The following is a 72089-nucleotide window of genomic DNA, read 5'->3' as shown; positions in this document are numbered from 1 at the left end:
TGTTTTGGGTTGGCCAAGATTCAGCAGATGGTTCATCCGAGGCAAAACTGTTTGGCTCATGACTGTGATCATGCCCAAGCTTTATAGTTACTTGCAAGAAGAGAAAGATAAACTTAGCTGAGATGGAACTCAGCTACTGCTGTCTAATGACCAGTAAGAGGTCTTTCTTTCTCCAGCCCTCTTGCCAGCATACTGCTAGGAACATTGCTTAGATCTTTTGATAGATATTAGTCCTAATCCAAATGTACTTGTGTGAATTTTCATTCGATTTTGGTTTGTATGGTCATATAATTCACGAGTTAAGAGCTTGGGGCTCTTCTGTTCCAAGGATGACTTTAAACAAATGGAAGGAGTCACATCAAATCTCAAGATTTCCCAGTTCTCCTTACCATGTGAGAGTCCTACTGATTTCTTAAGACTTTTCTTGCTCCATGGGCCCTACAACTCAAGGATTGCACTGCAGCAAAAGTGCCGTAAGAACATAAGAAGTAGCTTGCTGGATCAGACCAGAGTCCATCTAGTCTAGCACTCTGCTACTCGCAGTGGCCCTGCAGGTGCCTTTGGGAGCTCACATGCAGGATGTAGAAAGCTTCAATGGCGCTTCTGCTGCTGCTGCTCCTGAGCACCTGGTCTGCTAAGGCATTTGCAATCTGAGATCAAGGAGGATCAAGATTGGTAGCCATAGATGCGACTTCTCCTCCATAAATCTGTCCCAAGCCCCTTTTAAAAGCTATCCAGGTTAGGTGGCCATCACCACCACCTCCTGTGGCAGCATATTCCAAACACCAATCACTGCGTTAGCATTGAAGAAGTGTTTCCTTTTATTAGTCCTAATTCTTCCCCAGCATTTTTCAATGAATGCCCCCTGGATCTATAGTATTGTGAGAAAGAGAGAAAAATTTCTCTCTGTCAACATTTTCTACCCCATGCATAATTTTATAGACTTCAATCATATCCCCCCTCAGACATCTCCTCTCCAAACTAAAGAGTCCCAAACGCTGCAGCCTCTCCTCATAAGGAAGGTGCTCCAAATATTGATTCCTGAGCAGGTAATTGTTCAAATAGCCCTGGACCTATTATATTAGTAATTTGAAGCTGCTAATTTTGCCCTCTTCTTTCCTGCATTGTGTGCGTTCATCTAGAGGAAGGCAGAGTAAACTTACCACATCCATATGCCATTCCAGTTGTTAAGGGGTCCTGCCACTTAGCCGTTCAAGCATCATAAATCTCTCCTTCCAGCTCCATAAAAGAAAAAGCAGAGATCCTGAGCCCAGGGTGAAGAATTAGAACTTACAGGAATAGAAATGCTTAGCCAGTGCCGCTTCCCTGACCCATATCTACTATAAACTGTTAGTTATTCGATCAGGTAAATTCTCTTTGTCCTCCAATCTTCCTTTCATTCTTTTTTTCCCCTTTTCAACTTTCCCCACTTACCATGAACATTCTAGGAGCATTCTCAGACCTCATTAGGACTCCCTCCTTTAAATATGGAATAACCCCTACTTTGCCTGTGTGTGTCCCTGTATCACTGCCTTCCTGAGAGATGTGGAACAATTAAGCTCACTGTAAGGAAGGATGATGCTAGGGAAATTGCCTGGGCTATGTTAAATGAATTCTGGCTTCAAGAAGTACCAAAGGTGCAACACGTGTGCATGTTGAATTTGCTTTGAGTGGATTGGTGTTATTTTGCTTTGCCAGGTTGTTAAAGTCTGTACATCACAATCCTTCCAAATTTGGTGTCCAGGAGGATAAACTGAAGCCATTTGAGAAACTGCTATTAAAACTGGAAAGCCAGTTATTGGATGGGATGATATTCCAGGTAATATAGTGAATACTGAGCAACATGTTTTTAATGCAGTTAAAATATGTGTTAAACCCCTAAAGAGGTTGCTTTTTCTGACATCACGGTGGTTAAATGGGTAATAATTGAATTTTAAATGTTATATCTTTCCTTAGTCGTGCTTTTAATGTATTCTGGCTTGTGGCCTAACAGCTGCTATAGGTTTATCTTCTGGCTTAGATATTTCAAGTGCTATTAAGAGCAGCTACTTGCCTCTCCTCAAGGGCATGCATGACTGGTTCTTTAGATTGTGCCCTCTGTGTTCTTTTCAGACTTCTTATCTATTTTAAGAATATTGCATGTAGTTGGCTTCTGAATATTTCAGGTTTTGGGAGTGTGTTCCTTACATTTGGGAATGTGACTCAGGAAACATGTGGTGATTTTCAGTAGAATAGGGAGTGTCCCTCCAAGCAATCTATATTGAAATCAATGGCTTCTACTGATAAAATGTAATACTTTTCAGAGGCCTGATTTTTTTTTAATTTGCAGTGGTAACTCCCATGGTTTTGATGAACTTTTGCTACAAGTGACCAACAGGATTTGAGCTAGAAATATTACCTGCCACCTATGACTGACCTCAATTTGTGCCAAATATGCTGGACTGACTGTTAACAACCACTAAACTCAATATTAGTTCCCTTTGAATCACATGTTCAAAATGAATTCAATTAACTAGGATCCCCAAAACAAGGGAGAGCTTCTAAATTCTAAGGTGTTCTTGTGATTGGTTTGCAGTAATGTTTCCAGGAAATTACACTTGATTCTGACAGTGTCAATTACTCTTCTCTTGTCCTCTTCCAGGCTTGTATAGAGCAGCAGTTTGATTGCCTCAATGGCGGCGTCTCAGTGTCAAAGAACAGCTCTTTTGCAGAGGAGTTTGCACATAGTATTCGCACAATTTTTGCCAATGTTGAAGCTAAGCTTGGTAATGCAAGATGGACTGTTTATACATTCACAGTATTGTTTGTAAAAGTTGTTATATGGTTTGTCTAGTATCAAACTTCAAAACTATTCTTTTCTGTGTGTATTTGTACAAGGTGAACCCTCCGAAATTGACCAGAGAGATAAGAGTCACATTGAAGATTTGTGGGCTGTTTGTACACTACATTTCCAAGGGTTTCAGAATTTTGAGATGGTAGACAAGAGAAATTTACACAAATGCGTTCACTGGACATTTGCAAAAAGGTGATGTTTTTGCTGTTTGTAACTTTTCAGTAAAAGTTAAAATTTTCACAAACAGTGTGAACATAACATTAAAATGTGGCTGAGTTTAGGGCCTCTAGCATAATAGAAATATTTAAATTCACTTTCTATTATTCAGTAATCTCTAACTAATGACTTTTTAAATATTTATAGCTAATCGTTTATTGTCTGTGTTATTTCAACTTGTTTCAATTCTCCCTAAACAACAAAAGTGAATATCTTGGACATAAGCAAGAAATCTTGCAACTATCAGCTTGTTGGGGAATAGCCTGCTACTTCCAGGTTACTTCAAAGCGTGTAATTAGTTACTGTCTTTGATTCAGCCTGCTATCATATGAACAACCATATCATTACCATGTTTTCTCAAAAGTAAGTCTTATTTATTATGTGAGAATTAATTCCACATAAGCATGCTGAGGATAGCGTCCTAAATGTAATATAGGGAAGCATTTCTTTTCTATGTGTGTTCAATAGAATATGTTCTCATGATAACATCAATAAAGTAAGTGTTTAGTAATGTGCAGATTATGGCCTGCCTAGTCCAGAGGTTTAGCAGTGGTAGTGTAGGCCTCTTGCCAAACTGAAGTGTCATCCTGTATTTTTTTTAAAAAAAGACTGGCATAGAATACTCATCCCTGTTCTCAGATCCTTTCACCCCTTCTCATTACAGCTCTTTGTTTAAATAGACTGGCACTATACTGATGGATCCTGTTACACAGCTGTAGCTGTGGCTAGTTTAGCTAATACTTTCACGCCACGCCTCCCATCTTCCTATTCTACATTGAGGCAGCAGAGCATAGACTCAGAAGCAGAGCCGGAAATCTAATGTGGAAAAGAAGGGAGGCTTTACCGTACTTCTAGGAGAAGTGTTCAGAGTGGTTTATGAATGTATTTGTTCTATGAGGTACTTAATGTAGTAACTTAATATATCAAGGTATAGGACAGTTCTATTTAGAAGTAAAAAAGTCAGTGTGCTTTTTTCCTGTCTGTTTGAATAATGTTTTTCTGATAAAATCAATAACTTTAAGGTGAACTTATTCGTCTGTTTTTATCATTGATGTGACAGGTGCCAGCTATCACACTTACGGCTAATATAATTTGGTTTGCTGATAACTTTCTGATCCAGAAAATGCCAGCTGCCGCCAAGCTTCTAGATAGGAAAAGCCTTCATGCCATTAAAGCACACAGGGAAAGTTTTCTACAACACAAGGCTCAGTCGCTTACCAAGTAGGTTTTAAAAACAGAACTTTTTACCCTGCAGGGTTCTTAATCTGTGCATTTGAAAAATAATTGTAAAATTCAAAATATGTAGGTACCCAATCCTACACACAGTTTGTGAAAGAGAATTAGTTTGAGGTAAGCCTATTTATGATTGGATGGCTGTCTCAGAGGGAAATGATTCCTTTTATGCTCTCACTGCTCTTTTAGTAATGCAATTATCACTAATGTACTAGCTATAAATGCAATTACAGCTTGTTTACATTGTGTCCCCAAACCACTTAGGTGATTTTGCAGTTGAAGCAAATTGTCTGCTAGCCTGGAACCCATGAAAGCACTGTCATACATTTTCAAATACTTAATGGCAGCTGTCTTTTTACAACATGTGCTTTTTGCCATGTGAATCTGAGGCTTTTCTGGTATATTTGTATTGCCTTGTGAAGGCATTTCCCCTTTTATAAGTGCATAAGCAGCCTTGTTATAAGATTATGCAGTAGTCTTTCTTGCAAAGGAAAGTGTTTAGGACTGGGTTAGCGTTAATTGTCTTTGGGGCTTCAGTCTGACTGCAATTATCGCATGCACTCGTAACTTTGTTTTTATTGAAGAATATTCTGTTGTGGTTACTGAGCTATTAACCACCACTGTTACTGTTACATTTCAGACAAGAACTTCTTGGAGTGATGTCTGACAGAGCCATTGAGTAACCTTATTATTTTCTCTCCAGAGAAATGCAGTCATACTATGTGTTTGTGAGCTCATGGATGATGAAAATGGAATCTATTTTGTCAAAGGAACAACGAATGGATAAGTTTGCTGAAGATCTCACCAACAGGTGCAACATTTTTATACAGGTGTGTGCTAGTGTAAAATCACATGGTTAGAAAATGCTGCTTACTATGTAGCTGGTTTAAGCTCCTGAGACTCCTCTTTACAAGGAAACTGGTAAATTATTCTAAACTATATACCCTATATACTCATGTATAAGTCGAATTTTTCAGCACATTTTTAATGCTGGAAAGAAACACTCGACTTATATGCGGATCATTAAAAATTTTTATTGATAATATTTCTTTTGCCAGCAAGGCCAGCGAGCAGTTTTTTATGCTAGTGGCACCACAATTTCAGGGTACCTTCAGAAGACACTCATGATGATACCAGCCAGGTTTGGTGAAGTTTGGTTCAGGGGGTCCAAAGTTATGGACCCCCAAATGAGGTGCCCCCATCCCCCATTGTTTTCAATGGGAGCTATTAGTAGATGGAGCTACCCTTTTGAGGGTCCATAACTTTGGACCCTCTGAACCAAACTTCACCAAACCTGGCTGGCCTCATCAGGAGAGTCTCTTTATGATACCAACCAGGTTTGGTGAAGTTTGGGTCAGGGGATTCAAAGTTATTGTCCCCCAAAGGGGATGCCCCATCCCCATTGTTTACAATGGGAAGCTAGTAGTAGATTTTCCATTTCTGATAATATCCCTCTCTTAAAATCTAAGTTGGGTTACATTTGAATACGTACAGATGATGATAGGGAATCAGTTTTGGAAGTTTTAACTCTTGTGTTTTAGCTTGGTTGCTGGTTGAGCTAAGGTTTTGTACTTTAAAGTTATTGTTGATACCATATTGTTCTTGTTGACCCTCTTTTCCACTTACAGAGCCAGTTTACTGTTTTTCTTTGAAATAAATATTCAAAAACATTTAACCTACTGATGCCTCAATTGATGTAATTTTATTTTTGAAATTTACCAGCAGCTGCATTTCCCCACCTAGACTTATCTGTGAGTCAATAAGTTTTCCCAGTTTTTTGTGGTAAAATTAGGTGCCTCGAGCTTATATATGAATTAGGCTTATCTGTAATATATGCTCTGGTACATTGCCTTGTACAGTAAAAAACCATACAGATTATGTAGTTTCAGAGAGTAGCCATGTTGGTCTGCAGTAGAACATCTAGATCAGGGGTAGGGAACCTGCGGCTCTCCAGATGTTCAGGAACTACAATTCCCATCAGCCCCTACCAGCATGGCCAATTGGCCATGCTGACAGAGGCTGATGGGATGTAGTTCCTAATTTATCTGGAGAGCTCCCTACCCCTGATCTAGATTCAAGTCCCGTAGGACCTTAAAGACCAACAAGGATGTCAATCAATCAATCAAGCCTTTATTGGCATAATAAACAATAAAATAAATACAGCAAGAGAAAAACTGGTAAAAACCATGGATACACAGAGCAAAGAATAAAATGTTAAGTAAAAAATTGCTGCTGGCTTTTGATAATTTTCCAGAAGAAGTCTGCCACTATCACACAGAAGGAAGGATCTGGATTTTCCCACAAGTAATGTAATCTAAATAAATCAGGGAGATCAGTTGAAAATAAGGGAGTAAGATTCACATACTTGGATCTGATTTCCTTGAATCTGGGGCAGTATAATCATTGGTGGGCCAAAGATTCGACTAAGCCAGCATTACATGGGCACAATCTATTAAACTTTTCCTGATTGTTAAATCTACTGTGTAACAAGGTGGAGGGCATAACATTAAACCTGGTGAGCATTATAGCTATCCTTTGAGCGGGGTTTATTAAACAATGCAGGTAGTGAGCCAAGTGGCCCTGTTCAAATGGAATTGAAAAATAGAGGGGGGAGCAAGTTTTCTTGGCTGCAGTGACTAAAGTGGAAAACTCTCTATCCAGTAATTGGACTTTTCATTTTTTAAAAGCTTCTAAGTAGTACAAGGAACTGAGTGAATCCACTGGCAGTCCTATAGAAATCATCCTCTTTTCGATTATAGAAAACCAGGGGTTGGCATGAGAGTCGAAGAGCAAGCGATGGACCAGGGAATTGCAAACTGAGAGGAAGTGAATCTGCAGCCAGAATCTAAAAGCCCTCCTCCAAACGTCTGATCCCACAGAGCTTTGACCTAGCTCTGGGCAAAGGGCTGTAAAAGGCACTCAGTTTGAGAGTCCAGTTATCTTATGGAAAAATTTGGATTGAAGAGAGTTCAAGAAGTAATTAACAGCTTGGATCCAAATTGGGACTCCATAAAGCAGTTTCGAGGCGACTTGGCCACAGCTGTAGAAGAAGCGTTTTAGCGGAGAAATACTATTAGATGTAGCTAGGAGTGCTGCCTTCCTGTGGACTGTCCATGGGCTGTCCATGAGAGGTTATAATAAGAGGCCAAGATACTTACAGCACTTAACCTGTTCAATTTGGGTGCTGTTCATTGCCCCAAATTTTTTGCGTATAAACTTTTGACAGTCAATGCTCCCTTTGCCAGTTACTTTGTCAGATACCGCTTTTGTAATTGTAAATGTTCTTGTGTCCTGGACTGTTCCGTTTGTGTTGTGAACACTCAGCTTTTCGTCAATAATTTGTTCACACTTTTTGTGTAACAGAGATGTAGTTTGTGGTGATTCATCTTTCCTTCCAATCTATTTCTAGGGTTTTCTGTATGCTTACAGCCTTAGTAACATCATTAAAACTACAATGAATCTACACATGTCAATGCAGAAGCCAATGACTAAAACTTCAGTTAAAGCGTTGTGCAGGCTTGTGGAACTTCTTAAAGTAAGTTGCAAAGCTGTGGGGCCCCTCATTGCCCCTAAAATGAGCCACAGTTGTTTTGCAGCACAATTTGTGCGTTAGGAGATTCACCTGTCCTTAAATTACAAAGCGGAAAGAGGCAGAATAGAGCAGAAGCAAAGAAAACATTCAGATAAAACTTGTGCGTCTAAATAGATCACCACAACTGTGTCTGCTGTGAATGTAGTGTTTTTTTAACTGCATCCTATTTTCTGGACAAAGGATACATGCTGTGTAATTGCGAACCAACTTTTGGTCAGGCGTTTGAAATATGACACCTGAGTTGGAGTCTGACAGTAGCATTTAGGTTTGAGTCATCTTAATGTACTGAGGCCAGCATAGCGTATTGGCATTGATTGGCCCTGTTTGTGAAATGTGTCTAGGCCTGCAGTCTTGGAGCTTAGTTCTAAACCAGGGGTAGGGAACCTGCGGCTCTCCAGATGTTCAGGAACTACAGTTCCCATCAGCCTCTGTCAGCATGGCCAATTGGCCATGCTGGTAGGGGCTGATGGGAATTGTAGTTCCTGAACATCTGGAGAGCCGCAGGTTCCCTACCCCTGTTCTAAACCTTCAGCATGGCTAACTAGCACAGCAGTACATCTCGTACGCTTTCTCTGAAGTGTGCACATTCATATAGTTGTACATTGACAGCCAATCAATTTAACAACCAAATACACATGGGTCAACTGGTTGTGGTGGTATTGTCGAAGGCTTTCACGGCCGGATTCAACTGGTTCTGGTGGGTTTTCCGGGCCACGGCCACACAGTCCGGAAAACACACCAGAACCAACTGGTTGTGGTGGGTTTTCCGGGCTGTGTGACCACGGCCTCACAGCCCGGAAAACCCACCACAACCAGTTGAATCTGGCCATGAATGCCTTCGACAATACACATGGGTCAGTTTTGTAGTGGAAGAGATCAGAATTTCAAGGTCTTGCATGTCGACTGGAGGAGTTAAAGTTTTTGGGGAAAATGGTTTTCCATATGGAGAAGGCAATTGGTATAGGAAAAAAATTGATTCTGACCACAGGTGCAGATTTGTGATGCTAACTCTTTCCAAACTGTGGCTAACTGCAGGCAATAGAGCATATGTTTTACAGAAGAAGTATGATCGTTGCTGATTCAGTCACCCACATAGTTCAGCATCTTCAGCATCAGGCTCTGAATGCTATTTCTGTAGCCAAGGTATGTAACCAGATGTTTTAGTAAGTATTTGTATATGTTGTATCCAAATTCACTGTTAATAGATTGCAAAACACAGATACTACTAATCGGTAAACTCTTTTGAAATGGGACTTGACCAGAATATGCATTGTCATTCATTTCAATTCTATGAGGTTTACGCTAGAGAAGTCCCCATTGTGTTAACTTAAGAAGAGTCCTGCCAGATTTGACAGTGGTCCATCTGGTCCAGCATTCTGTTTCACACAAGAATCAGTCAGTCCCCCTGGAGAGCCAACAAACAGGGCACTGGCCCTGTCTTTCCACCTGTGTGTGCGTTCTTTATCCTTTGCAACCTTTTGCCGCATCTTCAAAACATGACTCTTTACAACTGCAGTGATCTGTTTGGTTTGCCTGCCTTTGTGTTTTTATTCTAGGTAAGAAATCTACATATGCATGTTCAGTTTGAAGTTTCTCATCTTCTCAAATTTCAGTGATTTTTGTTTCATGGAATCTGCTCCAGTTCATGATTGTTTTGTCTTACTACATAACTTTAACCTTGACCTGGGTGTTCCAGGCTAGCCTGATCTTCTCAGATCTCAGAAGCTAAGTAGGGTCAGTTCCAAGGAACCTCCAAGGAACACCAGAGTCGTGACTCAGAGGCAGGCAATGACAAACCACCTCTAAATGTCTCTTGACTTGAAAACCCAGCAGAGTCACCATAAATCATCTGTGATTTGATGGCACAAAAAACACAACTTTAATTCTTAATAGCATTGTGCTGAACCTAAGCCTAAACTGAACATGCGTATGGGGGAGTTGTTAGCGGATTCCTTTTGTGGTGCTTGTAAATTTCATTCTGAATTTTAAAGTGTTACATGCGAGAAGGGAAAAAATATCTGAATTTTAAAATCTCTTTTTCCCAGGTCTTTTAGCACAGTTGCATATGGTGAATATATGGAAAGCCAAACTTTATTTAGAAGCGTATGGATTCCTTTTAAAGAGTTAGATCATTGTGGAGGGGGGGTATTTATTTTGATAGACATATATAGTTTTTAATCACTAATAATGGGTTTGAGGTATTAAATGTCTTCTAGACAGAGTCTTTAGGGTGAAAATCCAGATTAAATGTGGCAGGCTTATACGTACAATTTATTTGCTGCTGAGTCCTCAGTACAAAATCCAAAATGCTCTTTCTGTGCTTGCTTTTTAAAAAAAAATAAAGAAAAGAGTAATTTCTGACAAAAAATACAGTGAGCAACGCCTTGATGTACTCTCTGCTCTTGTATTGGCTGAAAACACCCTCAATGGTCCTAGCACAAAACAGAGACGGCTGATCATTTCCCTTGCTCTCAGTGTTGGCACTCAAATGGTAAGTGTGACAGTTTTTTGGCCTTTATTTGCATTGATTATACATTTCTGTTAGTGGTGATAAACATAAGAAGTTACGTGGTCCATGACTGTCATGTGATTCGTATAGAAGCACTGGGTTCACACAACTGTGAGTCTTTCTGTGTTGTTTACTTTTCAGAGAACTTTTAAAGATGAAGAACTCCTGCCTCTTCAAGTAGTTATGAAAAAGCTGGCCTTAATCAGTGAACTTCAAGAAAGGTAAAGTGAAAACATTACAGTCCAGTGAAAATAGTATAGTAAAAATGTTATAACCTGGAGGAGAAGTAAATGTTGTAGGCCATATCTGGGAGAAAAGTGGGGTATAAATTAGTGAAAAATAGATATGAAATGTCTTGGAGGAGACCACATTGACCCTTGTAGAGTGTGACCTCATACAGTATCATAGCCAACATTTGGTACAAAATTTTGGACACAAAAAGTCAGAATCCTGGGAATCTCAAATTCTGGTTGTCTAAAAATTGTTTCTTGCTGTTCTTGCAGTGAATAGAGATTTGAAAAGATACATGCGTGTGCTGAAATTTCAGAAGCCAGAGGTAGGGGGGACAGAGTAGGGAAGAACGCAACTGTATCTTGTTTAAATTAGAAATATTAGAAAGTGGAAAGGTTAATGAATGAACCATTGCAATCAGTGCTACAAGTTTGCTTTCAATTAGCTCAATTTCTTTTTTTATCAATTCCATTTTTCCCTAGAGTTCGAACACAATGTGACTGCTGCTTCTTGTACTGGCATAGAACTGTGTTTCCAATTTATCTGGATGATGTCTATGAAAATGCAGTAGATGCTGCCAGGTTACATGTAAGTAAAAAAAAAACCCTGAAGAAAACATATTTTCTGTGGCCAAATTTTTTTATGGCGAGATGCCCATTTGCTGTGATTTTTAGGGAAAACTGGAAAACTTACTTTTATTTGGTAGAAGCAAAAACTGTTGTAAAAGTTTGTTTTCGGCAGATCATTGAGATTTGTTTTGCACTTAGCCTTCCATTGATCACTTGAACTGTGGCCTGCACTGACCTGGGGGTCATTTGATCCCCCCCCCATCCCTGTGGTATGTGGCGCCCGTCTGAGCAGCCTCCTTCCCTCCCCAGGCCCTCGAAGGCAGGGCTCTAGAGGTGAGGGTGCAGCTTGTTGCAGCAGGTTAGCCCAGGGACTGACCTGCCGCTGTGGTGCCCATCTGAGCCACCCTCAAGCCCCACCCCTGAGCACGGGATGGGGGGACATGGGGGCTGGGGGGTGCCCAGAGCAGGTGTTGTCCCCGGGTACCATTTCCCCCGATATATCTCTTCTGTTTCCTCATGTAGCGTGTTCCAGGAGAACCATTGCCCTGAAGGGTTTGTGATTAGCAGTTGGTTCTCACTTTGAATTTAGGATGGGTAAAGCTACAAGCTGCAGGTTTCATATCAGACTTGGAGGTAAAGAAAACCCTCCAGAAATCCTCCACCTTTTCCCTCAACTTCTGGGATCCCATCCCAGTATCCAGCTAGCCATGGAGAAAAGGGAAAACCACCACCATGGTAGCCACCTAAGAAAACAGCAAGGTGACCAGAGTAGGGTGGTGGGGGTTTTACTTCTCTTTCTTTGTAACCAGCTTACTTTCCTCCCCAAGTTTTGACAGTCTCATTCTCTCAACCTGCACAATCAAAATATGAGCATGATTTGTAATTATGTCTGAATTGAGTCACAATGTTGCACAGAACAGAACAATTGATTTTGATTACTCATCTCTCTTCTACTGATGTAGCTGTTCGTAGCTTCTTGCATTTCAGTCAACCGTGTTTGTTCAAGAAATCTGTTTTTAGATCATACTATTCTTGGCTACTGTATTAATGTGGAACTTTTTCTACAGTACATGTTCAGTGCATTGCGGGATTGTGTACCAGCTATGATGCACTCAAGGCACTTGGAATCCTATGAGATGCTTCTGGAGAGCTATGACAAAGAAATCATGGATGTTTTAAATAAGGTGGTAATGCAATTATTGTGTTTACTTTGCATGAAAGGTGAAAGCAACAATTTGAAAATGTCTAATCAAATTTACTGCTGGGACTTTTATAAACATGTATAATAGATACCTAACTATGGAGCCTATTGCTGTGTGTAAGAAACTGCTCCTGCACAATGTGCTCTGTTCTGGATTTGTAGGGGAAAGTTTAAAAAAACAATACACTAAACATTTAGGAAGGTAATCTGTATGAATCCTCAGCACAGAGACACATTTTTCCCTTTGTACAAATGTGACAGGTCTCTTCTAATAACAGGTATCTTCTAATATTTTATGTTAAATGTGCACAGTGCAGGAAAAATATATTTTGAGGAGATGTAGTGACGGGGGTTAATGCAATTTTAATCAGTTACATTTGCTAAAATCTTATTTTATGTACATTCATAAACAGTGTCATTCCTGGCAATTGCACTAAGATTTGGCCTTACAAGTTTTCAAACTCCCAGAATCCCTGAACTATGAGCTGTAGAATATAGATATGCTTGGTCATGCATTTCTTTTCTAGATTAAATTTTCAGCATTTCCCTTGTAGGAGTTAGTTTTTAACTTGAATTTTAATGTCTATTTTAATGGCAAGTTGTGAACAACATAGCAGTAATGCACTGATAATTTATGAAAGTTAGTTAAAATAACTATTCTTTTTATTGCTTCAAAAGTTGTTTGAAATTTTTTGGGTAGTTTTTTTGCTCTTATTCTTTTTCTGTTCATTTCATTTCATTGAATTATGACTTTATACTTTTATGAAGGCTATATGATACTTATAACTAAATTTAAAAAATAAATAAATACAGCTGGTACGTTGTAGAGAAGTAAGTTTGGATTTGTCTTTTTTTACTCTTTTATTGACATTTGGCTGTAGGGTTTTATGTGTTATATGTTGGCTTTGTTAACTACTTCATCTACAAGGAGGGATATAAATATTTTAAAATGACAATGAAACAAAGTGCATATTCTAATATCTCTTGGTTTCCTCTTTTCTTTTCTTTCATGAAAAATTACTGTAAAAGTGCAGTTTACATTTTACACAAGTAGTTGTATGGAGAATGGCAAAAAACAAAACTACTGAAGTTATTAAATATATTGCATGAGGGAGCTCACCTGTTTTTGAACAAAAATTACATATTGCAGCAGATCTGCATCAAAGATTGCAAACTGCACTTTAGGATTTCCTGTGTCCTTATAGATCTGTTTCATTAGTAACTAACTTTTATAGTACAATTAAGAGTTCCGTCCCATAAATAGGCTTCTCATGACTTTTTCTTCCTGCAGCACCTTCTGGACAAGTTATGTAAGGAAATAGAAAAGGACCTTCGTCTCTCTGTGCATACCCACTTAAAGCTGGATGACAGAAATCCATTCAAAGTTGGAATGAAGGATCTTGCCCATTTTTTCTCTTTGAACCCAATCCGCTTTTTCAATCGGTTTATAGATATCAAGGGTACGCCTCGTATCTTTAAATACTTTTCTAGACTGTAAAATCTATTCCTCATCCTGTTCCTTTCTGCTTCCTCTCCCTGCATCTCTTATTTAATAGCTATTTCTCAAATTACTGAAGTCTAAATGATACTCTGTGGAGCTGCAGAGATTTTTCCTCTTGCTTTGTGCCAGACTCTTGGTTGCTACCCATAATGTTTCTGCTGACTTGTACTGTATCTTTTCTTTTTTACAGCCCATGTGACGCACTACTTAGACAAGACTTTCTACAATCTAACTACAGTGGCTCTGCATGACTGGGCTACATATAGCGAAATGAGAAATTTAGCAACTCAACGCTACGGCTTAATAATGACCGAAGCACATCTACCTAGTCAGACTCTAGAACAGGTATACAATTTCTGTGCTGATTTGTGACTTCAGTCTCTCCGCACTTCAAAAAAAAAATCTTCAGGGTCTTATTTTCACTGGCCTGGAGTTCAGTGCTTAAGAACTCTTCAGATATTTTTGTTGTACCACAGCCTATTACCTCTGCTATACAAGCGGGACCATTTATGTATTGGTTGCCGCATTCTCTTTTAAGAACTAGGGAATGATTCATGCAGGCAATATGAATTCCTTCTTAGACAGAGCAATCCCCAGTATGAAAGGAAATGAACCCACACTGATGGTCCTGATCTTCAGCAGAGCCCTGTGGCACTTTGGCATTTGCCTGTTCTTGTATTCATCAAGAGTTGGTCACTGTATGAAAAGGCAAATCTATACCATGGGGCAACCCACAGTTATGATATGTCATTGGGGAAAATCTGTAAGCATGCTGAAAAAATTAAGTTAAAATAATCCCTGTGTGATAGAAAAGTTAATAATGAGATCTGCAGGCTTCACCAATAAACAAACACACACACACACATTCATATTTTGGAAAGCATTTTGGGTTGGCACAGCAGTTACAGTGGTGTGTGAGAATACAGCTGTGGCCATTAGGAGCAGTTGAAAGGGGAAGCTGGCGTTAGTGCCTTTTCCTTCCCTCTATTATGGTCAGTGAGCAAGTGGGGGATGAGCTGGAGCCGTTAATGAAGGGAAGGGGAGCTGCTGATGGGGAAAAAGACAGATAGCAATGAAAATGGAGTTTGCCCTCCTCCAGGTATCCTTGAGGATCCTTTCTTGTGTTTCTGCTAATTGATTAGTTTAATTGTTCTGATATATTATTTTAAAGCTTTTATTTTGAATTGTAAGTGGCAGAATATAGAACTAGCATCACTCCCAAAACATCTTATAGAAGCCAGAGCTAAAACTATTGCACTGAAGGCAATAGGAAGTCTTGGAGCGAGACTTTAGAGCAAGACTTTGGAGCAAGAAAGTCTTTAGATGGAACTGGAAGACCTATTTTGAAGGGGCTAAACGGTATCCCTCGGCACAGTTGTTTCACAGCATAGGAGCGGCTGCTGAGAAAGTCTTCCCACCACACCTCCACTAGGCACATGCTGTGAAGCAGATTCGACAACATGGCCCCTCCACTGATGTCAGAGTAAGGGACGAGTATGTGGGTTGAGGCGGTCCTTCACATACTTTACTTCCAAGCCATTAAGAGCTCAAAAAGAGATCAACCTCCTGTTCCAAAACTCATACATGTTTTGTAAGAAAACAGATCTAGATTTTAAAGTGAGGATAACAAACTTATGATATTGAAAGCTGAACTACACTTTGTCCCTTCCAACTCCTGAACTTGCTCCTTTTCGACAGCTGTATTGTGTTAATTACCAAATCTTTATGGGGTTATTTCCAAGAGGTGCTTGTAAAATTGCCTAAAAATGGCTGTTTTTCAGGGTCTTGATGTTCTGGAAATCATGAGGAACATTCATGTATTTGTATCTCGTTACCTCTACAATCTGAATAACCAGGTAAGCATGGGAGTTGGCACTTGTGATTTCTAGCTGGTGGCTGATTTTCAGTCTAGGGCTACAATAATTGTACAAATAAGTCACTGTTTACTTGCAGATCTTCGTTGAGAGAATCAGCAATAACAAGCATTTGAATACTATAAATATAAGGCACATTGCTAACTCAATTCGAACACATGGCACAGGGATCATGAACACAACAGTAAGTATTACCAGAGCTTGGAAACTTCAAATATTTAAAACTGCATTGTAAAACTGTGCAGATCAAGTGATGCAAGGAAACTATCTGAATATATATATGGGAAGTGATTGAAATGCCCTGGTGGAAACTGAGTTCTTGTGCACTTGAGAAAAATAGTGAAAGGACAAATGTTATTTTGACCTCCTTTGCCATGCATTTTCTTGTACTGAATTTCTTACACTTTTCTTCAGGTAAATTTCACATACCAGTTCCTGAGAAAGAAATTTTATATATTTAGCCAGTTCATGTATGATGAGCACATCAAATCCCGGCTGATCAAAGATATCAGATTCTTCAGAGAGGTTAAGGATCAAAATGATCACAAGGTATGATCAGCATTCATTCTGATGGGGAAAGTCTAGATCTATTATATATATTAACCAGAACAGCTAAACAGAATCTGTATGTACAGAAACTGCATGTTATTGGTACTGACATGGGGGAGGCACAGATGTATCTCCTGGTGTGCAGTAGCAAAAACCTGAATGGTAGGGGAAAAAAGGTAGGACAATGGAAGAATGAAGTGAATGCTGCCTATGCCTATGAGAGATGATACCTGAAGCACACATCATCTAGAATTAGTTGGTTCTAATATGTCTTTGTGAATTAGTATCTCATTCTCGATCAGGGTAGAAAAGTTTAATGGCAAAAACTTGGTCAAGGATAGAGTTTCTGGTTCCCTCTTACAGACATACCAGAACTGTTAGCTTATGCAGTTTCTCTTAAAGGCAGTAGGTTTTCCAAAGTTCAATCCTGGAAGCATTTTCCTCAGTGTAAACTCTGTTGCATAGATCAGAATAGCATTTTGAACAGACCTGAGCAGGATTGCTCTCTAAGCTACTTTGGGGATGGGCCATGGCTCTGAGGTAGGTAGAGCACCTGCTTTTTATGCAAAGGACCCCATGTTCAATCCCTGGTATCTGCAGTCAAGGGAATCTTGGGTGGCAAAAGTTGGAAAATACCTTTTTCTGCTCGAGTTGCCAGTGAGAGTAGTTAATGCTAAGATATTTAATTAATTAACATTTATGCTAGTGCCAGTGAGAGTAGTTAATGCTAAGATAGTTAATTAATTAACATTTATGCTAAGATAATTAATTAATTAAGATTTATAAAACCTTCTCCCCCCCTCCCCCGCCAGTTCCCAACCGGTCGGGCTCAGGGTGGCTTACAAGTAAAAGTTAAAATCCTATACTACATCAAATAGAACCACAATTAAAACACAACAATATAAATATAGTTCTAAATTACATCTTGGTCAGGCTGATGATCTGATTTGCTTTGTTAGGTTTGTTCATTTGAGGATTTCTACCATGTACCTAATATTACTTTGACAATTACCCATACATTTCCAATTGATGTTTTGTCCTTTGGTCTAACCATTTCATGAAGCTGAGTAGAGTTAAAAGCTAGTCCAACTGTAGTCTGTAGAGTTAATATACAACAATGTATTCAGAACCAGTGTCTACCACAGGGTACTTTCATCATAGATTCAGAAAAACAACTTTTAAAAAGATGGCATTTCAAATTTAAAAATTCATAATTAATATGTGACTTCCTATGTAAGACAGCATTGGGCTGTGTTTGCCCTTAAATGCCTTCTGAAAGAGTAAACCAGGAACATTATCAGAAGAGACCTATAGCTGTTGATCTAATTGTCTAATTTGAAAGACCGTGAGATATGCAGTTTGTTTTTTTGGAAGTCTTTGTATGATAAGGGCTGTTACAAGAATATGGTCATCACCGACTGATATATTGTTTTTCCAGAGAAGATGCATCTTTCAGTTTGTATGGCGCAGTTATTAATTTAGAAGGATAATAATGTGGGCAAGCAAAAATGGGACTGATCTGAAGTACATGAAGGCCAGTGTTCATTATTTATTTATATCAAAATAATTTCTCTAGTACCCTTTTGAGAGAGCAGAAAAGTTCAACCGGGGGATCAGAAAGCTTGGAATTACACCTGATGGACAAAGTTACCTTGACCAGTTCAGACAGTTAATAAGCCAAATAGGTATGAAAGTATATTGAAAAACATCAACTTCATATTCTTGTTTTTTTTTCTTTTTAAACTTCAAAATTTAATTTCTTATATTGTTGTGTTAAAGTTTTTTTTTTCTAATTTCATTTGGGAGAGTTAAGAAGCTCAGTCGGGAATTTCAGAATGCTTGATATCAGCAGTTTAAAATATTGTACTTGAATGATCAAGCATCAAGCATATGACCTGGATTATGCTTGGGCCTGTGATGGCGTAGGCATGTTAATCTTTATATTCTCAGACCTCCTGCAAAACAGACTTGCCCTTTCCTGCGTATCTTTTACTAAGTGTGATTTTTTATTTTATTTATTTTTCTTTTATTGATCAGAAAAGCACAGCTTTATTAGAGACTCCCAGCATCTACAGGCAACTTGTCATTTCAGTTCTGCTTGGCTGCTTCTTTCTTTCTCTCTCTACATTCGCTTGCCCAGCTTTCTTGTTTCTTCTTCTGTTTTTAAAGGGAATGCCATGGGCTATGTACGAATGATAAGATCGGGTGGGCTTCACTGCTGTAGCAGTGCTATCAGGTATGTATCAGATGCATTTCTACTTCTTACATTGCACTGTTCATACTTTAGATAAATGTTCCTTTCAACATTATATTTGACCTTCTGTAAAATGTACAAGACACTTGTAAGGAGAGGATCAATCAAAGGTCAGTACTGGAAAATGCGGGAATGTTTTTTGATAGAAAGCACAGGAGCTTTGATCCCCCAGTACTACAGGATTCTTATAGCTGACATGTGCAAATGTGATATGTAATAACATGCTTTTATTGGTTTTTAATAAATCCAGAATGCTCAGGAATCTTCAGCAGGGCACAATTCCTACTTTAAATCTCAAGTCAACAGTGTAGGCATAATCTCTCTTCATGGAATAACTGTACTGCCATTTTAGCACTGTATGAAGCTGTTCACTGCAATCTTGCTGTCTTGAAGGGATTTCACCTTCTGCGAGTGGAAGGATTTTTGCCCAGGGAGCGTGACTTTCCTTCCTTCCCCTTTTGCTTCCCCATCAAAATGCTGCTCCTGGGATTCTCTTGTCCCAGAAGCTACTAGCCAGTATCCCACCACTGTATCCTCAATATTGGAAACTTTTCTCCAGCTGGAGATGTGTTTAAGTTGGAGGAAGGTACCTTATGTTGGAGGGAGGCTTCATCAAAACTCAGAGAAGTAAGGTGCAGGCCAGTGTTAAAGAACTGGTGGTTTTGGTTCATTCAGCTCAGGTTAGAAGGATAATTTGAGGAAATCATGTGCCAGAATCAAGAAAAGCAATGCTAGCCCAGTGGAGGAACATTACAGAAAGCTGAAAGAAAAATGTTGCAGGCAGTTTCATAGCAGACTATGAGCAAAAGGCATAAACCGAAACAAAGCGATGTAAGAAGACTGTATTGGCATTATAAGAGTGTTATGATGCATAATGAACCTGATGTGAAATTTTTAGGTTTGTTCCTGATCTCGAAGATATAGTTAACTTCGAAGAACTTGTGAAAGAAGAAGCCCTCTCAGAAGAAACACAAAAAGCAGCCAGGTAGCCCAACTTGATACAACTGCAGAAAACCTCTCAAACGTTTATTTGTGTCTGCCTCATTCTTTTCTTTTTTAAAAGCCTTAAAATGTGATACTGAATATAGCACCGTGTTTCCCCAAAAATAAGACAAGATCTTATATTAATTTTTGCTTCAAAAGATGTGTTAGGGCTTATTTTCAGGGGATGTCTTATTTTTCCCCATGATTTTACACCCCCCCCCATGTGACCAGATCAGCTGCGCCAGGGAATCTGCAACTAGGGCTTATTTTTGGAGTAGGGCTTATATTTCAAGCATCCTCCAAAAATCCCAAAAAATCATGCTAGGGCTTATTTTTGGGGTAGGTCTTATTTTCGGGGAAATGGGATAGAATATAAAGAACTTCAGGGTGGGGAGTTCTACAATATATTGTTTATGGCAATGCAAGTATATTTGTAGTCCATTCATTTTTAAATTGATAAATCTGTTATTTTACTGTTGCCCTATGGTAATAAAAAGTGTGGTCAGTCACTTTTGTGAATTATACTGGGTTTGTGGGATGACAGACTGCATGGTATAGTCCAGTCTCATTTGAGCTCAGAAGATAAGCATGGTCAGTACTTGAGTGGGGGACTACAAGGTTGACTGCAGAGAATGACACTGGTAAACCACCTTTCCTTCTCACTTGCCTTGAACATCTGGGTTTGCCATAAATTGATTGTGACTTGATGGCAATTTTACGCATGCACGCACGCGCGCACACACACAGACAGAGTTTGTGCTAAAACTGTAGCTGTATGTAAGCTTAAAAGTGAAGTTCTGGTATGAAGCTTGGAGGGGAGGTTGTTAAGTGATTTTATAAAGTGCAGCATAAATATATCTTGGAATAACTGTTTGGATTTTACTGGTTGTTTTGAGTTTTCCAGGCTGTGGCCGTGGTCTGGTAGATCTTGTTCCTAACGTTTTGCCTGCATCTGTGGCTGTCATCTTCAGAGGTGTATCACAGAGAGAAGTCTGTAGGAGATGGAGAGAAGTTTCAGTGAAACACCTCTGAAGATGCCAGCCAAAGATGCAGGCGAAACGTTAGGAACAAGATCTACCAGACCATGGCCACACAGCCCGGAAAACTCACAACAACCAGTTGAATCCGGCTGTGAAATCTTTTGACAATAGATTGTTTGGATTTTACTTGCTGGCAATTTTTTGTTGTCTACGGCACTGATAACTTCAACATGAAGTGCTGATTACAAAAATTTCACCTTGAACTTCATGTACGCCTTTGCTTCACAGGCAACTGGATTTTGTTCTTAGCGATCTTACACGAAACTCTGCTGAAGGCACAGAGTACTTCAAAATGCTTGTAGACGTTTTTGCTCCTGAATTTCGCAGTCCAAAGAACATGCACCTGCGTAATTTTTATATAATTGTTCCTCCACTGGTTAGTTATTTTCTTATTAAATTTATTACATCATAAGGGTGGTTTATGTACACCTTCAAAGTGTGATTTCTGAAACAACTAGATTGTTAAAGGATTACTTTTATTTTATGAAGCGAATGTTCAGTCCTGTGCATGCTTATTTAGAAATACTCCCATTGACTTAAACAGAGCTTTTCTTTGATGTACACATGCTGTGTAAGCACATTAGATCTTCCTTTGATATGTGATTTCAGCTATGGGCATCTATCTCTATGAATGCTGTATTTGCAGTGCTAATGTGGCATTGCTCAGTCTGATGGCTTATTCATTACATCTACAGGCCCTAGTCTCAGCCATTAGACTGAGTCAACTAGCAGGGCTGACTGAAAACTTAGAGACTGCTGTCATGCTGGATGAAATGCTGGTATGACTGATATTTCTTGTTTAAGAAATATATTTTAAATCTCAGCCAAGACTCACGAGAAGAAAAGAAATTTAGAAGGGCTGTTAACATCACCATTTACAACTAGAACTTGTCTGTTGCATGAATCCTTACTGTCTTCTGTCACATAGAAGAAGAGTTGACTTTTATACCCCGCTTTACTCAACCATTAAGGAGTCTCAGAATGGCTTATAATTGCCTCTCCTTCCTCTTCCCACAACAGACACCTTGTGAGGCAGGTGGGGCTGAGAGAGTTCTGAGAGAACTGTGACTAGCCCAAGTTCACCCATCAGGCTGCATGTGGAGGAGTGGGGAATCGAACTAGGTTCTCCAGATTAAAGTTCACCACTCTTAACCATGACACCACACTGCCTCCTGCTCCCTGAATGGCATCAACTGCATGTCTCTTTGTTTTAGGCTCTCAACTTCATAGAACATTCGATCAGCTGCAAGGAAAAACTGAACAAAAAGAACAAAGCTGGTGCAGCCTTCACTGATGATGGTTTTGCCATGGGTGAGTTTAGGAACATGGGGCAGCCTTCCTGCTCACTTGCTCTTTTTTAAAAAGTCACAGATGTTGTCTAGTGTTATATTCTTTAAAAGAAAAGAAAATATGAGGTTTTAAGAGGGGAGGTACTCAGTCATAGAGTGCTTGGTTGCATATTCACAAGGTCCATAACTAGCTTCTTTAGCAAAAGGATCTTTTGTTCTCAGAATTGGGAAAACATCTGCCTCAAACCCAGAGGCATAGCAAGGGGGGAAAGCGTCCGGTGCACCGGTGCATCCTCTGCCCCCATCCCACCCTGGAATGTCCCCGTCCGCCCCACCATGCCTCTGGAACACCCTCGCCACATCCCCACAGGGGCATGTACTTGGTGCATTGCTCCCACCCGTCCCCTTGGAGCTACGCCTTTGTTCAGACCACATAGATCCCCCACATAGATCCCCCACATAGAGCCAGCAGTACTGGTGTGAGGCATCTTATGTAGTCGTGTATCTAGTTTGGTACTTTCTGAGCATCTAATATGCATTTGGCACTCTGGGTGCTTCTCTCCTGACTTTCTCAGTCCAAACACCCCACATATACCCACAAGATGGAAGATGAAAGAATGCTAACATTCCAAATTTTTTTAGCCTTGATCAAGGGGATTTTTAATTCCTGTAGGTGTAGCTTACATTCTGAAGCTTTTGGATCAGTACCAAGAATTCGACTCCCTCCACTGGTTCCAGTCTGTCCGAGAGAAGTATGTGAAAGAGATCAGAGCAATAGCAAAACAGCAGAATGTTCAGTCAAGCAGTCAAGATGAAAAACTGCTACAGACGATGAATCTTACTCACAAGCGACTGGATGTTTGTTTGCAGGTACTATTTACTGTCATTTGCATGATTAAAAAAATACTATTGCCAGCCTGTAGCCATCTAAAGCATTTGGTAGACTTCTGAGGTGCATTGGAAGACAGCTACCTTGAAAAGCTTAAACATTAAGTTTGTCATTAATTATGACAGCAAGGGTTCATAGTTGTAAACTCACACATACACACGGTCCAAAAATTCCTGCTAAAGTGCTTTTCCTGCCTCCCACATAGGCATTATTTCTGCAACTGGTCTGTAATCATCAATCTGAAAATAGACCTAGTTACATAGACTTAATTTCATCTTTTGCCACTTAGGCTAATATATTCTGTGTAAAGAACACAGACTTCCCTAAATGCACTGCCCCTCACTCAGTCTTCAGCCATGGTGAGCCAAATGACAAATAAAAGATGTTATAAACATGTCTGAAATACTGGTGGTTGTGGGTTTTCCAGGCTGCGTGGCCATGGTCTTGTTCCTAACATTTCGCCTGCATCTGTGGCTGGCGTCTTCAGAGGTGTGTCACAGAGGGAAGTCTGTTACATGCTGATTGCCTGAAATAGTTTCCCTGTGTAAAAACTAACATTCCTCAACTCCTGTTTTGCTGTTACTATTTACTCTAGTTGCTTGTTTCTACTTTATTCCTATTCACTTTGGTAAAAGAACCTTGTGCCTGTGAGTTTCATCTTGGTTATCAATCCAGGTTTGGGTGGGTTTATACTCAGAGCCAGATCTTGTCTCCTTGAGCTATTTTCTTTTTTAAATCCCTGCTGGGAGCCCTAGTGCAATGGTGGAGGCAGGAAAATAGCATCTTTGGGGGGGCTGTCAAGTCCCCAGGAAATTGCATCACCCCTCCTTTTCACCCAGGCTTTTAAGTTAGCAGTTCCATTTTATTAAGCTGTTTTTAAGGTTTGCTTCTAACTTGAAAATCATTTTAGGCTGTTTTTGTGCTGTTTTATATCCTGGCTTGTTTTTAATCAACAGTTTTATTACTGTCCGTGGCAGATAAATTATATAGTATATATAATTATATAGTATACAATAAGATATATTGTATTTTTATTTTATTGTATTTTGTGAGTGGCCTCCACCAGGTCTCCAGAGAACTTGCATGTGTATTTTCTAAAGAAATAGTAATTAGAAGAAGTAATGATTAATAGCTGTGCCAACTGTGCAATGAAGAAATATACCACTCAGTAGATCTCATTTCTGAAATGTGTTTTTCTTCTGTATAAACCTCCTTTGTAGGTTATAGCAAGTGCATTTGACCACTTTGCTATCAATTATTCAGCAGTAGTATAAATAATTGGGGAGTTTCCGGTGTTCGCGTACTTCAAGCAGATACTGTAAACATTCTCGCTCTTTGACACATTCACGCTTGCTGAGGATATCTTGTCTGATTTTTTTCTCCCATAGGAATTTGAATTGCTCTATTTCTCACTAAGCAGTGCAAGAATCTTTTTTAGAGCAGATAAAACTGCAGCAGAAGAGAGTCAAGAGAAAAAAGAGAGAGAAGGTTAGTGAAAAGTGTTGCAGGACTTAAAAATAGGCAGTTAATTGACTAACAGCCCAATACAAATAACCCCGGTGGGTGGGGACAGCACCACTGCTGTGCCACCCTGCTGCCTCCAGGGGGCTTTCAGATGGCACAGGGAGGCTGCTAAAACAAAAAATCCCCTACCCTGCCATTTGAAAGCCTCCCATAGGACTAAATGGAGTATTGGAAGCTAAGCAGGATCTGCTGTGGTTTGTGCTTGACTGGGAGACAACATAGGCCCAAATGTTTTGTGTTACTCTTGCTTCTCTGCATCTCTGAACACCAGTACATTTCAGCACACCTTCACAGTTCTGAATGCCTTATTTTCTTCCTTCTCACAGTAACCCTGCAAGGTGGATTACACTTGGTTTCCTATTTGATAGACTGGGGAAACTGAGGCTACAACTCTAACTACACTTCCCGGGAAGTCAGGACCATCGACCAGAATGGGCTTTTTTTCCAAGTCCACACTATTGTAATTACACTGCATGTCTCTAGGCTAGCCATTACCACTGTCACTTCCCCATAACATTTATATCGTACCTGTTTTGTAACATCGTATATCAGACTATGCTGAAAGGGTAGATTTATTTATTTATATTTCGAACTTGTAGGCCGCCTCTTCCCCAAGGGGCTCGAGGCGGCTTCCAACATGGCTGTTCTCCGACAGCAAACTCAACAACACAATTTAACACTCTTAAAACCAGCAGCAGTCACATAATTTAAAACAACTTAACAATATAGCTGTTCAAACAGTTCAATCAGCTCGAACAATTCAACGGTCTGAACAGTTTAAAACAGCTTAAAACAGTTTAAACAGTTTAAGGCAGGCGCCCATTCCCAAGGCTAAAAGGGAGGAAAATACATAGTAGAGGAAAGAAGGGAGGGAGGAAAACGGCGGGCCCAGATGGAATCAACAGTGGCCCGACCGAGGTGACAAAGGATGGAAAAATGGCAACCTCGGTTTTAGTTCTAATATTTCAGTGGGGGGCAGTAAAACCGCGGCCAGCCTCCCCGAAGGCCCGGTGGAATAGCTCTGTTTTGCAGGCCCTGCGGAACTCGCCAAGGTCCCGCAGGGCCCGAACTGATGGAGGTAGGGCATTCCACCAGGCAGGGGCCAGAGCCGTAAAGGCCCTGGCCCGGGTCGAGGCCAGCCGCATCGTCGCGGGGCTAGGGGTCACCAGCAGTTCCGCCACCGCTGAGCGTAGTGGCCTATGTGGGACATAAGGGGTGATGCGGTCCCGTAGATATGAGGGCCCCATGCCGCATAAGGCCTTAAAGGTTGTTACCAGCACCTTGAAGACGATCCGGAACTCCACTGGGAGCCAGTGCAGACGGCATAGCACAGGGGTGATGTGGTCTGAATAATCACCACCTGTCAAAAGCCGTGCCGCTGCATTCTGGACCAGCTTCAACTTCCGGATCAATCGCAAGGGAAGGCCCGCGTAGAGCGAGTTACAGTAATCCAACCTCGAGGTGACCGTCGCATGGATCACAGTGGCCAGATACTCATGCACAGTGGCCAGATACTCATGCACAGAGCAGCCACAATACATAGAGACATATTTTTTAAAGGATATGATCCCAGGCACATTTGTCTGGAGTAAGCACCACAGTATACTGTGTGGCTTCCTTCTAAGTAAATACGTACATGATTGCACTGCCATTGGAGGGGCGGGAGGGGGTATCCAAGGTCTTGGGTGCCAGACCAATCCTTCGGCATGTCCTGTTCGCAGAGTGTTCACTGGAAGGTTGACATGAGGAAAACTTTGTTGGGACCAGAACGGCAGGGCATGGCACACTCAGCGTCCGAGTGGGCAGCCTCTGGCCTGGTTGCTGCAGCCGCCCCCTCTCTGCTTGCTGCCTGATCAGCTGCTTTCCTCACTCCTCTGGATCTGGTTATTATGGTGTTTGTGTAAGAATTAAAAAGGTAAACATAGTCCAACGTGTCCCAGTCATCTACACTTTACCTCCAGCAAGCTGAGTATTCATTTCACTGACCTTGGATGCCTGAGTCAACCTTGAACCAACTACCTGTAAGCGACTTCCCTCAAGAACGAACTCAGGTTGTGTCAGAGCTTTGACTGTAGTACTGCAACTGGCCACTCTGTGCCATGGAACTCCTTCTATAAGTTTTAGGACTCTTGTAAACATAGCAGTACAGAATACTTTTGTGAGGCTTTATCCCCTTTTGTTTTGTAGAAGAATCGGCAAAAACAAGCAATGGAGACCTGTCTAACTCTTCTTCTGCAGATCCTGTTGTGAAATGAGAGCTCTGGTGTGCATTCATTTACATGGTATGATATATGGCATAGGGCTTTCCCCCTAAACAGTAACTGCATTTCAGGTTCAGCAACTATAAGTGGGGACCCATGAAGGTTCACAGGGGAGAACACAAGGCCCCTTACTGTGTCTGTTGTTTTCCCTCCTTTGGCCAGCTGTTGCTGTTCTCACATTTGCTGACTGGCCCTTCTAGGTTGTTCCTCTGTCTCACTCTGCTGGGTTCTACTCTGCTCCCCCCCCCCCCCGATGGTTTTTCTGTCAGACTGTTTCCCACTCTGCAGGATCCTACTGCTCTCTTTCCCCCAAATTCTGTCTCCTTTCCTTCCCTTTGGTTAGATCCTCTCCCCATCATCTTTTGAGTGTTTCTCAACACCCCCGCCCCCTACAGTGACGGCCAAGCCACATCCAGACTGTTCTTTTTTCCCCCATGTCAGTATATGTGCAGACATCTCTTTTAACTTGGGGGTGGGGGCAGAGGTGGGATCCAACCAGTTCTCACCACTTCTCTATAAGTGGTTACTAATTTTTTCTGAGTGCCGAGAAGGGGTTACTAAAGCAACCTCCCTGCCCAATAGGGACTGGAGGTGCATGTGTGCGGCGCCGCCACTGTTTGAATCCCACCACCATTGGAACCTGTTATTAAAATTTTTGGATCCCACCACTGGGTGGGGTTGGGGGAGTGAGCAGGGTTACACCCATTTTCCTTTCTGTAAAACCATTTATGATTTCTGCTTATTGGTTTTAATTGTCTTCCCTTTCCCTAATTGTCTTCCCATCATGTTTGCAAATTTGATTGCAGTGCAGTATTGCAACATTTCATTCAATGTGTGATCACTGATTGGCTGGGATGACCGAATCTAGAAAGAATCAGCAGCTGCTGCCGGGGGGAGGGGGGGGAGGGTAGGGTAGAGAATTAGCAGTCCAAAGTAGACGATAGGAAGAAGCAGTCCAACCTTCTAGGATTGTCAGTTTTAACTGACACTCTAAGCTGGCAGATATTTGGCACAGCCATACAAAAGTATGGCCAACCATTATGGGAACTATTTTGCTTCCCAATTTGTCAAGATTATCTTTGTGTTTACCATCTTTTATATCAGAGGAAGTTGACGTGAACAATAAGAACCACTATTTTATATGAATTTGATTACTATGTTTAGATTTAAATATATGCAGAACAGTCACTGTGGTGTGGTGGTTGGAGTAGGAGGCCCAGATGTAGGTCTTCCCATCTGCCATGAAACTTCTGGTTGACCTTAAGCAGGTCACATACATTCTGCATAACCTTCCTCTCAAATGTGAGGATGCAGTGGAAGAATGGAGAACCATGTACACCACCCCAAAATGTATATGTAGGAAAGTATAAAATACATCTTTGACTTGTATCCCTTGCTCTGTTGCATAGAAATCTGAAGCAGTGATGCTTTTTTGAAATTGATGGGACCAAAGTGGCATAGAATTTTTCACCATCTGAATCCATCTGAATCCGGAAGTGACCCAGCAGCGCCTTCCAAGTGTACAATAATCCTTAATTGTTCAATTTAGGTTTGCGTTTCGTCATCCTTTCTGTTCAAGTGTGCCATGAGCCTGCTGTGTAGCCTAATTTATGGTTTTTTTAATGTGCTTGTTTTGATAGTTTCATGACTTTGTTTTTTAAAATTCTGTTGAGTTGTGAGAGATATGAAATTACCATCTTCAGCACTGCTGTTTGCTCATTTCTTTCTGTCTTTACTTGCGTCCTTGCCTGAAAGTCTTCTGTCATAGACCTTAGGTCAGCCTCAGCCCTTCAGACATTGATGCTATGTTCCCATTTCACTCTGTAGCTTCTAAATGGAGAGAAATCTTAGTTTTAAGAGTATCATATGGCCTGCGATGCAGTTCTAACCGAACTAACATGGTCTTGATTATACATTCTTGAAAAAGAATGGCTTTAGTCTTCAGCTAGGCTTAAAATCATGCATATGCACTGTTTCTGTGAATATATACATATGTACATTCTATTCTCTCTGTGAATACAGGTTGGTAATTATCGCGCTCTGAACTTCTCTAAATGCAGTATAAGCTATGAGCAAAGCTGCTTCCAATATAACCAGTTCATAGGGGAGCTGTTTCTAGTTTGCATTCCTGCAGCTGCTAGCGATAACATTCCTACTAGTGCCATGCTGCGGGAACTACAGAAGAAAGCTTTTTATTTCTTGGGGCTTCAAGCAGACAATTGTTCTTGCACCTGGGATGTGTAGGTGTGTGATTGATCTGGGGGAAAACATCTGCAGTCATTTAACGTCAACGATAAAAGCCAGCATATTAAGATGATGTGGCAGTACTGTTCTCCCTTCTCCCCTCTCCTGTCTGTTCTCAGGCATGAAAGCACCAACTACAGACATTTTCCATGGGGCTTTATAAAGACAGACACCAAGGGAAACTTCCCCCCTACATCTGGACTTCATGCACTCTTGACTTCTTGCCAGGGGTTTTTTTTTTGGTGTGTGTGTGGCATATGTAACAGAACATGAATCGACAAGCTCAGTCCTCATAACAAAAGTCCCAAGTGGAAGAGGATTAAACCGAGAAGGGTGCCCTCAGCTGCTAAATGGTCTCAAAGAGCTTTTCTAGCCTGGCAGCGTTGGGGACGATGGTCAAGACAGCAAAGCCACCAAAGCACTTTGACGGTACACTTGTACGTGTGAGCTTCTGACCAAAATGCAGCTTTTGAGGCCATGCTGCATGTTGTCATGGAGGTAAAATTGACCAGTTCACCTGATCAGTAGTTTATGTTCAAATTCTCAGGAATGAAGGGGACCAAATATAACACCTTAGTCTAACTCATTTCATTAAAAGGTATTTTGTTACCTTACTTTTTTTTTGTTCTGTAAAATAGTCTGTACGTAATGTTAATAAATGTCATGTTAGAAACTGGATTGACTTTGCGGTTTTTTGTGGTCATGGCCTGAAGTTTCTAGAATGTTAATCCATAGACCGGAGTCTCATACACCATAGAGCAGTGGATCCAGTGGTAGAGATCACAGAAGCAGCTGGCAGAGGTAGATTGTCTGCTGCTGCTTGTCCTGAAATTCCTCTGGGGAATAGGAAAGCCTTGCCAACAAAATACAATGAGGAGAATAAGGTAAAACAGCTTTTCCGCCTCTCTGCTGCTGTAGTCCTCAAAAGAAAGCAGTTTTACCCAATTGCTTTGTATTGCTGCAGTATTTGCCTCCCAATCCTCAGGGAGAAGTTCTTGACTGGTTAGGGAAAGAACTGCTCCACTGGATTCAACCCAGGTTGCTTATATGTATGCAAAGGTACCCAAAACAGAGCACTGGGATCAGTGTATTCCGGAGGCTTACCTCAAAATCATTATTTCTGATGTGCTGTTTCCTATGGTGCTCTTGTTTCAGAAATGGAGCTGTAAGCTTGCATTTGAAAGGGCAAACACCTCTAAATTGTGCGATCCAGTTTGCTTATATTGTAGAAAGACAGCTGAAATTTCTGTACTTTCTTAAATTGACAATAATGCAGATAAGAGACAAGAACGGACTCTGTGTTAAAGCATTTTGCACTTCATACAGACCTGATAATATTTCATTATGGTATCAGTTCCATCACGCCAAGAGCCTGGGGGTGACTCTGGATCCATCTTTATCATTGGTGGTCCAGGTCACCCAGACAGCCCAGGCAGCTTTTTACCATCTGCGGCAGGCACGGCAACTGGCCCCGTATCTCTCCCGTTCTGATCTGGCCACTGTGATCCATGCCACGGTCACCTCTAGATTAGACTACTGTAACTCGCTCTACGCGGGCTTACTTTTGGCCATGATCCGGAAACTGAAACTCGTACAGAATGCGGCAGCCAGACTCCTTTCTGGAGCAACAGCAAGGGACCGGATTACTCCGGTCCTATACCAACTGCACTGGCTGCCGATCGAGTACCGGGTCATGTTTAAAGTTTTGGTTTTGACCTTTAAAGCCATTCGCGGCCTTGGCCCTGCATATCTAAGAGACCGTCTCTCCCTATATCGCCCTTCTAGGCCCCTCCGTTCATCGGAGGCGGACCTACTGGTGATCCCTGGCCCCAAGGCGATCCGGCTGGCCTCTACAAGGGCCAGGGCTTTTACGGCTCTGGCCCCTACCTGGTGGAAAAGGCTTCCAGGTGAGATCAGGGCCCTGCGGGATTTACAAAGTTTCCGCAGGGCCTGTAAAACGGACCTGTTCCGCCAGGCGTTTGGCCAGCCGGGATAATATCAACTGCAACAAAAAGCAAACATCTGGCCTCCCGTGGGTTCATAAAAGGGGGAATAGAATAGCTGAAGCCATCTCTAGTCTAATATTTTATGTATTTTAATTAATTTATATATATGATGTTTTAACTTTTTATTTTGTTGGAAACCGCCCTGAGCCTTCGGGGAGGGCGGTATACAAATACAATAAATAAATAAATAAAATAAATAAATTTAGCTTTAAGTAAATTATATGAGTTTAAATACAGTGGAACCTCGGTTTTCGTTGGTAATCCGTCTGAAAAGAATCGATGAAAAGCAAAACCGATGAAAACCGAGGCAAACTTTTCCATAGGAATCAATGTAAATCCAATTAATTCGTTCTAGGCACTCCAAAAAACATACCAAAAACACATTTTTGGTGAATAAACATAGTTTAATGCTGAAAACAGTAACACTAGGACCAGCTTCAGAGCCAGTGGACCAATGTCGCACCAGAAAGCTGTCCAAAGAGGTCTATTTCTGATGCCTCTTTAAGATTTGTCTGAAATAGGGCAAGACACTGCCATTAAACCAGTTGCAGACACGGCCTGCAGCAGCTTTGTCCGGGTGATTTTCTCCACAAACTCCTGCACCTTACTGCAAATTGATGAAAAACGAGGCAAATCAATGAAAACCTAAGGCAATGAAAACCGAGGTTCCACTGTACTTCATTGGTCATATCATAGAATGGAAGTATGTGTTTTACATACGAGGGCACAGTTTAGTAGGCTGGCCGCTTGTTTCTGGAGTTTATTTTAAGACAAGAAATGTAGGACTGTAACCACTGGATTACAGGCATAACTGTGCTACTCAGAGATCACTGGATTTTTTGGTTTAGAAAGCACTTGCCCAAAAAGCTTCTAAGAATATTTGCTTCCAGACTGCATACTATATACCACTATAGTCATGTACTCTGTGCCAGCTGCAGCCACTCTGAATTGAAATGGTTCTGCCCATGTTTCAGAAGCCAGGACTTTGATGATATCAAGCATTCACACCTCCCAACATAGTTCAAATAAGATTTTAATCTAGAATTATCACTAAACATTTGTTTTGCAAGATGAAGGCTTTGCTTTTAACTTTAAAACATTTACTTATAAAACATTCACAGAGAAAATAATGTGAACTTCCTTATTATAGCCGTTTCTGTTCTTGCCTGTCACTTACATTTGAAATTGACTAGAAAGTGTTTTATTTCTGCTGCTTCCCAATTCTGTGCTGATCCATGAACATTAATGTTAAACTGCACACAAGATTATGTTTTGTCTTCTAAAAAAAACAAGTTTCCCCAGACCGTGCTTTCCTGGCTCAGTGCAGAATGCTATTTTCTTCAACCTTTCAGTTAAATTGGGGAACGAATATTTGTTACTTAATCCCACCGACCCCCACCAGACACACTTCTGGTTCTGACAATCTGTTTGCTGCCATCTCTCTCCTCCTCTCCCCCCCTCCCCCCCATAAAAAGCCTCTCATGCCAGGGGAGCAACTACCAAAACCTCTTCATAGGACAATGCATAGCATCTGGTCCACTCGTCAGCTATCAAGGCTGAAGTGCCTGCTTCACGGAGTGTACAAATATGGTCCCCACAAAAATAGTAGGCACTTGGATTAATATTAAAAGCTTACTCCAGCTACAGTATAAAAATAGATATTAATAGGAAAAGTGTTTATCAAATAGTTTTGTAAACAGCCTAGCACAAAATAGTGTTATACTTTTAAAAGTACTCCAGACCCTAAAACAACTTCACATGGAATTAAACAATCCCTGCTATGATACAGGACTAGACTGTGGAAAATAAAGAATTTCTTTTGAGCACTGTATATTCCAGATATGCTACTGAGTGCAGCATTCAGCTTTCTGAGACCCTCCAATCTCTTTCGCTTGTGAATCAGAAGATCAGATTGAACGGTTGGGTGTAAAACTTGGTTAAGTTTTAGAAACAGTGCTGGCAGGGGGTGAAATTTGAGCCTCCCCCGACTACCATAAGCAGAAATGTACATTTACATAACTTATATGGATTACAAAATTATGCTGTCTGAATACGATCAATGCAAGGAGTGTACTCCCGATTACAGCAGGAAATTCAAAGTAGCTGGACTTTCAGGTCTGCTTCCTAAAAAAATAAAACGGGGCAACAAGGTGGTGGTTCAGGATCTTAAGAACAGTCCCACAAAGTATGTATGACTTGCATTAAAAATGTTGCTGGTTAGCCATCAAGCTGTCCTAAATGCTAGCAGGTGACTTGATGCAGATTGGAGGAGGAACTTCAAAGATTGTCACCACACCAAAAATGTATGCCCCAGTTCTCTTCCTAGTCTGTCACCAAGAGGAACACACGTTGGATCACAACTGAGAGCACAGAATTTGACCTATTATGTGCAACGTCAAATCCCCTAAATTTCAACTTATGCTTCAGATTCTTCCTGCTCGTCTCTATGCACAGCAGCGTCTTCCGACTGGTCATTCTGTAGCTTGAATTTTCCATCATTGGTCAAGGGCATGGATGACATTAATTGAGCTAGTGCTTCTGGATCCTAACAGGGAGATAATACAAATGAAGTCAGTGAATATGATGGGCTTTAGTCCATAACTTTCAGCACTGCACTTTTAAAAAAGTAATACTATTGCTAAAAGATGAAACATTCAAGACCGGTAAATTGGCAAAAAACATAGTTAATACAGGTCGTATCACACATCATCCAAGACTCTTCAACTCAATTCCCATTGTATGCTTCTTCTGTTTAACAAAAAAGATGAAGTATAGGAGAAACTACTGAAATTGTGGGTAATTTTTAAAGGATGGACTTCTGCTTATGCTCATGCAAGTGATATCCCCAGTTCACCCCCACCCCGCAGTCCTTGAGGATTAATGGGGATTAATGGGTCCTAAGGGCAGCTGTGATGGACTGTAGAGAAAAGTATGTTTTAATAAGTGTGAGGCCTGTCAGGAGCTATTATTGTTTACATCCAGAGTGTGAAATAGGAAGCCACCTGATTGGTTGAGATAACCCTGCACTCTGATTGGGTGAAGAAGACTGGATGTTACCAGGAGGAAGGAGAATATCTCTCTGTGCAAAACTATCTGAAAAGCTTTTGGACTGTGAAGTTCCTGAAGTAAAAGGTATCAGCCTTTGCTGCGACAAAAGTCTGAGGAAAGTAATGGTAATCAGTGTGTGATTCTGGCTAGCCCTGTTATGTGACAGCCCTGTATAGTGTGGTTTAAGCAAATATGACACAGACTGGAGTGTACTGGTGGTTAGGTTATTGAGGACCAAGGCTGAGAGAGGGTACTGAAGTAAATATATGTGACCAGTAACGGACATATCTTCCAGAAAGAATCCTAAATACCAGTTAGTCTGCTGTATGGGAGTTTGCTTTATCTTCCTCTAAAAAGAATGTTCTAGTTTTGGGGTTTTCTATCTGTGAGGGCTGAGAGAGGGTACTGAAGTAAATGTACCAAGCCTGATCGAACCCAGTGTTGATTAGCCAGAGTACCACCTAAGCCAACAGAATGAAGTAACTGTACCATCTTTAGAACATCTAAATTTACCATCTAGGCTCACTGAAACTGAAAAAACTTATTAAAGTCTGTGACTGAGAACGAATACTGCTAATCTGCCAAAGCTCTCTTTTGTAAATACATATTTCGGCTGTCTCCTCCATCCCTCCATCCAAGTTATCAACCATTTCCATCTCCTCTCTTGTTAATGAAATATTTTATTCTGTTTAAGTTATCTTTGCCTCAGTATTATTATTTCTGCCTTATAAAGGGGATCTGCCTAATGTTTTTAAAGTAATGGCTATCCTTCACCTTCTGGGGAATTTAACAGGGCTGAGAGAAAGTGCTTTCATTACCTTATGCTGCTATATTAGAAGCAGCTCAGTCCCTGTCAGGAAAAAGGTGGGAAAGAGTGATAAACCTGGTGATATCAGAAGGTGTGGGGGGTTTGTTACAACCGTTTTTGGGGTAGCACAGAGAGGCTACGAAAAGGAAAGATAAAGCAGAAAAATCCAACGGAGCAGAATGCTTCTCATGCATCACTGTGTTCCATCCACTGGGAAGAAAGTGTCTCCAGATTCCAATCATAATTTGTAAATTATCTCCCACATCGTTAGTCCTTCCTGATTAATGATGCCCTATTAAGCAAATCTCCACAAAATTCTAGCGGCTAAACCTGCAAGACATCTTTGCGTTTCCAGAGGCCAAACTGAGGTAAACTGAGTGTTCCAGCAACAATTCTTAGTGCAGAGGGAAACGCTGAGAATGCGCTAGCAAAAACCTTCCGTCCGATTCACTTTCTAAAGAACTACCCTTTTTATGCGTTCGTCCTTTTTCATCTTCCCCATCCCTAAGTCCTGACTCCCTCCACTGTGATCACGTAAATCATTTCTTGAAGTTCAGACACATTCCCAAAGTTCAGCATTTCTGACGTCCATTCTTATGAGTGATTCTTCCATCTTCATTTTGTTATTCATTTCTATTTAAATATTTATACCCCACTTTTCTCCTCAATGGGGATCAAAAGAAGATCACATCAGTCTCCACACTTCCATTTTATCCTCACGACCACCCTGTAAGGTAGGTTAAGCTGAGATAAGAATGAGTGGCCCAAAGTCACTGAGAGAGTTTACTATGGCAGAGTGGGGGTTCAAACCTGGGCCTTCCGGATCCTAAACCAATACTCTATAACCGGTATGCAGCATTGGCTAAAAGAAGTTCAGTGGCAGCTAATTACATAGATGCTTGTTGTTTCTGTTGAAATCAATGCAACTAAAGACATTACTCAGTCATACCGAAAGAGTCTAATCAGATCATGGTCACTATATGAATTTTTGATTAACAATCTGACTAGGTAACCAAATTTTGTACTGAATTAATCTATGGATGTAATTCATCCTTAGATCAAACTGACATAGTATCAGAGTGAACAAGAACTGTTTGGACTAGAGATCCAGTAGCAACATTAAAGCCCCAAAGTTACAGTCCTGGCTCAAACGCAGAGATGAAGGGATATGGAATTAACAAGAGCATGATTTTACCTTACGTGCCTCAATGATTTCCTTTCCTAGGCTTATTGCATAGCAAATCTGCAGAGGAAAAAGAAACTGCCTTAGAACGACTTGCAAACATGTCTTCCCTGTCCACCATCTCATGGACAGATAGATATCTGAACACGTTCAAAAAATCGGCAGCCACAGGACTAGTTCTGAAACTTTTGCTCTGTAACCCCAGGATGAGGATGAGTAACTGCACTCAGCAACAACAAAAAGCTCAGATAACTTGCTGACATTGTCCTATTCCCGTGGTAGCGAACCTATGGCACTCCAGATATTCATGGACTACAATTCCCATCATCTCCTGCCAGCATGGCCAATTGGCACCAATTGGCCATGCTGACAGGGGCTGATGGGAATTGTAGTCCATGAACATCTGGAGTGCCATAGGTTCGCCACCACTGATTCTCTTGTGATACTCTTCCCCAGCCTACGCTGGTGGTTTGCGTGCTTCTAGAAGAAAGAAGCAGGAGGCATTCTGAAACATTAAGGTGGGACTAATAAGCAGTACATAGAATCAAGGTGGGCAATTACAACCTGCAGCCCCACAGTCCAAATTTCTCAGCTCTGGTCTACATATTTACATTTGACCAACAAGCATTTTAATTTGCCAGCATGGGCTCCATGGACCATTGCTCCCAAAAAGGGCTGGGTAATACTATGAGCAGCACAAGGGGAGAGAGGACCACATAAAAGTCCTAGATGGGGACTTCAGGTTGAAGGCTTTGCCCCTGTTTCTGTAGAAACTTTGCAAACACTTGCCAATGATGCATACAATGAAACAATATGGCACCAGAGGATAATAAAGTTTACTTTCAGGCTTTGGCCAGAAACCAACCGACTGGTTCACGAGTGCTATTTTCTAAGTGGGACTTCCAAAGCTGAAGAACCACAGCATAAACAGGTTTTTAAATGCCACTCTTTCACAAAGTTATTCATCTAAACTGGAGCACAGTCTTCAAATGGCAAATTTTCAACTTGAGGAGGCTATAAAGTGCTAAGCAAATCAATCTTGGAACTCGTTTGCCAGCAACTTGGGCAGAATAAATGTTATCTCACGAAATTCCTACAAATGATGACAACTGGGACTTTTTGTTTTAAAATGAATGATGATCAAAGCCATCTCCGAACCTTTTCACTTTCCGTGTTGCTCTCAAAGACATAGGCACTCTTGGAATTTTCACCTGCAGATTCAGCATCACAAACCACAAACCCAAGAAGCCTCTTGTTCTCTTGATGGGCAGCAAACTGTGTCACCCTAGCAAGTTCAAACTGGAAAAGCAGGTTTGAGAATTTAGAATGAGTAGATCCTTATCCCACAAGAAAAGCGTAGCTTTTAAAAGGTATTGTTGCAGCACTAATAGCGCAAGGAAGAATATACTTACACTTGTTCTTATAACTTGGGTTTGAGGATCTATTAATCTGCAGTTGGAATAAATGTATACAAAAAAAAAAGAATTCAGATTAGGTTCTTCCCATGATTTAAGAATACAGAAAGAACAAAAGCCCTGATTGGGTAAGTTAATTTTGGCAATATAGCAGCCTGTAATTCTTGGTAACCGATTATGTTGTACAGTTTTTAGTATAATCCAAAGCAGAGTTTACACTCTTCAATGGATTTAGAAGGGTATAACTATCTTAGATTATACTGTTATTTTCTCCTGTAACCCTTTTGTTTTGTGCCTAGCATATGGCTTTTGTGGGTTTTCCATAATGTGTGACCATGGTCTGGTAGTTTTAGCTCGTAAAGTTATGCTCACACCTATGGCTGGCATCTTCAGAGGCATACCACAGTAAGGTATGTTTCTCTTTATGGCCCAGGGCCTGGCATATGTTAATATTAATTGCCTTAAGCTTAATGAGAAAGAAGCAACTTATATATACTACAGTTTTTAAAATAAATATTCATGCTAGCTCAAGTAAAGTTGTGACTTTCCTCTTGAAAACAAGGAATGGGTTCACATGTGACTAAAGTAGTCAAGTTGCTTTAAATGTGATTTTCGTCATGACCAGAAACTGGATCACCAGACTGCTTGCGCTAGTCCAGGGGTAGGGAACCTGTGGCTCGAGAGCCGCATGCGGCTCTTCTGCCCTTGCACTGTGGCTCCACGAGCCGAGCCGCCGGCCCCATCCTTGCCCGCCCTGCAGGCAGCAGGGCGGGCGCACCAACTGCCCACGGTCGGCTGGGCTGCGCCACGGGCTTCTCCTCTCACCTGCCCTGTTGGAGCGGGGCGGGCGCTTTCCCGGTGGCCAGCGAGGCTGAGCCACCGGCTTCATCCTTGCCCGCCCTGCAGGCAGCAGGGTGGGCGCATCCATGCGCTTCTCAGAATGAGCGGAGTAAAAGGTTCAAAAAACCCTATATACAGTGTTATCTTTATTTTAAATGTCAAAAATTATTTGTGGCTCCAAGTGTTTTCTTTTCCCATGGAAAACAGGTCCAAATGGCTCTTTGAGAGTTAAGGCTCCCTACCCCTGCGCTAGTCCATAAACTCTCTTATATATTTTAATACAGGAAATGTACACATAAACTTAGAAGATTTGTGTGCACAGTGGATCTGTTATTTCTGTTTGTGGACTGTGGCCAGACATAGTAGATTTCACATTCAATAAAAACCATGAGAGGAAAATGTGGTAGTTTTTCACTGAAGCCCTGGGTAAGGCTACGAACCTAACCAGGCCCTTCTTACCACACTGCTGCCCCTTCACCCATTCCATTCTCATGACAACTCTGTGAGGTAGCAAGTTAGGTTGAGTGTGTGTGTCTAGAGAGGTCACTAGAGAGCTTCCCTAGCCGAGTGGGGATTTGAATCTGAGTCCTCCCATATATAATCCAACAGCCTAGCTAAATGTCACCTCAAGAACGTTATTGACAGGTTAGATAAAGAGGGGGGCAAAGAGAAAACACAAAAGAAATTAAGTAGGTGGGCAGCAAGTTTGGACTCACTTCAGGTCATGACTGGTGACCATGAGGTGGGATTCTGTCGTGCGGAAAATGTTGTGAATGGCCCGAGCTGCCAGCACCTGCCTCATTGCTTCGTAGATCACTTCAATGGTATGATCTGATTTGACAGCCATAGACCCTTGAAAGCGAACGACAAACATCTGCTGCAAGAGCGAATCTGGAATAAGAAAAAATAAATAAAGGAAGGAGCATCTTTTCCTCATGCTGATTTCCATTCCCTTTCCAAGATGACCGCTACTCCATTCTGTCTTATCTTCAGTGTGGCTGTTAGGTCAGTTGCAGAATTGATTATGTGTGAATGCTTTCTCACATATCTTACCTGTCACTTTGCCTCATACAGAGCTTCTCATTGTATTGTCGAAGGCTTTCATGGCCAGAATCACTGGGGTGCTGTGCGGTTTCCAGGCTGTGTTCTAGTCACATTTTCTCCTGATGTTTTGCCTGCATCTGTGGCTGGCATCCTCTGAAGATGCCAGCCACAGATACAGGTGAAACGTCAGGAGAAAATGCTACTAGAACATGGCCATACAGCCCGGAAACCACACAACACCCCAGAGCTTTTCATTATTAAAACGGTTTTGTTTACAATTCAAAGTATAATACATATTGCATCACTAAGACAGAGGAGGAAAAAATCCCATTAAAAAGCCAAATACAAACCCATAACAATTAAGAGAATCCAGCATTGATTAAAAAGAGAGCAACAGCCATTTATCTGAAATATTCAGCAGAAAGAACACATTTAACAAGTATTTTGCAACTCAAGGGGGATGATGCTGGATGAGGCTTAGGAAGAAGAAAGTTCTGGTATCAACATAATATCACTAGGCAAGTCCGGTGCTGTATAACCAACAGTTGACTATGAAGTAGGCGAGGAACTCAGAGCTGGGCTTCCCCAGATGGGTCTGATGTTGGAGAAGCATTTGTGAATCCTGGACCCAAATGATATACAACTTCAGAAGTCAACACTACTACTAGACTGGGCTCAGAAGCAAACAGGAACTTGGGGATGCTTTGGAGCAGGTGCAATTTGCTCACTGGGGTTCTCATAACAACTGGACAATCATACTTTGATAACTTTTCAAACGCAACCCTCACAAAGAGTACGTTACAATATCCCAGTCTGGAAGTCACTGACAAATATGGAATATAAACCCATCGGAGTTGAGCAGAAAAGCCACCAGACAGGTTTAGAAGCCTTCGACAATACATCAAATCTAGAAGTTCTCCTGCAACCAATACAGCTACCCTCTGAAACGTTGTTCAGTTGAACTGGGCCAAAATTTGAGATGGGGAAAGCTTCTCCCCAGATCAAGCTGAGAAGTGACTTGTTTTCATCTTGGTTAGCCTGCTAAGCCGCCAGGAGGTATTTCTGCAATAGAGCTGCAGCTTTTGGCTTACAACACAATGTTTACGGATCTCAAAAGTCACTGTAAGGATGGGTGTTGTCCTACATCCTCTCATCCCACTCTATTGTTCACAAATAGTTCTACCGGTCCACACCTTCCTCATCCTCCTTCTGGCCATCTTCAGACTCTCCAAAAGGGTTTGTGCGCCTGCAATGCAGAACAAGAGCAGTCACTGTTATATGAGCACCTTCTCATCTGCAAAAAGGGTCAGAAAGGGAAAGGGCGTGTTTTGCCAAGGGGAAGTGACTGTACCTGCCTCCCCTGTTCTGATCTAGGAACTCCATGGCAGGGAGCACAATATCAAACTGAATTGGCGTCCCAGGTGCAATAAGCTCAGCTGAGTCTGGAATGCTGGCAGGTTCATCAGGGACCATTCGGTCATTCTGTATCTCCACGTGCTTCACATCCTGGCTAAAACAAGAGATAAAAACAATTATGTCAGATTCTTGGAAGAGCAAGCGCAGCAAACTGAGATCCAGGAAGGCACGGGTATTGGCTTTGAACCTTGTCCAGTTCACATAAATATGGACCATGCACAGCATTAAACTCTTCTGTAGCAATCACTCCCATTGGCAGACTCCTGGCATGCAGAGAAAGTAATGTCTAAAAAGGACTTTACTTGTGAATCATCACAACACAATGCAACGATGGTGCAACGTCCAGTGATGTACGGGTGCAGCCTTATAGCCAATTCATCCTTCCAGCTGAACAGCTACAACAGCTATCTCAAACATTAAAAGTTACCTGGGACATAGATGCTCCTGCTTTTTCCCAAAACTTGTGATCGGGGTCACGGCCTGTAATGCCGTCTGATTCAATTTGATGGCCACTGCCTAAAGAAAAAGATGTAGCCAGAAGTCAGTAGGGGTGAGGAAGATACTGACAAAATACAGAGGGCTATTTTAAGAACAACAAATTTATTTATTATTAATCTTACCGTATATACCACCCTACCCCGAAAGGGTTCTGATCAGTGTACAACATAATATAAAACAATGAAACAGATAGAGCACATAAATAAAATACAAATTATAACAATATAGGTTCCAATAACCATAACATTAACCCATTAAAATGCAGCATTCAGTACAAAAATATTGGGGTCCAGCATTTAAAACTCACAATAAAAACCCTCCTAAAAAAAATCTGCTCACTTCAGGATTGTCGGTGAGATAGATCTGTCGTGAGATGTTGTTGATTGCACATATCCACTGTAACAGCAAAAAGAACAAAGTGAAGATCCTGAGCTTTTGATTCCATGATAAAAGAAAATCCATTACAAAGTGATTTCTTTTACCTCCTCATATTCTTTCTTGCCCTCTGCCTGAAGAGTTATGCCTCTAAAAGGAAATACATTGGAAGTTACGACCTTTCCTTGGATTACAATTATTGATGCACACATTCAATTGTTCTACAGACTGAATGTGCAAAGACATGTGTCTGTAGAACCAGCAAATTTCATCAGATCTAAAGGGAATCTCGACTTGTCCCAAACACACACACAAAATCAAAACATCACAAGGGTTTGGGATGATAGAAAAGAACTCCGGGGTGAACATAATACTGCAGCCAATGGCAAAGGGGGTCTCAGAAACAGCAGCCAGCCAAATGCTCCCAGACTATCAACAATCTTTTGCCATTTTTTGGCTTTCATGACTGTTCTCCATAAGCTTATCTAGTCTTTAAGAGTCCCAATTTGTTTTCTCCTATACGAGATGAACACCGGGTAGAAAATTACACTGTTGCCCTGGATATAAGAAAAGTACATCAGAAAAGCTCTTCTGAATCAAACCAAGATCCTTCTAGTCTAACATCCTGTCCCTCCCAACTGCATGTTAGATGCAGCAGGACATCAACTCAACCACCCTTCCCAGCTGATTTTGGATTACCAATTTCCATCTGGCTTTCAATACCCCAAACTGTATCATGGCAAACAATCCCTTTGACATCAGTTTAAAAAAAGAACAAAAGCACTACTTTTGAAAAGTTGGTCATCTCTACTATGTACATAACACTTCCTTATTTCAGGGTACTCAGATTCAAGACAACAGGTACCCAGTACCTACAGAAGGTGCGTAGAAGCTATCAAGTGCCCTTCAGAAATGAAAAGACAACCTGCATTGATCAGAATGGTATAGAAATATCCCAATTTACCTAGAGGAGTACGGCTTGTAATGCAGTGGTACAAGTGGTCAGTACAACCCCCACCCCCAACTTCTCCACCATTAAGTGGCTCTGGGCTGGCACACCAAGTCTTGGTTTTGGTAATGAAAACTACAGAATGGGACGAAAAAACATGATATCCAAATGCCTGTTTAAACAGTTTATGAAGTCAGGAAACATGTCTTTTATGTATCTAGAGACCTCTTTGAGGGCCAAAACAATGTTCAGATCAGCCCAGTTGGCCTGACAGGTGCAAGTCACACCATGCAGTTCCTATCCGAATGGGAGAATGGACACTGATCTCTAGAGGGAGCCCCAAAATCCGTACGGTTTGCCTGTGGGCGTAGTAATCTGAAAGCAGTATCGCCGGTCTTCACAGTCGACAGCCATGACAGAGCAGTTGTCCAGATCTTGGATCAGTCCTCCTGCAACAGCTCCCCTGGGCTGGCACATCAGGTTTCCACCTTGGGTGAAGAAGTACAATCTGTCCCACGTTGTAGTCACCAAGCCGGTTTTACTATACAGGACACACAGTTTCAATGCGTCATCTGTTTAGAAGAATTCACATTTAACAGGTACAAACTAGGACCCAGGGAAATTGCCTCACCATGTGCATGCCTTTAAGTACTGTAAGTCACGGTCGATCACCTTCATAAATGAAAAGATCCAGGGGAATAGGTACATTGGGCCCATCCACTAATTCTCCCAAGTGACCACTTAAGTGGCAATCAGTCACCTCATTCAATTACATGCTGCATTCAGGCTGTCCCTCTTAAACATCAAAATTTTTATACAACTCATAAAGGTATCAAATATCACATAAGCTTCAGTTTCTTAAAGATACAGTCAACAGAGGTTATCAACACTCCCACTAAATCAATTGGATCGTCCTGTTTAACAAATCCAAACCAATACTGGCGTCTTCATTCCAACCAATAAGTTCATTCAGACATTGTTATTGTTCAAAACCACTGCATGGAAGTGATATTTGATACCTTTATGAGTTGTGTATACAAATTTTGATGTTTAAGAGTGACAGCCTGAATGCAGCGTGTAATTGAGTGATTGGATATTGCTGACGTTGCGTTCATTGTGATTTGAATTATAAGTCAGTCACCTCATGCCACCAAAAGGCACTAGCATAAGTGAGGTGAGGAAAAGGGTAAGACTCTTCCAATTCTCCCTTTCCCCCTCCCCTACACACCTTCCAGATCTGCTGCTTCTACTGTGTTTTGACTATGGTCTGGTTTTATAGCTTCAGTGGACTGGCAATACCATCTGATATACCCTTTTACCAATTCAGCATTAGACAAGATCTTTCCGAGTGCAAGGCCCTCCCCAGTATTTTCTCCCACAATGTCCTCCTTACTTTCTAAGGTTAAGGTAGCCTGCCTTCTGAATAAGGTTCCTGTTAATGACAGGAGAGGCCACATCAAAATCAGGCGTGTAAACTGATTCGTTCCCAGAAAGGAGGTCCTGCTGAGATATCCGCATAGCTTCAGCCTCAGCATCCAATTCTTCCTGAACGCTGCAGGAAAAAAAAAGTCCAACCATTTCCCTGTTACGGCTTACTTGAACAAGCATTTCAGTACTTGACGAAGTCAACAAGGCAGCATACGACTGTACTTCTGTACAAGGTTATTCCAAGTTCTGAAAGGAGCTTTGTTTTTTTAGAACCAGATGCAATGTCCTCATGTACTTTATGGGCTAATAATGTCAATTTTTAGCTGTGCAATGAACTCTTGAGCAAACTGCTGCACCTCAGCAGGAAACAGCTGATCCAACAATTCCCTTCCATTGAGCTAGATCCATGACTCCTGTCTGCTCCATATTCCTCCAGTCATTGGATCCAACCCATTCCTTCTCTGTGGCATCATAGAGCAGTTTGCAACAAGGATAAACTTCAGTTTGTCAGAATATGTTTGTCGGCATCAATATCTACAGCAGAGACGTACGAAGACTCACTTTATAGTCCTACATCATATAAAACAAGCAGGAAGCCCCATGGACAGGAAGCGCCATAGATCAGATTGTTCCCCATATCCCAGAAACTGGGACCCAGGCAAACACTGGCCTCCTGAGCAGCCAAGCACATTTGCTAGATAATGACCCATGGGACCACTTGCTCGCCTCTGCCAGTGCCTTCCTCCTCATGAGGAGCTGGCAGCAGCATCTGCCAGGCCTCCCCCCACCCCTCCTTGCTATCCTCACTCTTGCCTGCAGCTGGCTGTTTTTCCTCGCAAGCAGCTTCCTCCTTGTGAGGAGCTGGCAGCAGCGCCTGCTGGGCCTCCCTCCCTTCCCATTGCTTGCCCGCAGTTTGCCGCTTTTACCCACCAGCGCCTTCCTCCTCACGAGGAGCTGGAAGCAACGCCCGCCGGGCCACCTCTCCTTGCCCCGGAGGCAGAAGAAGGGCAAGGAGCAGGCACTCGTGATTTGTGTAACTGTTGAATTTATGAAATTGTATCATACCCAGGTTATTCTTCTTGGGTCTCTCCCACAGCCGGAGCTTGGGGGGGGGGGGGAGCACCCAGGGTGAGTCCTGGACAGTGTTTTAGCTAGTTACACCCCTGCATGTGACCCACCCAAAATTTTGCAAATGCTGCTGTGCCTCTTCCAAGGAAGCTGAGGCTGAAGCAGCATGAGTCCAATTCAGGTGTGGCTCTAATGATGTATGGCACAGTAACTGAGCTGGATCGCATCTAACCCGACCAGAATAAGTCTACTCAACGTTAGTTATTAGATATTGCATTCAGACAGAGGTCTGTCTGCAGAATCCAACATATGGAAGTTCTGGGAGGGGAGCAGGAATACTGCAGATTCGAACAAGTTAGACTCCACCCAAGTAGTGGATTGAACTGCCCAGTGCACAGACACTAGGGGAACATGGGATGGAAAGGATCCTAATCCACCATGGCAAATACACTGTACACCTTGCAACATCTGAAGTACATCAGTCAAGCAAATAAGAACAGAAGGGTGCACTGTTGCCTCCCATTGTTCTTACTATCCTCATGTTGTTTCCTCATACTCTCAGCTTGCTGCTGCATCAGAGGCATTAAGACAGAAGAATCAAATCACATCCACAAACCATAACCCTTCATTTCTATCGTTTGGAACAATTCAGGCAGGACTGATGGCAGAGCTATGGTTATTCCCCATGATCGGATTCTTTCACTCATGCACATCCACATAGCAAGAAAGCAAAGAGAAGCAGAGCTACCCAGTGTGCGGACATACACACAGAGAATCACTTGTTACCTGTCAACCATGCTTGAAACAGACGATAAAAAGCTGTCCATCTTTTTGGAAAACATCTCTGCTCCCTTCTTAAAAAAATTAATCTGAAAAGTAAAAAAAATGGGATTCCAAAAATTGAATTCCAAACTTTACAAATTAGGCAGCTTATAGTAATTGGGTCGGGCATGGTGGCGTGGCCCTAAAATGGTGATTATCTGATGAGAAATAGTGTCAAGAACTAAAATCCACAAAGCTGCTGGATATATGCTTTACCAAGAAAAACAAGCAAGTTTTGAAACATCTTGAAAGCCTCACTCCAGGATTAGCTAGGTAAGTGTCTAAGTCAGTGGCATACAGACCAGCTTTTCCTCCCCAAGGCTCAGGAACAGCACAGAGGCAGAAGAAGGGGCCCCAAAACAAGTATAGGAACCCACTGTCCAAGCACTTTAATCTTCTCTCTTATTCACTGTCAATTACAACCAGCTTGTTTCCCCAAAAATCCATGTAAAAATGATAGACAAAATTATTCATAGGCATGTTTAACAGAAACTGCACATTTTTGTTTTCATAACTCCCTACAGTGGATTTCTAGGGAAATCACTACATGAATTTTAGCTATTTCCACACGACTTCTTTGGTGCTGCTCACTTCAGTTAAGAAACCTGGATATTTTCATGTATGTGCGTTCTGATCAAAGTTACACCACTTCAGTGTTTATGTAGTCTTGAGATTGCATCAGCAGTGAAATATACACGCAAATTAGTATTTTATCCATGAGAAGGAAAATGGCTTCATAGAAAGTTAAAATACAGACAAAATGATATTGTGAAACTTGAAATTACGTAACACAAATTCACATTAAGTACAATTCATAAGATATTGCCATAGCCATCATCATTTTCAAATCAGGGTTTGAAAATGACAAAAGCAATAATTAGCCTTCGATAGTACTAGGAGATGCAGAAGTCAAGACTTTTGATGGCTGCTGGGAGGACTAGAAAGATACCAGATCTGGGCTACCCAACCAACCAACCAACCAGTCCAGCCAACAGCTTTTAGAAATCAAGACTGCCTTCTCTGGCTGCTTTAGACCCACTGACTTAAGCACATCTCACTGCAATGACACTATGTGACTGATGGAATGCATTTGCTTCTCACGATACTGTGCGCATGGGACATACCTGTGAGCGGGTGTATCCCAGCATGGGCTCCATCATGGCTACTCTTTTGCGGTACTGTAAAGCATTCAAGGCACAATAATACTGGAGTGATGAGAGATGTTGCTTCCTCCGGGCACCGGCCACTTCTTTGGCTACTTCTGCCTTCAGCTAAACAATACAAATGTTTGTGACAAACAGCCACACGTCAGCAGATTGTTCTCTTTATCCACAGCCACTGAACGAGTGCTAAATGCCACTGAAATACCAAGCAGAACGGCACACCCAGTAGAATCATTTGCCCACAAAAACACACTGTTTATCTAGATAAAACAGCTTTCCTCTTGCTCCCCCCTCCCCAATGCAATATAAGAACAGTCTGGAGTATTATCAAATGTATGGGTTAGCTACAAAATTTAATGTTGGGAGAAAAAGGAAAAAGTTTTGAGAGCCAAACATGGAGAAAGCTATAGGGAGAAAGTACTTTCAAAGTTGTTTGCATCAGGACGGTCATGTCATATTCTGATTATTTCTTTAATACATTTATGTCCCACCCTCCCCGGCCAAAGTCAGGCTTAGAATGGTGTACAAACATTTTAAAACAATTCTATTAATGCATAAAACACGACTATCATTAAAACTCATGATGGTAACAACATTTCAGCCTACTAAAAATCTGCCCAGCCCCGATCACACAGAAGCCCTTGTGGAGCTATTCAAACATGGCTGACATCGAGAGAGGGAAGACAAAAGCATCCTCTGGGGGCAACGTGAAGTGATGTAGCTTTATAGGTATGATGGTCCCAGACTGCTCAGGGGCTTAAAGGTCACAACCAAAACTTTGAACCTGATTTGGAATTCCACTGGCAGCCAGTGCTGTTGCCGAAGAACAGATGTTATATGCTCTCTCACATATGTGAGGAGTCTGGATGCTGCATTCTGTACCAGTGTTAGCTTCGGAGTCGGTTTCAAGGATGGGCCTACATAGAGCGAATCACAGTAGTCTAGCCTGGAGGTGACTGTCGCATGGATCTTTGTGGCTAGGTCCTTGGTGCACCAAGGGGTCAGACTGGCGTGGGAGCAGAGAGGGTGTTGGGGAGCAATCTCCTTGATGGCTTCAGAGATGCGGGAATTCAAGTCCTCTACCAGTGTGTCAAGGGAACCATCGGTGGGGTTTGGCTCTCACAGGGCATTCCGGAAGCCAATGGGATCTAGAAGTCTCCGCGAGCAGGCATAAATAAGCTCCAGAAATGTTAGCATTTAGCCTCCATCTTTGGTTTAGGGAAACTGTGTCACAATATTAATAATGAGAGGCTTCAGAAAAGGGGTCAAACAAGTTAACCCAGACCAAGGCTGCTGAAGCAGAGGATTGGATCCAGTGGAACATATTCATGGGCAGACGCGATTCCTACCTGCAGAGCACAACTTTTTTGCTTCCCTGTTCCAGGTGCAGCCCAAAATTGCCTCCATAAATATCCCCTTTCCCACAGAAGTAACATTTCTGGGGTTTTTGGGGGGCTGAACTGGGAAGCAAGGAAGTCATGTTCCATGGGCAGAATCTTCCCATCAATGAAAACAACCCATTGGGCCCTCTCCCCTACTGTCATGTCCTCAACCTAAGGATAGTCTGCTGTCAAGACCAGAAACTATGGGGCAGAATGTTCCGTTCTATTGCTAGAGGTCTTTTCATTGGCAGAAAATTTAGCCTGTATTCTATACTTTAACTGAAAAGCCACGGAGAAGTAAAGCTGTATACAGATTCTCCAGTGCCAATTTCCCATTGAAAGATCAATAGGAAATCTCCTTTCAAGTACATAAGTGCACATTAGTGCATAATTAATATATTAGTACATAAGTGTTGACTCACTGGACTGAAACAAGGGCATCTCTATGAGTGTCCTGTTTCCAACAGCAGCCAACCATATGCTCCTGGGAAGCTCTCAGACAAAGCATGAAAGTGATGATCTTCCCTGTTCCCAGCACCTGCTAACTCAGAGGACTGATTCTGAACATGGAAGCATCATCTATTTGTTTATAAATCAATCTGTTCTTGATTGTCTTTTTAAAGGTACACATTTTTTAAAAGGGACAAAGCCTATCACCAATCAATGTTCCAGACAACCAAAGAAGCAATTTCTTCCCCTTTTTCCTGATTGCACCAGCTTGTCTGGAATTTGAACTCATACACCTGTTACAGCAAGAGTCACTAAGCCCCTCAGCTGGGGCCGCACTAGGCAATTTGTTGTCCTGACACAAATACACACAGGGCTGCCTCCATTAAAAAATGGACATTTTTTCCTTTCCCAATGCAGACTACCTTCATTCCTCTTATCCCACAGGAGCAGAATTTTTTGGAGATCAGGGAGCTGTGGGGGAGGGAGAGAAGGAAAATATCACTTTGCCATTAAGAAAAATTAGTCTGGGTCCAGAGCATAAAGGGAATTTTGTGCCAACCTACAGGGGACTATTTGTCAGCTTTAAATGCTAATTGGGAAGTGATCCCTACGGAAAGGAGAAATTATGTAAAATAACTTCTTTGAATTGTTTCTCATTTTTGTAAACCATTTGGCCATCATGCCACTTGATTGTGTTGTTTTAAACTGCGCAAACCGCCTTGAGTCTCAGTGAGAAAGGCAGGCTACAAACAATCAAATCAATACATGTATTTTACCTTCTCATTTTCTCTCTTTTTAGGTAACCTGCTGTACTTTGCCATGGAGACATCATGCTCTGCAAAGCAAAGGCACATTTGAGCGCCAAAACACAAGCAGGGATGCAATCAGCAAAATTCATCGGAAGGAAAGACAAACTGAGGAACATACCGTTGCTAGCAAGGCCAAAGAGATCCTTCAGAGTGCTGACTTCTAGAAAAAGGACAAAAAAACAGACAGTTCCTGCATTACAATAAAGAAGCAGCATGAAAGACATTAGCTCAACTAAAGATATGTGCTGCTTAAGCTTCTCATTAACACTCTCAACACCTGTTTTCAAATTCCAATATGAATGTTTTATTTGTGTGAAAGAGAGTTCTTTGTATAATTTTTCACCAAATCCGCTTCTTAATCAGTCTAGTGTATTAAAAGCAGTGGCAGAAATGTGAATCACAGAATGAGGCAGAGAGAGAAAGGGGTCTGTTTTATACACTTACTGGACAGGTGATCCCTTTTGCACAGTGAAAGATCAGCCAAAATACCTCCACCCTATAGATAATATAAGGCAGGAGGCTATGATCATGATACTTCTACTTTGAGCATCTCATCTCACATATGTTGTTATGGCTGCATTGAGACATCATGATAATCATAAACCATAGCTTGACCAAACCCCAATTAGTTACACTGTCTGACTGCTCACAATTCAACAAACTAGTTATCCAACCACAGGTTGCACTAATACTAATTGCTCAAGTTGGACTAACTCTGCAGATAATTAAATCACTGTTTAAATAGAGGTTTAATGTGTGTTAAGTGTCATCAAGTCTGCAATTATGGTCACCCTGTAGTCTGAAACTTATGGTCACCCTGTGAATTAATGTCTACCAAAAAGTCCTATTATTAACAGCCTTGCTCAAGTCCTGCAAATGGAGGTCATGGCTTCACTGATTGAGTCAATTCACCTCACATTAGGTCTTCTTTTCCTACTGCCTTCAACTTTTCCTAGCATTATTGTCTTTCGCAGTGAGTGAGTGTTGTCTTCTCCAAATATGATGAAAGTATGATAACCTCAGTTTGGTCATTTTAGTTCCTAGGGAGAGTTCAGGCTTGACAATCTAGAACCCACTTATTTTGGAAGTCCATAGTATCCAGAAAACTCTCCTCCAATATGACAATTCAAATGAATCAACTTCCATTACTGCCCAACTTTCACAACCATACATAGTAATGGGGAACACTATACTATGAATTATCTTGATTTTGGTCACCAGCACACATTCTTACACTTAAGGATCTATTCTTGCTCCTTCTGTCATTTCCAGTCCTTGCTACTTCTGCCAGTAGTCAAGTCAAGTAGTATTTATTGTTTGAGCCACTGGCTTTAACATCCAAAAATACATACAATTAAAACATTCAGATTAAAATAATAAATTTATCTTTAGGTTAAAATATAAATTATTTATATTCACTATATCCGAATTAAAATGTCCCATCAAATACTTTCCATGTCGGGTGTTTTTATAGCTTCTTCATACTAAACTAAGTTGACCACAAGCTCATTGAATCATCAGTTCAAACAGTGCTTTAAATACTCTGCTTGCATTTTCCTAGCCGCCAGGCCAAAAAGAGCCATCGTGTAAGAAACACAGGGATCAATATCAGATAGTAAAAAAATCAATTTCTCATCATCAGACAAAAAAGCTATCCTGGGCAGTATTGACTCCAAGAATCTTTTTCTTATTGCTGAATATAAAGGACAGGACAGTATATAATGGGAAAGATCCTCAGGCTCATGTTTTCGACAGATACAGAAACACTGAGAAAAAGGTATTCGTGTATCTACCACTGAGCACTGCAGAAGGCACTGACTGAAATCTAATAGAGGTATAAGCTATTCTTAAGTTTCTTGTTACTGAAGTGGTCAGATATGTAGTTCTAATGTGATCTCTACTTCTGCCAGTAATGTGGTGCCATCTGCAGATCTCAGATTGGCCATGCCAGCAGGGGGTGATGGGAACTGTAGTCCATTAACATCTGAAGCGCCAGAGTTGGACACCTCTGCCTTATGCTATCCTAGAGGTAACCTCTTGTCCAGAGTACAGGTTGCATAGCAAAGCTATCAGATGTTTCGGCACACCCAGTTCTTTTCAAACAAACCAGTTTTCATGGTCCACACAATTGAAAGCTTTTCTGAATTCCATGAAACATAAATTGATTTTCTTCTGAAATTCTCTTTTATGCTCCAGTAACCAACCTAAATTTGCAAAATGTATTGTTCTTCTTTAAATTCAGCTTGAACATCTGGTATTTCTTGTTCCATACCCAGTAACAGTCTTTGTTGTAAGATTTTGAATATCACTTTAACTGAGTGATGTAATGCGATAGTCCAATAATTGCCGCTGTCCTTGTAATCGCCTGTTTTCAGAACAGTTTAATTCGATGTCTAAATGCAGTCTTTGTTTAGGGAGGGAGCACGTTCACTTTGATACTACAAAAACAGCATCATCAATGACCTAAGAGCAAGCTTAGCAAGAGAGAGCTCAGCAAGAGAGAGGGCATAGTGGACTGTTTTGGCTATTGATTCAGCAAGAATCTGAAAGGAACTTCCCCAACCCAATCACTACCTACACATGATACCTAAGACACCACAGGAGACAGTTCTAACCTAACTTTCCAGGTCTAGTCAGTGCAATTCTGCAGATACTGACAGCCTAGAACATGGACGCTAAAACTTCAGAAGGGTCTAGCTCTCTTTAGGATTGCAGTTATAGTTTCCAGTCAAGAAGCACTGATTCATTCTCCATGATCATGGAAACAGGTTTATCAAGAATACATGACATCGATTTCAAGAACTTTTTTCTGCATTCTTTTAGAACAATTTTCAGTATTTGTGCTTGCTGAACTGCAGAGAAGTAAAGGGGGATGGGGACATGCATACAAGATTTGGCTTCAAATTAATACAAAATACTACGAGCCAGAAAGTCTGTTACCATATGTGGAATGAGAGCCAATATAGGGGCTAAGCATGGCAGACCTGGGTTTGAATCCCCACTTGTGCAATGGAAACTTGTTGGATGACCTTGGGCTAGTCATCACACTCTCTCAGCCTAACCTACCTCCTAGGATTGTTGTGAGGATAAAAGGGAGGAGAGGAGAATGATGCAGGACACGTTGAGTCCTTATTGGGAAGAAAGGTGGGATACAAATGAATTAAATAAATAAAAAGGAAACAACGGATTAATGTGTTTCTGATACAGTAGTAAGCAAGCCATGTTGTCCCAAACCCTGGAGCAATTCTGGTCATAATATTGCCCTTGACTGATTTCATGCCAGCTCAAGTATTTGCCAGCTCAAAGGATACCTTTGTCATTTGGCAGTACACAGGTGCTAGTCTCATAGCATCCTGGTTTCAGGAGCATCTAGTGGAGGAAGCCAACATACTTCTTTCTGGCCCTTACAATTCCCTTCTTGCCTCCTGCACATCAGATTCACCAGACTGAAAGAGACTTCTTTGAGATTATGTATAGAAAACTTAGAAATAGACACCCTTTCTTGTTTTGATTCTCATTGGCAGCTTCCTAGTGAAAACTGCATAACAAAAGATCAAAAGAAACAAAAACCTAGAAGAGCTTGACCAATATTTACCTGTAAGATCTTTTTCCCGAAACTGGATGATGGGGAGAACCATGGTGTCTGCAAGCTGTTTGGCCAATTCAGTATGCAGAATGTTAAGCTGAAAGACAGGAGATGTTTCACTTTAGAAGGAAAAGTCACCATCTCAGTTCTCTAAGGTCAGAACGTGAACCCTGCAGCTTGGTTCCAAAGAACAAGCGGAACTCCACTCACATAAACAGATGGTTGCCACCACCTCCATCTTGCTGTCCTCATTTCAGACTTGTTTTGTCCCTTTCATTTCAGCACAGAATAACTGCAGCTTTTTTCTATTAACAACTCACAGCTCCAGCTTCTCCATATGTCCAAAACAGGCTACTTTCAATGAGGTAAACATAAAGAATAACAAAATACCAAAGCCGTTTCTGGCCACCTTGATTACCTCATCCACAACTTTTGAGAAGTACTGAAGAGTAAAGATCATTTCTTCATCTCCTTTACCCAGGGCAAAGTTCTGCATGGCAAAAAAAGAGAGAAAATATATCAGTTTTCAATGGATCCCACTAAATTTTAGGGGACATATAAAATAAGTTGCAATAACAAAGTTGAGAAAGGCAGAGACTTCCCCTCACAACAGACACCAAAATTCCAACAAAGCAGCCAATTTGTTGCAGCAAAAATGAGCAGGAGTTTTGTGAAACTTTCAAGTCTAACAAATTTTGCTTTTAAGATAAGTTTTTGTTGATTAGAGCAGTGGCCTCCAGCATATCTAGACCCAAGAGCCATAAGTTGAAAAATATGTGACATTAGAGTCATGAAACCATAGGGAGAGGAAGAGTTACAATAGTCAGGAATGTGGGCAGCAGACTAAGAAAAAGAATACAGGAAACACACACCAAACACCAGGTGGTGCATCTCAGCAAGAAAAAAAATCAAGAATTAAAGGCACGGAGCAATTCTCTCCACTGTGGAAATAGCCTCACTCTAACAGTCCCCCTCTGCTTTCTGTGAGCTTGTGAGGAGAAGGAAAAGAACAGTTGGTTTTTATACCCCACTTTTCTCTTCTGAGAGCCTCAAAGTAGCTGATAATTGCCCCCCCCAAAAAAAAAACCTCCAATAAGCACCTTTAGAGGTAGATGGCAGAGAAAGAACAGAGGCAGAAAGAACAGTGCTCTTACTCCTTGTGCAAGCACTATGGCATCAGGCCTTTTCAAACAACAGAAAAAATGGCAACCGTAGAGAAGCTCACAACTCAGATCTGCAAGTCACTCAAGGGTTCCAAACCCATGGGCTGAAAATCAATTGGTCTAGAGCACACTTACATCAAATTATGTAAATAGACAAGATTATGAAGAAAAAAAAAGTTGTAAACAGTCGAATCAAAGGCTCATGAAATGAAGTATAATCTCAAATGCAATTAGATAAACATTCAAATGTAATGAAGAGAAGCAGACAGCATTCATAACAGCAGCAATGGGTGAAAGCTAGCTTAGCAAGTCTACCTAAATTGTATTAACATTTGTAATGACTAAGTTCTTGTTATGTCTTTGGGAGATGGTATCATACTTCTTAATGAATTCTAACTCTGCAGTTTCTTGCTGGACTCTTCCTTTGAAGTTTTATTGCTGGTGAATAGTGGCTTTTAGATCAGCAACAGTGAGTTCTGAGACACAGATGTTCTCCCATTAGTTTCTGGGATAGTCATCCTCTTCCACTGAGTGTGCAGCTTTTGGAAGGAAAGCACATGGAGCAGTGAGGGAGGTAGGGGACACTTGCCTAGCCAGCCAGATCAACTGAATCAACCCTGGTGATCAATGAGGTGACAGATACCATAGCCAGATTGCCCTCACATCCTGCATAAATTGTTCTGTATTAATAGTTTGTCTCTTGTGTAAGTTTATATATTATTGCTGTTTGGCTATTCAACTGGGATTGTATTTTCCGACTTACACCCTTCTCAACTCTCTCCTTTTCCCTTGTGTTCCTTTTATCCCTCCCAAAATGGTTCCTCCCTCCTAGGGGCACCCTATTGCAGTCTACTAGTGTTTGGTGGGCTGTCTGTTGAGCCCTGTCAGCTTGGGATTGGCTCGTCAGGTCTCTAGGCCCTCCTCCCTGACTGCAGCCTGTTCTGGGCTGTGCTGGTCCCACCCTTCTCAGCGGAACAGCTGAGGCCTGCTCCTGTGGCCCAGGTAGTTCAGCCAGTTCTCTGCAGCTTCTCCTGACTTCTGGCTTCCAGAAGGTTCTGGCGTTTGCTAGTAAGTACAGGGGCAGCATTGCCAGTTGTAGGGCATCCTGTGGTCCTTGGGCAACCGACTGGGTAAGGAAGGGGGGTAGCCCCACCCCTGGCCACTGAGTATTGCCCATTCCTAATAATCTTCCTTCCTCACATATATATCTACCTAGTGGGGACCCACTACATGCATATGACAAAATGGGAGACAGTTCACAAAAGCTTATGCTAGAATGAAATCTTAGTAGTCCCTAAGGTGTTAAGAGTCCTGGAATTACAGAAGGCACGTTCAGTTTCCCTCCCAAGTCTGCTTGCTGACTTGAAACTGAATTTTACATCTACTTGCATGACAATACAAAGCTTTTATTATGTGGAATCACATCTGTCCCTCCAGTTCAGTACTGTCTACTCCAATTGGCAGCAGTCTGTCCAAGCTCTCAAATAGGAAAAAAACCCTTCCTAAGATCTGCAGTCTGAGATTCTCTGACTAAAAATTCCAGAGACTGACAAGTAAATGGATAATGTACACTCAGAGGAAGAAAAACAGAGCCATGCACCTCTGAAAGTCACACAACTTTCACAGTCGCAACTAAGACAGCATTGTAAGGAGACTTTATCAGAACCCTGTAAAACAAAAGCAACTCCCAAGTGCACTGTGCTGTCTTGAATTTTCAGGAATCAACATGAATTTTGAATTTCCAGGAATTAACAGGGAGAAAAGAGATCAATTCGTGCAATTCTGCCAATGTAAAAAACTCAAGGCATATTTTTTTCCACCGATATCTCTGTACAGCTGAAGGAAACACCCCTGACTCTTGGGCATATCACCTGTTCAGCTCTAATCTGCTGAACCAGGCCCCTGATCAAGTTGCAGACTTAACATGACACGTACCTGTTTCTCATAGGCTAGAAGGTGCTTGGAGAGCTGCTGTGTTGCCAGACACATTTCATTCTGCAAGGAGAAAAGGTCTTGTTACTGAGGATCACACAGGCAAACAGACTAATCCTCTTATTTGTTGTACCTATCAAAGGCAGCACTAAGCAGGCCAGTCACTCCCGCTTTCCTGTTTAGGATGATGTGCAATTAATCCGCAATGGCACCAGATCTTCTTCTAGCTTGCTTATTACTAAGTGACAAGGGGGATACATATAGGAGTAAAGATCAGAAAAAGTAAAAAAAAAACACCTTGGCTTTGATAGCTCATTTCATACAACCACAATATTTTTTTTAAAAAAACCCTCTCTCTCTCTCTCTCTCTCTCTCTCTCTCTCTCTCCCCCTCCCTCCCTCCAAGGACAGGACTTGCTCAACCTGCACCCAGTAAATCTGAAACGCTGCCCTCGTTTTTATTTAATTTTATTTGCAGTTGTTTGTATTGTGGGTGTAAAGCAAAACCATGAACAAGATTGAAACAGGAAAATCACGCTACAGGAAAATGGTTACCAAATTGGTTCTTTCCCACCAGCCATTCCCCCTTCTTTGTCCACTGTTAATTTTAATTTGTGTACCACTATATCGGTGCAATTTTCTAAGCCTATTGAAATCAATGGACTTAAAAGAATTTAACTCTGTTTAGGACTGCCCTGAATGTGATAGGAGTCAAGGTGTTAAGAGTCTTTCAACAACTGGACAGCAACAAAAAGAAACTTGTAAAACTGATGAAGTGCACTCAAGCCTATGAAAGTTTACTTTTCACTAATCACATTAGTCCTTAAGATACCAAAAGAATCTCTTTTTGTTCTCTCTGTACCAAACTCACAGGGCCACCCATATGGATTTTGTAACCTCACCCTGTAACACAATACTGGATAACGTACATAAATAATACATGAAAAAGAAACTTGTACACATTGTTTGTGACTCAAAGTCTCACCAACAGCAGTGCCTGTGTAGTAGAACCATGATTACGTTGATGCCATGATTATCTTTGCTTTCCATAAGCTCAGAACTCCTGCCACGGTTTGCCATACCCCTATTCACCCTTTGCAGGCTCTTTAGAACAAATTGCTCAGTTGCACACGTGAAGGCTTCCTGTACATTTTGGCTGAGAAGGTAGCTTTACATATACAGAGGAAACAATCTTACCATCTCAGAAAATGCTCAGATCAACATCACAAATTCAGCATCAATATACTGCTGGTAAAAATGTGCTCAAAATGAAGCCCGTATTCAAATTTGGACTTATGATTTAGAACTGACAAAGTACCCTGGAGTTCATGTTTTAAGAAGCCATTTATAGCTGTGTCAGTTCAAATCCAAAAAACAAGTACACAAATCATGAAGCACCTTTTATTGGGACCAGCCCAATGACACATAAATGCACACTTGCATATCACTGAGATGGTTCCTCTTTCAAAACAGCCTTTTCCTGACTCCAACTCACTTGCAGAGGCCACAAATACTCATGAGGTTTCTTCAAAATGCCTCCAATATCTGTCAACGCCACTTTCATTTAATCAGGCTCAAAAAGGTGATATACAGACTTAATAATATGGGCAGTACGCCCAGGTTCTCTGTTTTAAATGAGAAAGTGTTGTCGGCATCCTTGTATACAAGATAAGAAATAAGAATGGAAATCATTTTCGCTGCAAACCCACACCATTATTTCATCACTACCTAATAGTATACTGCTATGACCATATGCAGATAACCAACACAGGCCACCCACAGGCAAAGTAGAGGTTTCTATGTGCTCAGAGAACTTCCTAGGTATGTAGAAAAAATGACTTTGTAAATTAATAATAAGGGAATTGCTCCTCACACACAATGGCTCGACGGAGGCAGAGTATGCCACAAGAACACAGAACACTGAGAACCACTGATGTCAGTTACAGGGGAAAAGGGAGGAGAGAAAATTACCCTTCCCACACCTGCCAGTTTACTGAACCCTGAAGGGGGAGATTAAGAGGTGTGGTAGGAATTTCAAATTGCTTCTGTCCTTCCCACAATGTTTCATTGCTCCCCACCCAGCCCTATTTAATATCCACTTGATGGCTATTTCAGAAATGTTGGTTTCTTTTCTAATCCACAATGTAGACCATACAGGCAAATTACAAGCTTCATGTCAGAAGAAGAGGAGGAGGAGTGAGGAAACAAATCTGGTTCGCCAGATAAGAGTCTGCCGCTCGTGTGGAAGATTGGGGAAAGCTACTTCACAATGTGAAACTGTGCTATGAAAACAATTTGCATCATGGCTCACCTGATGATAAAATTAAGGAAACTACATTGAAGTTGAAGCCACTTTCAAATCGCATCCCTAACTCCTATTAAGTAAGCAGACAGTTATTTCAACAAATATGGTACTAATACAATTTCCTAAATAAGTACAGGAACAAAGAAGAATGCTTTACGGCCTAGAAGGTGCGCCACATGAAGTGGTGAGCTCCAGACATTCCACCTGACATTTATAGGAGTGGACTCAACAGCCTAGCTAACAGTGATATAAATATAATGCAAGTCAAACACTCTGCAAGATTGAGTCTCACTGTGAGACACACATGATCCTGGACAAAGAAAAAGAAAAGTGTTCTATTGGGGGAAAGTGTGTTCCTACAGCTTCATGCAGATTGAAATCCCCTTCAATGGCTTCACAATGCGAAATGGTGCTATGAAAACAATTTGTGTCATGGCTTACCTAATCATAAAATTAACAAAGATACATTGAATTTGAAGTCACCTTTAAATCCCATCTCTAACTCCCATTATGCAAAGGAACTGTTATTTCAACAAATATGGTAATAACTATTAGTGTACAAAGCCAATTCATGTAACATGGAGAGCAGGAACAAGTTGGTCCCACCGACAGCTGAGCTAGCCAATCCTTCTTCTTGACATAGTCACCCACATAAGGAAAGAGTCTACAGCTTGTATATACTCAGGTACTGTGCCTGTAAGTGCCAAATGTGAACAGAATAGTGTGAGAGCGAACACATCTGGTCTCCTGCTACCTGTGAATCAATATGCCACGTGCACAGAGCTTAGGCACAGCTCCGGTGGTCTCACCAACGATCCTCCCAAGTATAGCCTTCCAGCACTGATATACCTAGAAGGAGAAGTTCTCCCACTGCAAAGGATGGGCCATCTCCAGAATGCACATAATGCTAACATAATGAACCTATCAAGGCATTTGATTAGCTTAAGAAGGGGTAATCAAAAGAACGGGGAATCAAGAAGGGGTAATCAAGCCTCAACTGTGTTAGCTAGTGTCCATCATCTCACAGGTTTGCTTCCAATACTTTAAAAGGGAAAAAGAAACAAAATTATTTACCTGAGCCCCGTAAACCCGCTGCATTGCTTGAAGCAACTGGTTGGTGTAGTCTGTAAGCGTTCCTGCATCTTCTTCAAAAACACTCAGCAACGAACGAGTCTGACAAAAGAAGAGGATTAGCAGTTTAACACTCAAATGGAAAAGAATAAAAATAAAATAACATAACCCCTGAAAACAAAGACTTGGCATAATAAAAACAGCCACTACTAACATTTATAAGAACCACATATTGAAAGGATGCTTTCTCAGAGGCTTCAGATTTCAGAACCACAATGTGAAACTCTCATGTTGAAAGGAAGTGTGTAACAGGGAAGAAGAGGTTTGCAGAAATGCATTGTCTGACTATAGCCAAAATTTCCCAAGCAATTGTCTTCCCAGGACTTATTATTTAATTTTACATACAACTCGATTCCCAAAGTTTAGGCAGAACAGCCTCAGACCTTTCCCACATTAACCTCTTTAATAACCACATAAAGTAGATGGTTATCATTTTCATTTTACAGATTGAGACTTGAGTTGAAACAGCACCCCCCTCCTGCATGCCAACATCAAACATTTTAAAAAGCAATCTCTATATATAATTGGACAAGCCTAGAAGGTGGAGAAGACTCACTTCCAGCCAATTGCCATGCATGATTCACTTCCAGCCAATCTCCATGCATGACTCACTTCCAGCCAATTGTCATGCACTCACAGCTTTGGGCAGGGCTTACAATCAATAAAAACCAATTAATCGAAACAGGGGAATTTGGCAGTTGCTTGCTCTGTACACAGCAACCTGAGATCTAATGAGACTGGGTCCAATAACTCCAATAACATACAACGTTATTGCCTTTTCCAGGGACTCTTACTCTAGCTATACTCTAGGGAAAAACTGGCTAGCATCTGAGGCAAATCAAAATAGTTTTGTAACACTTTAAAGATTAACCAATGCAGATGTCCGAAAAGAGGAGTATGACAAGGAGATTTAACCTTGTGAACTGGTGACATGGGACTAAGGGGGGAGGAAATGCAGAAGGGGTGGGCACCATTAATCCCCCAACAGTTTTTTAGACCCTGTTGTATTTATTCGTACAACAGGCCTTACTGCTATTTATTTCACAATGTAGGCCACTCAGGATCAAGTCGGACAGGTTGAGTGCGCACTAACTGGGGAATTAAAGCACACACAAGATTAACATCTGGAAATTTGATGCCCCAAATATGGAGGGACCATTGATGGCTAACACCCTTCCAACTTCACACAACTGCTTTGAGGCATGCCATGAGATTCCCACATTACATACTACTTCCTTATGCAAGTGTTAGCAATCCTGAAGGAAATGTAAGATGGGGGGACGGGGGGAGATTTAACCTTGTGATCTGGCCAGCCCACAGCCCTGTTTGCATTTTCTGAATTGTCTAAAATTGCTGTCTTCAGACTATACCAGGGGTAGGGAACCTTTAACACTCAAAGAGCCATTTGGACCCGTTTTCCACGGGAATAGAAAACACTTGGAGCCGCAAATAATTTTTGACATTTAAAATAAAGATAACACTGTATATATTGGGCTTTTTTACCTTTTACTCCACTCATTCTGAGAAGCGCATGGATGCACCATACGCCATGCAGGATAGTTGGGCCAGCCCGGCTCGGCCCCTTGCCGGTAACCCCAGCTGGGGAGAAAGCTACCGCCCAGCTCCAACAGGGCCGAGGCGAGAGGGGGAAGAACCCGCGGCCCAGCTGTGGCCAGTGCCCGGGTGCGGGCAATTGGTGCGCCCACCCTGCTGCCTGCAGGGCGGGCAAGGATGAAGCCGACAGCTCGGCTCGTGGAGCCGCAGTGCAAGGGCAGAAGAGCTGCAGAAGAAGGCTGGACAAAAATTGCCTCAAACAACTGAGCACAGCAATATAGGGAGGTGGAATGGGCAGCATTTAGCTCCCCTCTCTGGTACGACCGCCAGAATGGAGCAATGGTTGGATCTGGATCTGAGAGACCCAAGTTCAAATCCCCATTCTGCCATGGAAGCACAGTGTGGAATTGGGCCAGTCAACCACATTCGGCGTTATCTACATCACAGGATAGTTATGAGGATAAAATGGAAGAGAGGAGAATGATGTGAACCATTTTGAATCCCTACTGGGGAGAAAGGTAGAGGTAGAGCCCTTTCTAGCAGGGCTTATTGGCAGGGCTTCTGTCTAGCCAGTGTGGTACAGTGGTTAAGAGCGGTTGACTCTAATCTGGAGAACCAGGTTTCAATCCCCACTCCTCCACATGACTGATGGACTCTAATCTGGAGAAATGAATTTGTTCCGCCGCTCCTACACACGAAGCCTGCTAGGTGACCTTGGCTAGTCACAGTTCTCTGAAATCTCTCTCAGACCCACCACACAAGGGGAGGGGAAGGGAAGAAGTTGTAAGCTGCTTTGAGATTCCTTGCAGTAGAATAAAGGGTGATATAAATCCAACTCTTCTTCTTCAAGGATGTGCTCTGTAACAGACTAGGCATTTTCAGCAGATGCTCCACGCCCACAGAACATCCTCCTGGCAGAACTCAGGGTAGGTTTTACCCTCCTGGCTTTCCATCAAGGCTGTAAAACACAACTATTCCATAGAGCACTCCAAGAGATGTGAATCTGGGCTACTGGGAATATATGCAAAGGGGAGCATTTTTAAAGTTTTGGTTTTGAATGTTGCTTTAAAAGTGTTTTTTAATGTATGTAATTATGTGTTGGATCTGGTCAGCTTTTCCACTGGTGAAAAAGGGACAGAGTCCTCTTTGATCACCAAAAAGGCTATGCTGGGATCATCGGACTTGAATGGACAAAGTGGACTTGAATGGACAAAACGGACTTGAATGGACAAAATGTGGGAGAGAGGCTGCAATAAGGAGAGGAACTGGAAGAGATTGAGCAGAAAAACTGGCTGTATCTATCCCTAAAGGATTTCATATGGTTTTATTTTACTGTAACTTGCCATTGGTTCTGAGTTGGTCAGGAGAAAAACATGTTTATAAATCTTTTAAATACCCACAACACTACACTGGAGAACTGAAGAGCAGTGGCCTCTAATCTGGTGAACCAGATTTGATTCCCCACTCTTCCACATGAAGCCTGCTAGGTGACCCTAGGCCATTAACAATTCTCTCAGAACTCTCTCAGCCCCACCTACCTCACAAGGTGTCTATTGTGGGGAGGGGAAGTGAATGTGATTGTAAGTTGGTTTGAGATTCCTTAAAGACAGAGAAAAGTGGCATATAAAAAACCAATTCTTCTTCTCTCTTAAAAACAGACACACATGCCTGATACACATATGAAATGAACAGATTAAATGAATAAATATATGTAGATCCACCCTCCATAGACACACACCTTATCCCAGTCTAGTTTGGTCGAATGGTTGTCTGCAGTTCAATGTATGCCTACCACTTCTAGATGAACTGTATTTCATTTAATTCACAGACATGGTGACTTCACACAAACTAAGAAAAATTGGTTCTCTGAAAACATCCATAGTCACCACAAAAGAATATTGATGGATAAATGTAAGGAGAGTTGAGGATTATGCAGCTTTTTACTTTTCTGCCCCCTGCAGCCCAACAGACATACAGCACATCTTAATGGATGTGGCCCTAAACAGACCTAACACATTTCACCTGGTAGTTAAGTACCAGCGTATGAGTGAAGGAGAAATATAATAGCTGCCTACTGGATTAACCTGACTATCTGTTCCTGATGTTCCCAGTGTAATTCTAGACTTAAATCAAGCTGTGGAAGAAAATGTTTAAAAAATACAACTAGGGGGTGGGGGGGATGGGACACAATGGGCTGACCTAGTGGCATAGGGCAATTCACAGCCCAGAGGCAAATTTATACATTTTTGGTGCCTGACCCATGAAAATGACATCAAAATAAAACTGATGTGGTCTACGGCCCTTTCCGCATGGGCCAATTAAACCGGGATAACACCGGTAAAAAACCTGGGGGGGGGAGACTTCACACGGATCTCGATCCTAACGTGGATCCGCTCCACATCCCCCCCCACCTCACTTACTCTTGTTAAAACTAGATAAAGATAAAGGCTGGAGCCACAAAAATGCTCCTTCCACTTGGAATTTGCTTCATATTGCTGTATAAGCAAGATCACCCATGTCATACCATCAGGCTTTACATATTGCAAAATAGCTATGCCACCTGTACCTCTAAAATATTATTTACAGTGACAGAAAAATATCCCCCTCTTCCCCTAAAAAAATCCCCATTAACTGGATGCACATCAGAAACAGAAGGACCAGTCAGATCAAGTAAATTCCATCTAAAAAGACAATATCCCTCTCAATGAAGCACATGGAGAATAAATAGGTAATTCTGCAAGGAGGTGAAGAAGTCCTAACCTGTAAGACAGTGGGAAGTTAACATTAGTGAGCTCTCTCATCTACAGGACTGATCCAAGCAGAATGATACCCAATTATGTAAATGCCATATAATTTAAGATAATTATTTATTGATTACACAGGAAATGCTAAGACAAGGATGACTTGAGTTGTTTCAAAACAAAACACTGGCGGAGGTGGAGACACAAAGGATCTACAGGCTGAAGGCAATATTCATGCGATCACTTCCTGATTATTATTTCTTATTTCTACTTGCCTGCTTTTCCAACCTTTCCAGATTGCCACAACTTGCTCTAGCTGAATCTAGCAAGTTGTATGAATCTGTCATTTCCCAACTGCTTAATGACAGAATGAATACTATTATGTTATGTATGATAAATCATCCAAAACTTTAATACATCACAAAAAGTTCTAAACCATTTTGGCCACAAAGCCTTTCTCAGTGACATGAATTCTTAAAACACAAGCTATGAAGTAAAACATTCAAAATATTAATGCATCATTTCTGATCAATGCCTTAGCACATACAATAGAAGTAGTTCATAAACTATTATTCCTGCTTCACTACTGGAATAAGTGGACGACCAAAAATCATTTTTCAAAATGTTGTTATTCTTGGTCCAAGTACCTCTGCAAGCAAGGTCAGAGTGACTCACAGCTTTATCATGTGTACATTCACATTCAGGAAACAAAACACAACTTATATATACACACCATAGAACTATAAATCACTCTCACCTTGCTCAAAGAGGTATGTAGACCAAGAATAACGTTCTGAAAAAAATGATTTTTTGTGGTCTTAACTGGTTTCAACATTGAAGGGGGAATAATCTAGTTTATGAACCGGCCCTGCTTCTTTTGTCTATTTTAAAGCTTTGGTCAGAAATGCCATATTTTGAATATTTTACTTTATGCTTTGTTTTCTAACAACCTTTACTACTAAGAAAGGCCTTCTGGTCTAAGTGCATTTGGTTTTAATTAATTTTTTTTCTATTCATGGTATATTAAAGTTTTGGATAATTTATCATTCAGTCATTAGGTCTTTTGTCAGTCTTCTGGTTCTTTTGGGATGATGTTTTTTCTTCCCCTTTTTGTTTTGATTTCCCTGCTAGTATCTAGATTTGTATTATTCTCAGTGAATGCAACAAAAACACTGAATCAGCAACAGATAACTCTAGATATATAGTTCACTTATATTCATACAATCTAAACCGTTACTGGCATTTAAAAAAAGGATAAAAAGGGTTTTGCCATTAAATTAAATTAATTACACACACTTGCCCTGAGGAACTATTTTTTTGAAGAACAGTTGCTAAAAATTTAATACTTTGGTCATCCTATCTTATTGGCACTTGCAGAAGGGGATAAATCAATTGAAAATGCAGCTGAGTATGCAAAGGACAATGCAAAAGGATATGTACAATAGTTTCAATAGTTTCTTTAAGTTGCCAACAGCAAAGTCTTTCTTTGTGAGGAATGTTCAAATATTTGCCATAATAATTGCAGATGGGGAGATATTCAATCTGGCCTGCATGAAGGCTCGAGGCCAAGAGAGGATTGTTAAGTTTGTGAAATACTGGACCATATATGGCTTCAATATACATAATTTTTTAAAATTAATTTAGTTAGGCTTCAAAAGATAGTGACTGGCCCAGCTTTTCAGCCAAGTCCAAATCTGAACTTATTTCTTCCTATAATCATCCAACATTCTAACCCTGGTTAATAATAACAATATCTAGATTCTAATGACAGTCATTCAAAAGTTATTTAAGGATCCATGTGTGGCATGTTTCTTGTAAGTCCAGGTCACAGCTCTTGTGAATTTTTAATAGATTGAGCCAATAACTGAGACCATAAAGTTGCTTTCATCAGTCATGCATCACCCCTCTCAGTATATGACAATAACAATAAGAGAATTCAGGCTGCCCTTCCAATTTACCACCACTTCCTCACACCCATCAATTCTACAATTCTGCTAGAATTTTAACAGTTATTTGTGTTTCAAGGAATGTTAAATATCAACAAACTTAGCAGACACTTAAGATTGTGCACATTTCAGCTTTGATAGCATAGCTTTGGGAAGACAGCCAGCAAGAAGCAAACAGGCAGTGATAAAGAAATTATGTTATTGTGCTATAGGGGGGTGGGGCGAACATGACAGGACTGAACAGTCTTGAAGCACCTGAAAGCTAGTAGAATAATGGAATAATAGAGTTTGAAGAGACCACAAGGGCCCTCAAGCCCAACAAGGGCCCTCAAGTCCATGCAGGAATACACAATCAAAGCATTCCTGGCAGATGACATCCAGTCTCTGTTTTAAAATGTCCAAAGAAGATCCCCCACCCACCCACACACCCCTTACCATCAGAAGTTCTTCCTCATGTTCAGGTAAAATCTCTTTTCCTATATTTTGAACCTACTATTCCTTGTCCTACTCTGCAGCAGCAGAAAACAAACTTGCTCCCTCTTCAACATGGCATCCTTTCAAATATTTAAGAATGGCAATCATGTCATTCCTTAGCCTACAGAAGGCCATTGCTTTCACCTCCTGCATGTGAGCTCCCAAAGGCACCTGGTGGGCCACTGCGAGTAGCAGAGTGCTGGGCTAGATGGACTCTGGTCTGATCCAGCAGGCTCTTTCTTATGTTCTTATGTACTCATCTCTAGACTAAACATACCTAGCTCCCCAAGTCGTACCACAGGACACGGAATCCAGACATTTTACCATTTTGGTTGCCCTCCTCTGGACCTGCTCCATCTTGTCAATATATTTCATGAATTGCGGTGCCCAGAACTGGACCCAGTATTCCAGGTGAGGTATAACCAACGCAGAATAAAGTGATACTATTATATTCCTCAATCTAGACTCTATGCTCCTATTGATGCAGCCCAGAATCACACTGGCTTTCTTGGCTGCCTCTTCACACTGCTGACTCATGTTCAGTTTGTGGTCTACTAAAACTTCCAGATGCCTTTCACATGTACTGTTGTCAAGCCGGATGTCATACATCCTATTTCTGTGCATTTCATTTTTTTTCTGCCAGAGTGTAGTATCTTACACTTATCTCTAATGAAATTCATTTTGTTGGTTTTGGCCCAGTTCTCTAATCTATCTAGTCATTTTGAATTTTGACCTTGTCTGCTGGGGATTAGCTACCCCTCCTTTACTGAAGCATAAGCGTTCATAGACTAGAGTCCACATGTTTAGATGATGAAGAAATGGGCTGTAGTTCATGAAAGTTTATGGTGACTCAGTAGAATAGTTATCACAAGCAAGCTATAACTGGAAGCAGTCTGTTATGGGGTAAACCCAACCACAGGAGGCCGATGTGATACTGCTTATCACCTGCTTCCTACCAATGAGAGTTATCTCTTCTGCTCAGAAATAATCAAAACAAAAGCCTTTGACATTTTGATTTGGAAATCTTAGCTCTGCATCCCTGTGAGAGAGAAGAATATCACTTTTTTCACTCAAAAGGGTAGCTGTGTTAGTTTGTAACAGCAAAATTACACAGAAGTCCAGTGGCACTTTACAAACTAATTTAATTTAGTACTGCACTGCTAATCATCTTTTCATCAGATGAACCAGAAAAAGAATGAAATTTCTTCCCTGTTCTGAACCTGGTGATAGGTCCCACCAAGTTCAGCTGGACTAACTTCCAAATAAGTGTCTTCGGATCAGGTTTCCATCTAAAATTCTCCCTTCCAGAAAAGTACTCTGCAATCACTTTTTACAGCAATGTTGATGATAAGGAAAAGAATACCAAGACCCAAAATTAAAATGTACTGTTTTTGTTATACATATTGCCACTTTCTACTCCCCTGGGGCAACACAATCAAGATGTGAGCAATTCATATGAGGTGTTATTTTGTAGGAAAATACAATTGCAAAATTCAAGAACGTACTGCTGTCACCAACAATCCTATTTTTTCACCTCATGATTTTGAATGCAAAAACCACATTGCATCGAAGGGTGATCATAATTAGGTCCCACTGAAATAACTGGGAAAGCTAAATATATTATTCAATTGAAATAACAGGGTGTTAGAGGAGATCAACTTTGGCAGAATCAGATCCACAGTACTTTTTAAAATGTCTTTAGTTCTACTGTTTTAAAATAAGCCTTTTGTGGTAAAGGGGTGGCAGGAGCTGAGGGGGAAGGGAACATGGAAAATCCTATTTGAACCCTCTTGATGAAAAAGACTAATTAAGCCTTTCAATAACAACATTAAGCAACACAGATGTGGATTAAGCACAGCATTCATTCTGATGAAAGGTAGTCTTACAAACTGAATTCCACACGAAACTGAAAAACAGTTTTCTCCTTTCTAACCCCTGAAATTGACACTGCAACCGTAAATAACATAAACATCAATTGGGAACAGAAATAGATATTTACCCTTACGAGGAAAACAAGAAAAGCATAGAAAGTGTGATTTCATTCATTTCGATTCTTTTTGTCTGCCCCATTCCAAAGTTTGGAAAACAAGTGATTAGGCTGACAAAATAAGTTTCTGAACTAAAACTCAACCACACCCCATCACCTTCTCCAAATTAATACATCGGCAAGCCAATTTATGCAGCAAACAGAATGAATTGGTATACAATTCTCCGCAACTGTACCATATTAGAATATAAAAGGTGCATGTTTGAATAAAAGGATTTAAAATATCCAATAAACAGCAAAACAGTATGTCCAGGAAAGGCTCAACCAAACACTTCTTTCCTGGTACACAAATTTTCTGTATTCAGTAACCAGTTGTCCTGAGCTTAGAAGAAGAGGAGTTTGGATTTATACCCCACCTTTCTCTCCTGTAATGAGACTCAAGGTGGCTTACAAGATCCTTTCCCTTCCTCTCCCCAGAACAGACACCTTGTGAGGTAGGTAGGTGTGGAAACACATCTGGTTCATCAGATAAGCCTCTGCCACTCAGGTGGAGGAGTGGGGAATCAAACCCAGTTCTCCAGATTAGAATCCATCTGCTCTTAACCACACCACCTCTCTGGCTCTCCCTGAAGAAGAAAGGACTGTGGCCTTTGGGGGTTCTTAGGTTGAGATGGCTAACTTTCATAAACATGTTTTTTGGCCTCATTATTACCTTGCAGGCCCTCTCTTACTTCAAATGGTCACCCCTTATCAAATTAAAGAAGAAATTCCCTTTTGGCTTGTGGGGTGACTGAGACACAAGTGGCAGTCCTGAATTTTTGTGGGAACAGCATTTCCAGTGGGAAAACTAGATGTGTGAACACGTTTGCATCTTTTAAATCAGGAAAGAATGGTTGGATTTCAGCAATTAGTCCCATGTCCTTGCAAGCACAATAAAAAAAAGCAGAGAGTACAGGCCATGCTTTGATGTGCTTGGCAGCCTCTAATCACGCCTCCATGTCACACAAAATTAGTAGCCAGGCTAGTGATGCACTGGCTCCCATAGGGATGAGTCACCTGATGTTTGCACCTTCTCCATTAAGGCAGGAGAAAGCCTGTTTTGCAGCCAGGCCTTTCCCTGAGAAAGATCACAAAAATGACAGGGCAAAGAGGGGGGAAAGACTTCCTTCATAGTAAGGCAGTTTTAACCCTAACACCTCTTCAGGAGGGGAGAAAAGGAACACAGCACCTTCTTCCTACAGAGGTAGCTCCTTAGCAAAAGAAGTACAGATCCCCAAAACGTGATAAGGTTGGGGACAAAACATATATATAATACATAGTTACAGGATGCTAATGATGAGGTTGCAATGAACCGTGTATCTTAATTATTCAATACTGTTCCTTGAACGACTATTCTTTGTGTGTGTGTTTAATGAACTGTTAATCCCCTGGAGCCTAAGCAATCAGATGTAAGATTCAAATAAAGTTCCTTCTGCTTTCAAAGAGAGAAACCTCCTTGGTACCACTTCTTAAAAAGTTAACGTGACCACGATTTGTCCTAGTGGAGTTATGCCTTGTAAAGAAGAGGCCACCTACTGTCGCTTCCTATCCCCCTTCGAGATCATTCATATGTACACAATACTCGCCATTAGAGTCGTGGCTTTATTTTCTCTTTGCTCCCATTACTTCCCAACCTGTACCCTAGGACTACATAATGCCTATTCGTTAAATGCAATTACTCAACATTTCCAAGTAGCACTGCACACAACATTATTTTCCTCTAGCTATAGTAACCTTTTTGAGCCTTTTTTTTTTTTTTGGCAGAACCAGATTTCCCACTAGTTTCCAAACCTATAAAATATTACGGCCACCTCTGTCCTTCTCTCCTAACTCTGTCAAGCTCTATAGAACCAACAACAATCTCACCCAGCCCCCTCCAAAAGGACCCTTAAAGGCTGGATTTTCAACGCTACAGCCAGTTCATAACAGTATCCATTTTTCGAGCACGCAAAAACTAACTAAGTTGCTTGGATGCAACCCTAAAACCAGACCCATAAAAAGATCGTGTTAGCCTCAGCCAAGTTTCAGCTCTCTCCCAACAACAGCGCTGCAGATGATCTGAGCACGCAATCTGCCGGGGCGACGACATCCTTTCTAACCTCCGTTCCCCCCTTCCCACGTGAGATCGTGCCCCGATACCTGCGGACTATCCTGCAAAGCCTCGTCCAGGCGAAGTTTGTCGACGGCCGGCATTGCGAGAAGGACACCGAGGCGGTCGGGAATAATTGAGCTTGGATTAGTCCTGTTGCAACAGCCGCAGCGGCGACAGCCGGGCTTTTCCCTGTTGACACGTATTGCTTTGATGCAGCGGCGCTTATACGCAAGAATAGCCAGGGAATTGGGGCTTTCCCCCCAGTTACTGGGGAGGGGAGGGGAGTTCCCCAGCCGAGGTGTAAACAGGTTGCAGCCGCCTGTTGCAAGCCCCGTCCGCAGGCTGGCCGGAGGGACACTCCTGCGAGGTTCCTGTCTCGGGGAGGAAGTGGAACAACTAGTGGAAAGAGGCAGCATTTCGCGCCGGAAGTGTGGCGCTGCGGACGGTCCTCCCTGGATTGAACTCTGCGTCGCAGATTGTCCAGCAACACCCAAAGCAGGGGTGGGTGGCCAGGTTGAGTGGAAGACGGAGCTGGTTAGACGACTAATGGACATTGAAATTGCATTTGACACTAGCTATGCAAAAGAATTAAATTGCATTTGGCACTAGTTATGCATTGAAATCGCATTTGGCATTAGTTATGGATAATAAATAATACACCAGGGTTTTTAAGGTTGCGTTTTTAATATGTTACTTTATCAGTGTCTTAGGAGAATTTTATAACCCTTTCCTGGAGACCTGCTTGTGGCAGCTTGAAAATAAAAACACCATAAAATCACTATGTCAATATAAATGTCAATAATATAAAAATAAAAAAATAAAACAATGGAGGAGCATAAACTGACCTCAGACTATAAATGATTGATAAGATGTAGGTAAATAAGATGAAATGTTTGTTTAAAATAAATATTTTGACCTGGTGCCTGAAATAATGTTGTGGAGGACTCAGGCCCAGGCCTGTAACCAGAAGTTTTTTTTATCGGGGGGGGGGGGGGGATCCATCACCATTTACTATATTTATGGACCTATTTATTTCTTAAGACTCAAGGTGGATTACCTGGTATAAAGCAATGTAATCAAATAGCATGAGAGATCTCTAAATGTACTAAGACTAGGATTATAGCAATTTGAAACAGCAAAAATCATTTCACATAACTCAAACAATGCAGAAAATAGTATTACAAAGGTAGAAAGTAACAGAGTAGGATAATGCATAAAGCAGACAGATAATATATGATATAATCCACAGTCCTGTTGGTTTTATAAAAGCACATTCCTGAATAATTCCATTATCATGTAGCTCTATTGTCTTTATAAAAATGCCCTCTTGAACCACTGTGCTTTATACAGTTTGCAGAATGACAAAAGTGTAGGAGCTTTCCTGACATCCTCAGAAAGGCCATTCCACAGAAAAGGAATGTCTGTTGGATGGCACCATTAGAAGCCTTGAGCTAATGATTTAGTTTTGTGTCCAATTTGTAAATTCTTTTTTACAGTTTTTATAACTGTGACTTAAATATTGGGAGTCTCATTGGCAGTTCAATAACTTAGATTTCCATCCAAAGGGGGAGGACCATTGTTGGGAGCGCTGCACCACCATGCTGGCAAATTCACCCTTCCTGGGGCACAATCTGGCAGAGGGG

At 41.3% G+C, this 72089-nt stretch overlaps 2 protein-coding genes across 2 annotated transcripts in view; one reads left to right on the top strand and one right to left on the bottom strand.

The window, feature by feature from the left end:
• The window catches only part of WASHC4 (WASH complex subunit 4), a 46404-nt gene extending 16935 nt beyond the window's left edge, over nucleotides 1-29469 (top strand). Inside the window, 26 exon segments of the mRNA XM_048500587.1 lie at nucleotides 1699-1819; nucleotides 2642-2765; nucleotides 2878-3005; nucleotides 3008-3025; nucleotides 4110-4270; nucleotides 4986-5112; nucleotides 7692-7817; nucleotides 8910-9017; nucleotides 10219-10365; nucleotides 10525-10604; nucleotides 11097-11202; nucleotides 12251-12367; nucleotides 13676-13844; nucleotides 14076-14230; nucleotides 15667-15741; nucleotides 15839-15943; nucleotides 16174-16308; nucleotides 17885-17993; nucleotides 18478-18544; nucleotides 19461-19547; nucleotides 20815-20962; nucleotides 21801-21897; nucleotides 22549-22745; nucleotides 24153-24252; nucleotides 26476-26570; nucleotides 27959-29469. Coding sequence (XP_048356544.1) covers nucleotides 1699-1819; nucleotides 2642-2765; nucleotides 2878-3005; nucleotides 3008-3025; nucleotides 4110-4270; nucleotides 4986-5112; nucleotides 7692-7817; nucleotides 8910-9017; nucleotides 10219-10365; nucleotides 10525-10604; nucleotides 11097-11202; nucleotides 12251-12367; nucleotides 13676-13844; nucleotides 14076-14230; nucleotides 15667-15741; nucleotides 15839-15943; nucleotides 16174-16308; nucleotides 17885-17993; nucleotides 18478-18544; nucleotides 19461-19547; nucleotides 20815-20962; nucleotides 21801-21897; nucleotides 22549-22745; nucleotides 24153-24252; nucleotides 26476-26543 — 2875 coding nt within the window. The 3' untranslated portion in view covers nucleotides 26544-26570; nucleotides 27959-29469.
• Nucleotides 29470-31814: 2345 nt separating this feature from the next.
• APPL2 (adaptor protein, phosphotyrosine interacting with PH domain and leucine zipper 2) lies at nucleotides 31815-70831 on the bottom strand. The gene is made up of 21 exons (XM_048500415.1): nucleotides 70494-70831; nucleotides 59557-59655; nucleotides 56182-56241; nucleotides 53502-53573; nucleotides 53093-53180; nucleotides 49616-49657; nucleotides 49465-49523; nucleotides 46818-46964; nucleotides 45658-45740; nucleotides 43769-43927; nucleotides 42728-42916; nucleotides 41534-41576; nucleotides 41391-41447; nucleotides 40981-41069; nucleotides 40489-40647; nucleotides 40331-40383; nucleotides 38810-38984; nucleotides 37251-37287; nucleotides 36997-37137; nucleotides 35851-35898; nucleotides 31815-33344 (listed from the first exon to the last, which is right to left on the bottom strand). The coding sequence occupies exons 1-21, from the start codon at nucleotides 70545-70547 to the stop codon at nucleotides 33216-33218; spliced, it is 1983 nt and encodes a 660-aa protein (XP_048356372.1). The 5' UTR covers nucleotides 70548-70831; the 3' UTR covers nucleotides 31815-33215.
• Between the last annotated feature and the right edge of the window lie 1258 nt (nucleotides 70832-72089).

The sequence above is a fragment of the Sphaerodactylus townsendi genome, linkage group LG06 (genome assembly GCF_021028975.2).
Source record: "Sphaerodactylus townsendi isolate TG3544 linkage group LG06, MPM_Stown_v2.3, whole genome shotgun sequence".
In the NCBI taxonomy this organism is placed as follows: Eukaryota; Metazoa; Chordata; class Lepidosauria; order Squamata; family Sphaerodactylidae; genus Sphaerodactylus; species Sphaerodactylus townsendi.
Note: the sequence above shows the minus strand (reverse complement) of the source record. Positions and strands in the feature narration are given on the sequence as shown.

Bases quoted from the DNA above. Each gene is read 5' to 3' on its own strand.
- APPL2 (XM_048500415.1), bottom strand. From the start codon at position 70,547: ATGCCGGCCGTCGACAAACTTCGCCTGGACGAGGCTTTGCAGGATAGT. The intron at 56,242-59,556 runs GTAAATAATTTT...TTCTCCTTGCAG, and splicing joins AGCGGGTTTACGGGGCTCAG to AATGAAATGTGTCTGGCAAC. The intron at 53,181-53,501 runs GTAATCAAGGTG...CCTGTCTTTCAG, and splicing joins TCTCAAAAGTTGTGGATGAG to CTTAACATTCTGCATACTGA.